Source organism: Heloderma suspectum, chromosome 10 (genome assembly GCF_057233095.1).
Source record: "Heloderma suspectum isolate Gila_16-S chromosome 10, 16-S_ref, whole genome shotgun sequence".
Classification (NCBI taxonomy): Eukaryota; Metazoa; Chordata; class Lepidosauria; order Squamata; family Helodermatidae; genus Heloderma; species Heloderma suspectum.
The window spans coordinates 45,002,065-45,073,439 of record NC_139467.1 but is presented as its reverse complement, the minus strand read 5'-3'; the positions used below and the strand labels follow the sequence as shown (position 1 = coordinate 45,073,439).

General features: G+C 48.3%; 1 protein-coding gene across 3 annotated transcripts; it reads left to right on the top strand.

Annotated features, from left to right (window-relative positions):
- Positions 1-36,667: 36,667 nt before the first annotated feature.
- CSF3R (colony stimulating factor 3 receptor) lies at positions 36,668-71,153 on the top strand. 3 transcript variants are annotated; one of them, XM_084816211.1, is made up of 16 exons: positions 36,668-37,391; positions 48,883-48,978; positions 49,406-49,711; positions 50,849-50,972; positions 51,355-51,542; positions 53,167-53,321; positions 53,996-54,146; positions 54,966-55,048; positions 57,610-57,823; positions 59,570-59,773; positions 62,682-62,783; positions 63,602-63,748; positions 65,237-65,377; positions 66,301-66,391; positions 68,129-68,210; positions 68,786-71,153. In XM_084816211.1, the coding sequence occupies exons 2-16, from the start codon at positions 48,909-48,911 to the stop codon at positions 69,299-69,301; spliced, it is 2,574 nt and encodes an 857-aa protein (XP_084672337.1). In that variant the 5' UTR covers positions 36,668-37,391; positions 48,883-48,908; the 3' UTR covers positions 69,302-71,153. The 3 variants fall into 3 exon arrangements, with proteins under 3 accessions (XP_084672337.1, XP_084672338.1, XP_084672336.1); XM_084816212.1 differs by having other exon boundaries at positions 37,167-37,255; positions 49,409-49,711; XM_084816210.1 differs by having other exon boundaries at positions 37,167-37,255.
- Positions 71,154-71,375: the final 222 nt, after the last annotated feature.

Here is a 71,375-nt window from a genome sequence, read left to right as displayed (position 1 = left end):
TTTTTTACCACAGCAAATCCATGAAGGAAAATAAAACAGAATAGCTGCCCATGGCCTTCTGAGTGGCAGCTCTAGGAGCCCTCCATCTGGAAGCACCCTTGGTGTGAGAACAAGGGGTGTTCCAGCTACACAATAATGCCGTTATTTCAGTCTGTGAAGCATTGGTTTGACATGCAGTGGTATGTAGTGGCTATCAAATATTGTTAAATATTAATCATAAATCTCAAAAGGGCAAAATATCTAGAAATATTTAAACACTGATGTAAGTAAGATGTATTTGTTTGCCCATAAATGTCATAACAATGAACTTGAACTATTCAACATTATATTTTGCAGAGGAGAATTTGGGTTTTTTCTCTGGAGCAGAAGCCTTCCTGCGCTACACGCTGACGCTGGCCTCCAGCAAGGTCCGGAGTCCGTGCTGACACTGCCCAGGCTTTTCAGGGGCTCCGCAAAGGGGCAGGAGGGTGGGCCCCACTGAACAGGGCAACAGTGCAAGGGACTACGCATGCAAGCAGATGGGACTTTCTAGACGTGGGGGGCTTGCGGTAGGGGCTGAAAGCTCATTGGACACTCGCCCCGCCACCCTTCTCTCTTCAGTGCGAGTGTGCTGTGTATCGATGTGGAAGTGGCCCCTTCCATGCGCGAGGCCTGGAGCAATTGCCGCCACAAACCCGCCCAGCCACACTCACAACGGGCCTCCGCCACGCAGGGGCTTCACCAGGCCATGCCGTAGCTTCTGATGGGAGAGGCAGCCCGAGCTTACGCCTCTTCATGTGGAAATCATTCCAGATGGAGCCACCCAGGGGGAAGATGGTTTTCTACCACCTGAAGAGGGCCTTTCCTATTGGGCGGGGGCGGGGGGGCATGTCTGGCTCAAAACATGTCGCTGCCCGAGGGGCAAGATCCCTGCTCCCCACCCACACACCCTCCATCCACTAAGTGGAACAATTTGGCTTCCAGTCACTTAAAAAAAAAAACCCTAATAAACCATCTGAAATCACCTCCAGCTTTGTCAATATAAAAACTGCCTCCTTTCTCTCAACTTCTGTTTCCACCTACCAAGGAATCTCAGGATGGAGCGATTTTGAATAAACAGCTGGATACTACACTTCCAAAAGTGCAGGATCTGCCATTGTTGGTTTGTTTCTTCTTCCCAACAGCCCTCAGGAGGATCCCTGGGGTCAGTTGGAACCATCTCAGTACCTCGTTCGAATGTCTGCAGCCGCTGCCCCCACCCCGCCCCCTCTCCTTCTGAGGTACAACTATACAGCCTCCATGGCTTGACCATCAGCCACTTTTTCCTCTCCCTCCACCCTTTGCTTTGTTTATCATCTTGACTGATGAAGAGTTCTGAACAACTCAAAAGCTCATACAGTATTTCGTGACCTTTGAGCTGGCCTGATAAAGGTATTACACTAAAAGGGATTTTAGCATTTTCTGTTTGGCATTTTCCTTCAGGCCAACACGGCTACCTTTGCTTTTGGTGCCACATATTCCAGATACAGAAGCTGACTGGACTGGCAGCTGGACCTGACTGGCAACAGGACAGCACTCCTGGGGGCAGCAGGCTAGTTTAGGGGGCACTGAGCAGGCCGTGGGGCCCACACTGCTCCTTCTTTCAACAGAGGGGAATGGCCAGGGGCTCAGGAGCAATGGGTGAGGGGGCTGCTACCAGGAACCCCGCCCCAGCATCTGCTGCTTGAGGCACCCACCTCACTCTGCCTAATGCAAGTGGGGAGCATGATATGCCCTCCAATCACCACCCACTCCCACCTGATTTGGCTTTTATTTATTTTTATCTAATGAACACTTGAAATTAATTTCCAATGTTGCTAATATAAGGCCTGCCATGTTCTCTTTACTTCTGTTCCCAGCCTGTCAAGGGAGCTTGTGTTCTGATTAGGGCTGCTGTAGACAGATCCAGGTAACTGCTAGATGTTTATTGTCAAAAAATACCAGGAGGTCCGCCATTTTTGTTTCATTGTCCCAAAGGCCCTCAGTACAACTTCCAATGCTGTTTAGCATCCCGTAGAGCCTAAGCTGATTAAGCCTGCACAACAACTCCTGGAATCCATTTTCATTCTATTTCAGTCACCAAATCCCATGGCTTTTATATCATTCTTCTCCTCCAACCCCCCACTTTTCGTTCACTATTTTGTGACATTTTGGTAGGTCTAATATGGATTTGGATTTTTTTTCTATGGACTAACACAGCTATGTATACTTTTCAACTCAGAAATTAGTTTTATTATAATCAGTGGAATTTACTCCCAAGTAAGTAAGTATGTCCCCTTCATGGATCACTGCCTTGTTGTGGCGAAGGGGCTTGCGTAACTCAGTGAAGCCATAAGCTATGCCATGCAGGGCCACCCAAGACGGACAGGTCATGGCAGAGAGTTCTGACAAAATGTGGTCCACTGGAGAAGGAAATGGCAACCCACTCCAGTATTCTTGCCAAGAAAACCCCATGGAACGTATCACAAGGCTAAAAGATATGACGCCGGAAGATGAGCCCCTCAGGTCGGAAGGTGTCCAATATACAACTGGGGAAGAGCAGAGGGTATTTCCAAGTAGCGCCAGAAAGAGTGAAGCGGCTGGGCCAAAGCCAAAAGGACACTCAGCTGTGGATGTGTCTGGTGGTGAAAAGAAAATCTGATGCTGTAAAGAACAATATTGTTTAGGAAACTGGAATGTCAGATCAATGAACCAAGGTAAGCTGGAGGTGGTCAAACATGAGATGGCAAGATTGAACATAGACATCTTGGGAATCAGCGAACTAAAATGGACAGGCATGGGTGAATTTAATTCAGGTGACCATCATATCTACTACTGTGGGCAAGAATCCCTTAGAAGAAATGGAGTAGCACTCACAGTCAACAAAAGGGCGGGAAAAGCAGTACCGGGGTACAATCTCAAAAACAATAGAATGATCTCAGTACAAATCCAAGGCAAACCATTCGACACCACAGTAATTCAAGTCTATGCCCCAACCACTGATGCCGAAGAAGCTGAGGTTGATCAGTTCTATGAAGACCTACAACACCTTCTAGAAATAACACCAAAAAAAGATGTCCTCTTCATCATAGGGGATTGGAATGCTAAAGTAGGAAGTCAGGAAATCACCGGGATAACAGGCAAGCATGGCCTTGGTGTACAAAATGAAGCAGGACAAAGGCTAATAGAGTTTTGCCAAGAGAACACACTGATCATAGCACAAGAGGCGACTCTACACATGGACATCACCAGATGGTCAATATCGAAATCAGATTGATTATGTCCTTTGCAGCCAAAGATGGAGAAGCTCCATACAGTCAGTAAAAACAAGACCTGGAGCTGACTGTGGCTCAGATCATGAGCTTCTTATTGCAAAATTTCAGCTGAAATTGAAGAACCTAGGGAAAACCACTAAACCATTCAGGTATGACCTAAATCATATCCCTTATGAATATACAGTGGAGGTGAGGAATAGATTTAAGGGATTAGACCTGATAGACAGAGTGCCTGAGGAACTATGGACGGAAGTCCGTAACATTGTTCAGGTGGCAGCAACTCAATCCATCCCAAAGAAAAAGAAATGCAAGAAAGCAAAGTGGCTGTCTGATGAGGCTTTACAAGTAGCTGAGGAAAGAAGGAAAGCGAAAAGCAAGGGAGAAAGGGGAAGATATACCCAACTGAATGCAGAGTTCCAGAGAATAGCAAGGAGAGACAAGAAGGCCTTCTTAAATGAACAATGCAAAGAAATCGAGGAAAACAACAGAATGGGAAAGACTAGAGATCTCTTCAAGAAAATCGGAGATCTCAAGGGAACATTTTGTGCAAAGACGGGCGTGATAAAGGACAAAGAAGGCAGGGACCTAACAGAAGCAGATGAGATTAAGAAGAGGTGGAAAGAATACACAGAAGATCTATACAGGAAAGATCTTAATGTCCCTGATAGCCATGATAGTGCGGCCACTGAACTTGAGCTGGACATCCTAGAGAGTGAAGTCAAGTGGGCCTTAGGAAGCATTACTAACAACAAAGCTAGCGGAGATGACAGTATTCCAGCTGAGCTATTTAAAATACTAAAAGATGATGCAGTTAAAGTGCTGCACTTAATATGCCAACAACTTTGGAACACTCAACAGTGGCCACAAGACTGGAAAAGGTCAGTTTACATTCCAATTCCAAAGAAGGGCAACGCCAAAGAGTGTTCAAACTACCGTACAATTGCGCTCATTTCACATGCCAGCAAGGTTATGCTCAAAATCCTACAAGCTAGGCTTCAGCAGCATGCGAACCGAGAACTACCGGAAGTACAAGCTGGGTTTAGAAGAGGCAGACGAACTAGAGATCAAATCGCCAACATTCGCTGGATCATGGAGAAAGCAAAAGAATTCCAGAAAAACGTCTATTTCTGCTTCATTGACTACGCTAAAGCCTTTGATTGTGTGGATCACAAAAAACTGTGGCAAATTCTGAAAGAGATGGGAGTACCAGACCACCTTACCTGTCTCCTGAGAAACCTGTATGAGGGACAAGAAGCAACAATAAGAACCGGACATAGAACAACCGATTGGTTCAAAATTGGGAAAGGAGAACGACAAGGCTGTATATTGTCACCCTGCTTATTTAATTTATATGCAGAGTACATCATGAGAAACGCCGGGTTGGATGAATCACAGGTTGGAATTAAGATTGCCGGGAGAATTATCAACAACCTCAGATATGCAGATGATACCACCCTAATGGCAGAAAGCGAAGAAGATCTAAAGAGCCTCTTGTTGAAGGTGAAAGTGGAGAGTGCAAAAGCTGGTTTGAAACTCAACATTAAAAAAACTAAGATCATGGCATCTGGCCCCATCACTTCCTGGCATATAGAAGGGGAAGAAATGGAAGCAGTGACAGATTTTACTTTCTTGGGCTCCAAGATCACCGCAGACGGAGACTGTAGCCATGAAATTAAAAGACACTTGCTCCTTGGGAGGAAAGCTATGGCAAACCTAGACAGCATAGTAAGAAGCAGAGACATCACCCTGCCGACAACGGTCCGTCTAATCAAAGCTATGGTTTTCCCAGTAGCAACGTATGGCTGTGAGAGCTGGACTATAAGGAAGGCTGAGTGCCGAAGAATCGATGCTTTCGAACTGTGGTGCTGGAGAAGACTCTTACGAGTCCCCTAGACTGCATGGAAATCAAATCAGTCCATCCTAAAGGAAATCAACCCTGAGTGCTCATTGGAAGGACATATACTGAAGCTGAAGCTCAAATATTTTGGCCACCTAATGCGAAGAGAAAACTCACTGGAAAAGACCCTGATGCTGGGAAAGATTGAAGGCAAAAGGAGAAGGAGACGGCAGAGGATGAGATGGCTAGATAGCATCACCGATGCGATGAATATGGACTTGAGCACACCCTGGGAGAGAGCGCAGGACATGAAGGCCTGGCGTGCTATGGTCCATGGGGTCATGAAGAGTCGGACACGACTTAGCGACTGATCAATAATAACAATACAACCAGAATAAAACCTAGCAGCAGTGCAGGGATTTAAAATACAGATTTAAACCAGCAAAGCTAAAAGTATAGAAAGCTGAAATGCTAAAATGCCTGGGAATAGTATGCACAGGATTGCAGCCTAAGTCCCAACAGACTTTAGATGGCTCAGGCCCCTACATATAAAATGTTTTCCAAACCTCTCTAATAGCTATGACTCCCAATGCAGGAAACTCTGGGATTGCTACCTGGCTGGTTTTTGACTGCCCTGACCTGAATGAGGGCCACACATGATGCTAAATGTGACTTTTTAATGTAATTTAAAGTGACTGCCCCTTAACTTTAGCAGCTGTTAGGGATGGGGTCAAGCAGGACTGGGACTGTGGTGCGCAGGTAGGTAAGTTTAACTGAAAATCCCCACCCCCACCCCATGAGCTTCTATTGACACCTGGAGGGCAACTTCCAGTCATGCTTGGGGAGAAAGCAATTTTAAACTGGATGACAGCATATAGAGAATGCCCCCCTCCAGCATCTGCTATTGTTAAAGGGGAAAAAACACATTTTAAATGCGTTCACACATTTAACAGCATGCCTTCTTTGGGGAGGAGAGAGCAATGCCCATTTAATGGCTATTTGTTTTAAGTGGGAAGGGAACCCCACTGGGACAATAGTTTGGCAAAGGGAATAAGCCTGTCCCTGCTGCGGCATTGTGGGACGCCACGATGCTTAAAGTGTCTTCAAATCAAACTGGCTTTAATTTGCAGCGTAGCCACTGTGCCCACAAAACACAGAGATGGCTGTGCTTCGGTTGCACTGGCAGCCAGCCATTGCTGAGGAGTGGTGGGTTTTCCAAGTGGAGACGACTCTCTGAGCAGCATGCTTTCCCACCTGATGGACATGCCTTCGGCCCTAGTGCCTTGCAGGATGTTTCCAAATGGGAAATGACTCATCTGGACTTCTTGGGAACTTTGTCGTAAGAGCCCTCTCATGGGCACCATGCTCCGGTTAGCAACTTCTGTGGTCTCTCGGGGTCTGCTTGGTTCACTCACTCTAGCCCAGGGGTGGGGGATCTCTCTCAGCCCAAGGGCCAAATTCAATTTCAGGTAAGCTCTCAGGGGCCGTATTCAGGCGGGGGGGGGGGGCTTGAAGGCAAAGGGGGCCAAAGGCAAAAGGAGTAGAGCCAAAAATACTAAAGATGCCAGCCTATTGTATTTTAAAGCTCTTAATGCCAGTCACTAAGCCTTACGAGAGGCATTTCAAACTTTTAGAAGGGGGGGGGGGACCTGTGCAAAAGCTGGGAAGCCACCAAACAATCGCTGGTTGGGGAAAACGAGTGGGGCCAGGAGAAGGGGGCGTGGCTGTCTGGGGGCCCCTGGAACACTGGATTTGGACCCCAGGGGGACTGAATTTAGCCCCCAAGCTTGAGGTTCCCCACCCCTGCTCTAGCCCCAGCAGCGATTTACTCCAACCTGGCTGTGAGGTCTCTGTGTTTCCGTGACATTATGGTCCCAGATTTTAATGCAGAAAAACTGCTTCTTCTGAGACTGGTTATAGTCCGAATTTTCCAGCTTACTTCAGCTCCATTACTGACCTGTTTCCACAACCGCACTGGGTCTGATATCATAGTCCTGCCCATGGGGCCTTGTAACCAAGTCACCTGTAGTTTTAGAGCGGCCTAGAGATCCATAATGCTTTGCTTTGGTTCATTATTAAGTGGAATTTCCTTGCTAGTGGGCCTCTGAGCTTGTGAGATGAGTCAAAGGTCAATATCGCAGCCTCAGCACATTCCATGCTAACGAGCTACCGTTTATCTTATCAGGGCCTAGGAGGCGCTTGAGAAGTGAGGCTCTGTTTAGGCTGTGTTTACAGGTGGCTGTGCTGGGAAAGTTTTGATTGTTTTCCCTCTGAACCAGTACTGTTAGCCTAGGCTGGGAATGAACGCTAATTAATGCTTGCTTCTGTCATGCTGCCTCACTGCTAACATGTATGGTATAAAACCCATTTTACCCCTTGGCTCTGGGTTCAGAGAAGCTGTCTGATCCAACCATTGGGTATGCCTGTGTGCTGTAAGTACTCAATAAAGTCTTCTTGTAAGCAAACCTGGATCTGCCTTATCACTATCTCGGTGTCAGGAGCGCCCTAGCTGCCTCTTGCAGTCCCCACCAATAGCCAACTCAGGACACAGACGACGAGGAATTCTTTCCGAGACTTTATTCCTTTATTACTTCATGACTCTTTCAGATACTAATCACTAGCGACAAAGCAAGGAACTGCACTGGGGTAGATAGCAGAGTAGCCTAAGCTCCAGGTAAGGCAGTTGGTCCCCATTTGAAGGAGAACCACGGGAAGACCCTGAACTTATGGACTAGAGAGAGATCCTCCCTCTTTCCCTTGGGTCCTCGGGATGTGACCATTGTTTGCGCGCCAAACGAGCGCTACGCCTCCTTTCTGCGCCCTCCATCTGTCATCGCTCCCTGCGTCTGTGCCGAGCGTCCAGCAAGCCCCCCTCCAGCGCTCTCTCACTGCCAGGGTCACTATCTATCCCAGGAATGCTGGCAGGAGGAATCTCTGCCAGCTGCTGTGCTTGTGAGAGATGAGCGAGCTCCTCTCCCACGGATTGCTGTTCCTCCTCAGAATCAGAACCGCGCCGGGGCTCTATTGGCTCAGTTTCCACCCTGACACTCGGCACCTCCAAACCTTAGCAGCCCATGGCCAGGGCATACAGGTGTGTAGCCCAGGCTTTGTGGGTGTGTCGCTCTAACCTCACTGACCCAACCCTTTCCCTCCCTGTTTTCCGGAAGTTTCATCGCCATTTTGGAGCAAGATGCCAGGGGACCAACTTTTAAAACATCATTGAAAATAAGATCCAGAACACAGCCCATGACCCCAGTCAAGGGGTGTTTTCTCCTATTGTGCTGAATGAGGCTTGCCCTCTCAGTGACCACAGAAATAACAGAGAAGCCCCTCAACTGACACAGCACATAATTATGCCTAACATGGAGTTTGCCATTTGTTGTTGTTCAGTCGCATCCGACTCTTCATCGCTTGTTTGGTGATGAGGCTGGGACTGAGACACTTCATCATGGGGGCTCATCACGGTCAAAGAGCTGGCTCCCTTGCAAGCCTGCCTCCTTATATAGATAGGCCCAACTATCTATATAGTGAATATATGCTACAGTGAATCTGATTGGATGGCTTCATTTGAAAAGCAAGGGAGGCTGTGTGTGAACTCTTGATTAGCAGTGGCTTTCAATAGCTGGGAATGTAAGTCAGTTGGCCTCCCATGGAATGGTAATTCCTATTTAGGAAGGAGAACTATTAACAATAGTGACTGAGAGACCCATTGAGGGGAGATCCTCTATTCAGTGGGTCATTGGAGGGGACAGACAAAGGGTATCAGAGAATCATAGAATAGTAGGGTTGGAAGGAGCCTACAAGGCCATCGAGTCCAACCCCCTGCTCAATGCAGGAATCCAAGTCAAAGCATCCCTGACAAGTGGCTGTCCAGCTTCATCCTGAATGCCTCCAGTGTGGGAGAGCCCACCACCTCCCTACGGAATTGTTTCCATTGTCATATTGCTCTAACAGTCAGGAATTTTTTCCTGATGTTCAGCCGGAATCTGGCTCATGCAACTTGAGCCCATTGTTCCGTGTCCTGCACTCTGGGATGATCGAGAAGAGATCCTGGCCTTCCTCTCTGTGACAACCTTTCAAGTACTTGAAGAGTGCTATCCTATCTCCCTTCAGTCTTCTCAATGCTAAACATGCCCAGTTCTTTCAGTTCTTTCAGCATTTGGTTTCTTTTTCCTAGGTGCAGAACTTGGCATTTATCCCTATTAATTTCATTCTGTTGTTTTCTGCCCAGCGCTCCAGCCTCTCAGGATCACTTTGAATTTTGTTTCTGGCTTCCAGGGTATTAGCTATCCCGCCCAATTTTGTGTCATCTACAATTTTGATAAGCATTCCTTGTCTATTAATAAATGATCCCAAAGCTTCTGAAACCAAGCCTTGAGAATAAAGTCCACAAAACGTTTCCACTGGCTTGCAGTCATTGGTCTTGCTACTGCTAAAGGGTGTAAAACAAAGCCAGTGATTTGGGAAGGCTGTGGCTTGCAAGGTCTGGATCCTTCTTCTGTGTTTTTTAAAACTTACATGATATGCTGAACACTTAAACTTATTTTATTTAATGAACTGCCCTTTACGGTCTAAAGCCCGAGCCTAAACTGAGCCCAATCTGATGCTAGCCTACACTCTTTCCTGCTTTAAGCAGGCTCTTATTCTCCTTGTCTAAGCTTGGGGTTAGTTTAAAATATGCAGCTGAGGTTCTTTTCAACCACTTAGGGATCTTTGTTAATGTAAGGCTGCAGGACCTGTAAGCTTTTGCTGGATTCCCTCCTGCGTAAGTTCGTAGGGGGTTATCCCCCTGGGATTTAGCTGTGCCCTTGTTTTGGCTTCAGCTGCTATTTATCATTTTAAAAAGGTACTTTAATAGATAACTCAAGGTAATTTAATAGATAACTAAGTAATTTCACATATCTTTCCCTCACACAGTTGCACGTCAATCTTCTAACATCATTGATTTCTGTTTCCGAATTCTCCAAGCGTTGTCACTTATGTAGTCAAAACAGCAGCACCCATGCACAAGAGGAAGGTATCGGCAGGTGTGGGGGAAGCTGGAGGTGTGCTGAATTTTTTTAAAAAAAACCTAATTGGGGGAGCCGCCGACCACAGCCCAGTGAAGACAGAACATGCCCAGTGGCCACAGAATACTGGCTGACAGCTGAGAGGGAAAAACAGAAAATGGGGGCAGGGAGTGGAGAGGCTGGAACCCTGCACAGAAGTACTCGATACTGCAACATTTTGTTTCTGGGCTCAGTTCAAGGTACTGACTTTGACCCCACCACCATCTGACGATGCTTCCATTGGGAGGGGGAATGGTGTGCAGGGGACCCCTGCTGTTATCACTGATCAGAGAGAACAGGAGGAATTTGTCTCCTTGCCAGGTGGGGAGGGGGGCTTTGAGATCCTTTGAGTCCCCCTTACTCTGAAGCAAGGGAAGCATAACCATTTTGAGTCTGTTTCCTTCCCTTCCTCTTTTTATTCCTCTGACTCTGTCATTTCTATTCCGAAATGGTAGCCCATTTGTCACCAGCACTCGAGTGCCCTGGTATACCCTTGAAATAGCTATTTCCCCACTTCATTCCCTAATCTGCTGCATGCATGCCACAGTTCTGGGAAAGATCCCTTTGTTCCTGTGTCCACTGTGATGTGAGTACGCATGCAAAGGAACCAGGATACACAGGATACCTGACTCAAAGCCACTTTCTTACCCAGAGCCTCATAGCCTTTGGCTCTGCTCTAAGTGTTGTCATGTTGTGATTTTGAGGCTCCGTTGGGCCATGGGCTGGATATAATAAAAATATAAGCTTGCCAGAACCAAAGCTACTAAAAACAGCTGCTCCTCCAAGTTAGTTGAGAAATTTGTAAAAAAAAACAACCCTAAACTACTGGATAGCTTATATCCAAGGTCTCTGGAATACCTTAGACCAGGGGTGGAGAACCTTTTTTGGTCCAGAGGAACAGAATCCCCACCCCCCGACCAATCAGGCGGGCTGGATGATGTCAGGGGCCCAGGGCCCACTCCCAAAGCTGCATCCACCCCCTGACATCATCCACCCCCAGCCCTACGTGTTTTACTTTTCTCCCTACCTCTCTGCACAGAGAAAGGGACTCTTCCCAGTGCTCACCGAGCCATGTGCCAACTTTGCATACCACTCATTGTCCCAATTGGAGCAGCACGTGGCATGCGAATGGATTCGGCGGCTCAGGGAGGAGCACCTCTGAGCATCAGCTGGGTCTCCTTCTCCGTGGCAGAGAGGGCCACAGAGCTCTGTGCCTCTCTCTACAGGGGAAAAAGTAAAAAGAGGAAGGAATGGCATTGGGCAGGGGGAGAGGCCCAGGAGAGGGGCTGGCTTGGGCACTTCTGTGGGTCAGATTTGGCCTGCGGGCAGACATTCTCCACCCACCCAAAATCCTTTGTTAGCAAGAGGAGTAAGAGACATTTTATTTAGAATGTTTAAGCAGAGTACAAAATACCAGAATCTTCAGCTTTGAGAAGCAGCAGTACAAAACATCTCAGTTTACTTTTCGTTTATATTTAGGAATAAGTGTGTGTATTAATTGGCTCAGTAGTAGAGCACCTGCTCTGGATGCCAAAGGTCTCAGGTCCAGTCCTGGGTCCAATTCCCAGGTCCTGCATCAGCAAGTAGGACTGGGGAAGAGCCCTGTCTGGACCCTGCACTCATAAAGCCCACTGACAGGTATCCCTTTCTTCTCATCCATGTGGGAACAAATGATACCGCCAAGTGGAGCTACGAAGAAATCACGTCAGACTTTGAAGTTTCGGGAAGGAAACTCAAGAACTTTGGGGCCCAGATAGTTTTCTCATCCATCCTTCCAGTAGTTAGAAGAGGGATAGAAAGGGAACGAAAAATACTCCGGGTGAATGACTGGGTACGAAGGTGATGCCGACAAGAGAGATTTGGATTTTGGGACCACGGGCTATACTTCCTGGAAGATGGGCTGTTGGCAAGGGACGGGTTGCACCTAGGGGTGTCAGAGAATTTCTCGCCGAAACTTCGGGGGGCCGAGTGCCAACATATTCGGCCCCCCGAAGTAGTTTCGGGGAGAAATTCTCCCCCCGACCCCCCGACCCCCACCCCACCCCGGGATGGGACTTACCTTTCCCGAATGTCGCTCCTGGTGGCGGGTCGCAGTGGCGGTTCGGCAGGGCTTCGACAGGGGCAGGGGCGGCAGCCGGTCTTTCGACTGGCTGCCGCCGCCGCCATTCCAAGAAAAGTAAAAAAAAAAAAAAAAAACGCCCCCGTGATTTGCTATTTGCGTTGCCCTTATTTTCGCCGTAGTCTACGTAAATCTTTACGTAGGCTACAGCGACCAAATAAGGAACGCGAATGGCGGCTCCCATTGGGGGCCGCCATTTGTGTACGCGCTTTTTTTTTTTTTTAAGTCACCCGTGATAGGCTATGTGACAATTAACGTAGCCTATCACGGCTGACTTTGCAGATCTAGCCATGATAGGCTACGTAAATCGTTACGTAGCCTATCACGGGGCGTTGTTGTTTTTTTTTACTTTTCTGTTGAAGTTCGCGGCCGGGGAGACGGGGCGCTTCTCCCCGGCCTGAATTTCGGCCGGGGGCGAGGCGGGAAGCCTCCCCCCCCGGCCTGAATTTCAGCCAGGCGAGGCGGGAAGACACCCCCCGCTCGCATGAACTTCGGGGGGAGAAGCGAAGCACCTCCCCCCCACCGCGAAAAAAGCTGCGGGACAAGGTAAGTCCCTTTCGTACATCCCTAGTAACAATAGACATAGGCGCATGCACTGCAACGGAGAGAACAGCTCTGATAGCGCCCAATAACAGTCTTCAGACACATGTAGGAAGAAAGCCAGACTATGAAGCACATGGTCTTCAATGTCTATATACTAATGCCCAGAGTATGGGAAACAAACAGAATGAACTTGAACTCTTAATACAAGAGGGAAATTATGACCTGATAGGTATAACTGAGACTTGGTGGGATGACTCTCATGACTGGAATACAGCAATGGAAGGATATAACTTATTCAAAAAGAACAGGAGGAACAGAAAGGGAGGTGGGGTTGCACTGTATGTGAAAACTACATATCTCTGCACAGAAATACAGGAGGAGGAGCTTGGTAGTCCCATCGAGAGCATCTGGGTTGAAATAAATGGAGCAAAGAATAAAAGGAACGTGGTGGTCGGAGTCTACTACCGGCCACCCAATCAAGGAGAAGACGAGGATGAAACTTTTGAAAAGCAAAGAGCCAATGTTTTAAGGAAGCATGATGTAGTAGTAATGGGGGACTTCAATTTCCCCGATATTTGTTGGGAGACAAATTCTGCAAAACATGGCCCCTCCAGGAAATTCCTGACTTGTGTGGCGGATAACTTCCTCCTACAGAAAGTAGAGGAAGGAACTAGAGGATCGGCTATCCTTGACTTGATCCTAACCAACAGAGATGACTTAGTGGATAAAGTAGCAGTTACAGGAACTCTGGGGGAAAGGGACCATGTTGTACTTGAATTCTTGGTTCTAAGGGAAGCAAAAGCCGAGTGTAGTCAAATGCGTACCCTGGATTTTAGGAAAGCTGATTTTAATAAACTCAGAACAATGATCAGTAAGGCCCCATGGCAAGCGACGCTAACGAGAAAAGGAGTCCAAGATGGGTGGGAGCTTTTAAAAAAGGAAATTCTAAAGGCACAATCACAAACAATTCCAACAAGAAGAAAAGGTGGAAGACAACAGAAGAAGCCAATGTGGCTTCACAAAAAGCTTAGAGATGACCTGAAAACAAAAAAGGACACATATAGGAAGTGGAAAGAAGGCCAAGTAACAAAGGAAGAGTACAGGCAGATAGCACAGAATTGCAGGGATGGCGTCAGGAAGGCTAAAGCTGAGAATGAGCTGAGGATAGCAAGGGATGCTAAAAACAACAAAAAGGCTTTCTTCAGCTACGTGCATAGTAAAAGGCAGAGGAAAGAAATGGTGGTTCAGCAATTAAATAAGGATGGCAAAACGATAACAGATGACAAAGAAAAGGCTGAGGTGCTCAATTCCTACTTTGGCTCAGTCTTCTCCTGAAAGAGGGTCTATGACACCCCTGGCAAAGGCGAAGTACAGGCTGAAAGAGCAGGATTGCAGCTTGAGGTCGATAGGCATATGGTCAAGGAACCTCATTACTTTGAATGAGTTCAAATCTCCAGGGCCAGATGAACTGCATCCTAGAGTAATAAAGGAACTGGCAGAAGAACTCTCAGAACCGCTGTCTATTCTCTTTGAGAAATCATGGAGGATGGGTGAAATGCCAGATGACTGGAGGAGGGCTAACATTGTCCCTATCTTCAAAAAGGGTGAAAAGGAGGAACCTGGGAACTACAGACCAGTCAGTCTGACATCAATCCCTGGGAAAATTCTGGAGCAGATTATAAAGCAATCCATCTGCAAGCACCTTGACAACAATGCCGTGATTACTCGAGGCCAACATGGATTTGTCAAAAACAAGTCCTGCCAGACAAATCTGATCTCATTTTTTGATCAAGTCACCTCCCTTGTAGACCGTGGGAATGCTGTAGATATCATATACCTCAACTTCAGCAAAGCTTTCAACAAAGTGCCCCATGATATCCTGATGAGCAAACTAGCTCAAAGTGGGCTAGATGAAACAACAATCCGGTGGATCCACAGTTGGCTACAGAATCGGAATCAAAGAGTGCTTATCAATGGGACCTTCTCAAACCGGGGAGAGGTAACGAGTGGGGAACCACAGGGCTCAGTCCTGGGCTCAGTGCTCTTCAACATTTGTATTAATGACTTGGAGGAGGAGGTGCAGGGAATGCTGATCACATTTGGAGATGACACAAAATTGGGCGGGATAGCTAATACTTTGGAAGCCAGAAACAAAATTCAAAGTGATCTTGATAGACTGCAGCACTGGGCAGAAAACAACAGAATGACATTGAATAGGGATAAATGCCAAATTCTGCACCTAGGAAAAAGAAACCAAATGCACAGTTACAAGATGGGGGAGACGTGGCTCAACCACACTACAAACGAGAAGGATCTTGGAATTGTTGTCCATCACAAGCTGAATATGAGCCAACAATGTGATGTGGCTGCAAAAAAGGCAAATGCTCTTTGGGGCTGCATTCATAGAAGCATAGCTTCCAAATCCCGGGAAGTACTAGTTCCCCTGTACTCAGCACTAGTTAGGCCTCATCTGGAGTACTGTGTCCAGTTCTGGGCACCACACTTTAAGAAGGATGCAGACAAACTGGAGAGGGTTCAGAGGAGGGCAACAAAGATGATCAGGCGACTGGAAACAAAGCCCTATGAAGAGAGACTGAAAGAACTGGGCATGTTGAGCCTGGAGAAGAGAAGACTGAGGGGAGATATGATAGCGCTCTTCAAGTCCTTGAAAGGTTGTCACAGAGAAGAAGGCCAGGATCTCTTCTTGATCATCCCAGAGTGCAGGACATGGAATAATGGGCTCAAGTTACAGGAAGCCAGATTCCGGCTGAACATCAGGAAAAACTTCCTGACTGTTAGAGCAATATGACAATGGAACCCATTCCCTCGGGAGGTGGTGGACTCTCCCACACTGGAGGCCTTCAAGACGAGGCTGGACAGCCACTTGTCAGGGATGCTCTGACTTGGATTCCTGCATTGAGCAGGGGGTTGGACTCGATGGCCTTGTAGGCCCCGCCCAACCCTCCTATTCTATGATTCTATGAGTCTATGATTCTATGACCCTGGAGAGCCATTGCTTCCCATCAAGAGTAGATACAGCTCTGCTTGACGGATAAAGGGTCCGACTCAGTATAAGGCAGTTCCATATGTCTCCCCTCCCCCATTCTCTCACACACACCAGGCCACTGGTCAGCATGAAGTCCGCTGGGGTCATCCTCCACCATAGGGATTAGTCCTTAGGGACCCCTCTGTTCCACTCAAAGAAGTCTTTTCCTCCACAGTTTCATTATATTCTTTCTCCACAGAAGAAAAGGGCTGCCCTTCACCATGCCGAGAAAATGGAGCAGTCTGGCAGTGGCAGCTCGACGACCCAATTCTTTTTCTCAGTTCACCCTTCTCCGAGGGGAGGGGCCTCTACCAGGGCCTCAGTGGAGCGGAGGGGAGGCGCTGTAGGTAGGGATGTCAGAGAATTTCGCCATGAATCTCGGGGAAGCCGAATGCCAGTGCATTCGGCCCCCTGAAATCGGTGGCGAAACGGTCTGCCCCCCCACCCCCACCCCCACCCCGGGACGGGACTTACCTTGGGCGAATGTCCCTGGCGGCAGCGGCTCCGGCGGCGGTGCGGCAGCGGCTGGTCTTCCGACCGGCTGCCGCCGCCGCCATTTCCAGTAAAAAAAAAAGTGATAGGCTACGTAAACATTTACGTAGCCTATCACGGCTAGATTTTAAAAAAAATACCATGATAGGCTACGTAAATGTTTGCGTAGCCTATCACGGCTGAGTGGAAAAAAACAACAACAACCGCGCTTATGCAAATGGTGGCGCCCATGGGCGCCGCCATTTGCGTTCCTTATTTTGGCACGTGTAGTCTATGTAAACATTTTTGTAGACTACGGCAAAAATAAGGGGAACGCTATTTGCATTCCCCTTATTTTTGCCGTAGTCTACGAAAATGTTTACGTAGACTATACATGCCAAAATAAGGAATGCAAATGGCGGCGCCCATGGGCGCCGCCATTTGCATACACGTGGTTTGTTTGTTTGTTTTTCACTCAGCCGTGATATGTTACGTAAACATTTACGTAGCCTATCACGGCTGACTGCAGGGACGCAAATGGCGGCGGCTACGGCCACCACCATTTGCAGTGCTGGCAGAACAGGATTCACAGCAGGAGGGATGGGGCACCTCCCCCCCGGCCAGAATTTCGGGGGGAGGGACGGAACGCCTCCCCCCCACCGCGAATCAACTTTCGTCAAAGGTAAGGGACTTTCGTACATCCCTAGCTGTAGGCCTAAACCCGCCCACAGGTTCCACATTCCTGCTTTAAACCAGGCTGTACTGCTTTTGAGTGTTTTGTGGTCATTTCAATCTTGGTTGATATTTTAAGGGGCTTTGGAATATTATCCCCCCACCCTCAAATATTACTAGGTGCTGATTACTATTTTCTAGTTAGAACTCATAATACCTAACTTTATTGTTTAACATCTTCTGACTTTTTAAAGCCAACCTGGCCACTTTTCAAAATATTGGATGTTACAATATTCCCCCAAGGAGCAGCTCAGACGAGTGTGCGTGTGTGGAGATTAATCTTTCCCTGTTGTAGAACCACTACAGGAATGTGGACAGGGCTGGGCACTCCGAAGTACAGTGGCAGCTGGCAAATGTTAGAGTTCGTGGGGCCGTTGTAGGAGTGTGTGTCTTACATTATTCACATGCACGATTTTGGACATATCATCCTCCAGCCAGTGAATAAATCACACCGATCCTCAACCTACTTCAAAACACAGAGTAGCAGCCCTATACATCTCCTCTGAATTAGTAAAAGTATCTTCTTTTACTATTCTTTAACTAGCTCAACTATAAGTTGAAAAGGATGGTGAAGTGGTAAATGCATACAACTACTACAAAAATGGAAGATGCAACATTACGCATTTGCAGAACAGCCCTCAAAAGGGACAAAGACAATAAAACAATCCTTTTATCAGGAAGAAGAGTGATGAGGTAGTATGTGAGCTTTGGGTTACACGGAACTCATTCCTTAGACGGGATGCAATTAAACGTGGGGGAATAGATTTTTCTGGGAGAGGGCATAGCATTTAGCCCAAATGGCCATCCGTTTCAGTTTTAAGGACAAAGAAAACATCTTGCAGACCAGTTAAGAACTATTTATTTAAAACATTTTTACACAGCTTTTTGGTATGTATCTCCATCATCATAACAGTATAATATTCACTTGTGCTAAATAAAGGTCTCAAATTGTTATTGCATTGGGGCGTGCTAGATCATGAGCATGATATGCATGTCTACTCAAAAGTAATTAATGTTAATAGGACTTACTCCCAGGAAAATATCTTCTGAGAATCCCACTGTGAAAATTTAAAAAATAGCACTGGTCAGATCCTGGTTTTAGCTAACCCAGTTTGAATGTCATAGCTTGAGGACATAGAGATAACCTCTGAGCATGAGCAGAGTGCCTCTCCGTCACTACTAGGTAACTATAACAATCATATTTAGAGGATCAGAGAGTGCTTGGGAGTGTGAGGATAAAAAGTTTAACAAGAAAGGGAAGCAATGTAAAGAGAGATATCACCCCTCCCTACAGTTTCTAGAGGGGGAAAGGAAGACATAGCCACTTCACAGAATTCCATTTATTTATTATTTATGTATCTGAAGTATTGTTAACCCTCTCCTCAGCCAAAAAGGTTCCCATAGTGGCTTACATATAATCAGTAAAACAAGACAGCCCCTGCCCGCAGGCTTACAATCTAAAAAAGCACAACACACCAGGAAAAAGGAATAGGGAGGGAGGAGGAAAAACTTAAGTAGTCTTTCAGCAGGGCTGGTGGAATGGCCCTGCGTCCCCCTCATCTCCCTCTTTCACACTCTGGTGGAACGGTTGCTGGTGGTGACAGCTGAGGGAGGAGGAGCCTTCATGGGGGTGGGCTTCAGCAGGGCTGGCGGAATGGCCTTACTTCCCCCACCCTACCCCCATCTCCCTTTAATTCTGGTTCAAGAGTACTCACGATTCCAGATCTCAGTCAGAGACATCTTCAGACTTAAAGCATGCTTGTTTTGCATAATTGAGAATGATCAACCCTGCGGTCTAGTAGTTCCTGGCCTAGGAGCGTCATCCAAACATGGCTGTGATCCTTATAGAAATTGCATCCCTGTAAGGACCACAGCCACTGCGTGAAGCTTCTGGTCCAGGGGCAGAGGGGGGCTGGAAACCAAGATCCTCTTGCAAATGCCCCAGATCTTTCTTTGGTCAAGTCTCAGAGGACCTGACTGGATGGTCCAATGCCTGCACCCTTTAGCCTGCTGGAATCTGAAAGAGAAACACCACTGTTGGGGAAACCCCAAGGCTTTGGTGAAGACTCTTTAGCTGCATGGTTTGTCTTTGTCTTTGTGTCAGCCGGGGAGGGACAGCCCCACAGCCCACAATGAAGGGGACTCCTCTGCTGAAGCAGGTGTGGGCAAGCCTTGGGCTTGCAGGTCAGTTTTGTTTTTTAGTAGAACCCTGAAGTACATCAGTGGGAGCCAGGTGCAAAATAGCCTCTCTGGGGCAGAGATGAATGCAAAATGGTAACTGGGGGCAGGGAGGCAATTCCTGACTGCACCCCGTTTGTTAAAAATATGTGAATGGACAAGCTAGCACCCCCACCCTCGCCCCAGGATCAGTCCAAACAGAAGGCCATGTTTGTTTGGATATACACATGTGGGACTCCCTCCATGGGGACAAGAGCACAAGTAAGTCAGGGTTCTCGTCCTGTGGAGGCAGCCATGGTGCCCCCTGCCAGCTGGATGATAGCCCGCCAGGGGTGGGGTAGCCAGTGTGTTTTCAGAAGCCCTTTCTCAGGTGTACTCAACCACTGCAGAGGACCCAGGATGGCCTGCCCCACATGTACCTGTACAAATCTTCATCTGAGATCAAAGATTTCAACATCCTAATTTAGGGAAGAAGAAGAACCCCCCCTTTATTCTTTTTGCTGTTGCTACTGTTAAACAATTAGGAGTCCGCAATCTTCTACAATTATCCATCAGTCTCCCAGTAGTCTCAGTCTACCCCTTCTTTGATGTCTGGGCTTGGTTTCCATGGCAAATCAACACCAAGCTTGAAAGGAAAGGAAAGTCAGTGAAAGAAAAAGCCCTCCAGCTAGGACACCTCAGTATCAACACCTATGAAAATGCCACCTTCTTTCCAAGGATGCAGCAAATTTAAACAGTTCAACAGATATGGTTTTAAAAAGCTAACATGCAAACATTCAAAACATATTCCCTTCCTCGGGGACTTTTACTTTGATAAAGCAATGTTTATTCCTAAAACAATAGTTTTATATGAAGAAAACCTTAGTAATATATGATGTGAAATATATATATATATATATATATATATATATTTGCATGCATATATACAAAAAATACATATTTCTCAAAATAAATATCAGGTAAAACAAAATGTCGGTATTACTAAAATAAGTACAGTCTTCTAAATACAACCTAAATAACAGAGCAATCTTATAAAAGTCTTATCAGAAATAAATCATGTTGAGGACTGCAGCCTAAAACTTTACGCCATTTTAAGAATGTATAAAATGATATTCTTCCCACAAAAATGAATACCTCAGTCATCCGTATAGAAATTATCTCACTTTAAAAGTGTAGCCAGGTGTAAGAACATAAGAACACAAGAAGAGCCATGCTAGATCAGACCAAGGGTCCATCTAGTCCAGCATTCTGTTCACACAATGCCCAACAAGTGGATTTGTCAAAAACAAGTCCTGCCAGACAAATCTGATCTCATTTTTTGATCAAGTAACCTCCCTTGTAGACCGTGGGAATGCTGTATTTATTTATTTATTTATTTATTAAATTTATTAATTGCCCATCTGACTGGTCACCCAGCCACTCTGGGCGATGTACAACCCACCATAAAACAATTTAAAACAATAAAATTTTACCATATTTTTTTTTTTTTAAATACCCTAACCCACCCCAAATGCCTGCCTGAACAACCACGTTTTTAATGCACGATGGAAGCTCATTAAAGAGGGGGCATGACGGAGTTCCCTAGGGAGGGAGTTCCACAGAGTGGGGGCCACCACAGAGAAAGCCCTCTCCCTCGTCCCCACCAGTCTAGCTGTCCTGGCTGATGGGACAGAGAGAAGGCCATCCGAGGCTGATCTTGTTGAGCGGCCTGTCTGGTGTTGCTGGAGGCGCTCCTTAAGATAGGCTGGGCCGGAACCATATAGGGTTTTAAAGGTCAAAACCAACACCTTGAATTTGGCCCAGAAAACAACTGGTAACCAGTGCAACTCCTTCAGCACTGGAGTGATGTGATCTCGCCAGCGGCTGCCTTTAATCAGGCGAGCCGCCGCGTTCTGTACCAGCTGCAGCTTCCGAACCGTCTTCAAGGGTAACCCCACGTAGAGCGCATTACAGTAGTCTAAACGAGAGGAGACCAGGGCATGTACTACCGATGGGAGCAGATGGTCGGGAAGGAAGGGGCGCAGCCGCCGTATCAGATGGAGTTGATACAGCGCTGTCCGGCTCACAGCTGACACCTGAGCCTCCATGGACAGCTGGGAGTCCAAAATGACCCCCAGGCTGCGGACCTGGTCTTTCAAGGGTAGCCGTACCCCATTCAACACCAGGTCAACATCCCCCAGCCTCCTCTTGTCTCCCACCAAAAGTACCTCAGTTTTGTCAGGGTCGAGCTTCAGCTTATTCCTCCCCATCCAGCCACTCACCGTCTCCAGACATTTGGACAGGGATTCTACGGCCAACCTTGGTGAAGATTTGAATGAGAGGTAGAGCTGCGTGTCATCCGCATATTGATGACACTGCACCCCAAACTTCCTGATGATAGCCCCCAGTGGCTTCACATAGATGTTAAATAGCATCGGGGAGAGGATGGAACCCTGTGGCACCCCACAAGTAAGTGGCCACGGGTCCGAAACCTCCTCTCCCAGTGCTACCCTCTGGTACCTGCCGGAGAGGAAGGACCGGAACCACCGCAATACAGTGTCTCCAATGCCCAACCCCTCCAGGCGGTCCAGGAGGATACCGTGGTCAACGGTATCAAAAGCCGCTGAGAGGTCGAGGAGAACAAGGAAGGAGCATTCACCCCTATCCAGAGCCCTCCTCATATCATCCACCAAGGCGACCAAGGCCGTTTCTGTCCCATGCCCAGGCCTGAAGCCCAACTGAAATGGGTCTAGATAATCAGTTTCTTCCAAGTGTGCCTTCAACTGCACCGCCACCACCCGCTCAATCACCTTGCCCAAAAATGGCAGATTTGAGACTGGGCGAAAGTTGTTCAGAACTTGAGGATCCAAGGAGGGCTTCTTTAAGAGCGGTCTTATCACTGCCTCCTTGAGGGCTGATGGCATCACTCCCTCCTCAAGGGAGGCGTTCACCACCGCCTTGATCCCCTCACCCAGTCTCTCTCTGCAGCTCATAATGAGCCAAGATGGGCAAGGATCAAGTAAGCAGGTGGTCGGCCTTACAGATGAAAGCACCTTGTCCACTTCATCAGGAGGAAGAAGCTGGAACCGATCCCACAAAACTGGTTTGCCACAGGCCGTCTCTTGCTCACTAACTGTATCCACAGTGTGCAGAGTAACACACCTAATCTGATCAATTTTATCTGCAAAGTGCCTTGCCAAAGCCTCACAGGAGGCCTTAGAATGCTCCAGTGGTTCCGGAGCCACAGGACCGACCAGGCTCCGGACCACTTGGAACAGCCTCCTGGGGCAGCACTCTGCAGACGCGATGGAGGCAGCATAATATTCCTTTTTTGCTGCCTTCACCACCACGTGATAGGCTGAAGATATAGCTCTAGCCCATGTCTGATCGTCTTTGGAGCGAGACTTCCGCCACCGGCGCTCTAGCCGTCTCACCTCCTGTTTCAGAGCTCGTAACCGCGGATTGAACCATGGTGCAGTCCGAGCCCTGTTCAGGGGGAGAGGGCGTTTCGCAGCCACCCGATCTAATGCCCCAGTGATTGCGGCATTCCAGCCACCCACCAGGGTCTCGACCGAGGGGCCCTTGGCGTGCCCCAGAGAATCCCCAAACGCCTGGGGCGGACCATTTTAATGGGTCCTCCACCCCTGCGGAGGGGTTGTGGAACCGAGAAGTCCAACATCACCAGATAGTGATCTGACCATGACAAGGGGGTGGTGGATATACCGCCGACTTCCAGATCACTCCCCGCTTCTCCAGAAACAAACACAAGGTCTAGTGCATGACCGGCTACATGGGTGGGCCCAGTTAGAATATGGTGCAGCTCCCAGGAGGCCATGGTCTCCATGAAGTCCCGAGGTGCTCCTGTGAGGATGGCCTCCGAATGTACGTTGAAGTCCCCCAACACCAGTAAGTTAGGGGACTGTACACGCACATCAGAGACCACCACAAGCACCTCGGCCAGGGAGTCAGTCGTGCAGCGGGGTGGACGGTACACGAGCAGAATCCCCAGACTGCCCTTCGGGCCCAACCTCCAGTACATGCACTCAGCAACCTTGGTCTCCCGGAGAGGGGGTCCAGTGAAGACCAAGGACTCTCGGTAGATAACAGCCACTCCCCCTCCCCGATCCCCAGCCCTCGGCTGCTGTGCATACGAAAATCCAGCTGGACACATGGCTGCAAGGGTTGGAGCAGCAGCCTCGGCCAGCCAGGTCTCCGTAATACATGCCAGGTCTGCACCCTCATCCAGGATCATGTCATGGATGAGGGAGGTTTTCTGGGTAACAGACCTGGCATTGCAGAGCAGCAAACGAAGGCCAGAAGATGGGGTCACGCCTCCCCCAGCCATCCTTTGGCTCTGGACAGGCCCGGAGCAGGGGACAGATACTACACATCTCTCCCTTGTTCCCCTTACCTGGCATGGCCTGCCCCTAGCGCTCCGCCAGCGCCTGCCGCCCAGCCTCGGTATGTTCTGTAGACGTCATATACCTCGACTTCAGCAAAGCTTTTGACAAAGTGCCCCATGATATTGTGATGAGCAAACTAGCTCAAAGTGGGCTAGATGAAACAACGATCCAGTGGATCCACAGTTGGCTACAGAATCGGACTCAAAGAGTGCTTATCAATGAGACCTTCTCCAACTGGGGAGAGGTAACGAGTGGGGTACCGCAGGGCTCGGTCCTGGGCCCAGTGCTCTTCAACATTTGTATTAATGACTTGGAGGAGGAGGTGCAGGGAATGCTGATCAAATTTGCAGATGACACAAAATGGGGTGGGATAGCTAATACTTTGGAAGACAGAAACAAAATTCAAAGTGATCTTGATAGACTGGAGCGCTGGGCAGAAAACAACAGAATGACATTTAATAGGGATAAATGCCAAGTTCTGCACCTAAGAAAAAGAAACCAAATGCACAGTTACAAGATGGGGGATACGTGGCTCAACCACACTACAAACGAGAAGGATCTTGGAATTGTTGTCCATCACAAGCTGAATATGAGCCAACAATGTGATGTGGCTGCAAAAAAGGCAAATGCTCTTTGGGGCTGCATTCATAGAAGCATAGCTTCCAAATCCCGGGAAGTACTAGTTCCCCTGTACTCAGCACTGGTTAGGCCTCATCTGGAGTACTGTGTCCAGTTCTGGGCACCACACTTTAAGAAGGATGCAGACAAACTGGAGAGGGTTCAGAGGAGGGCAACAAAGATGATCAGGGGACTGGAAACAAAGCCCTATGAAGAGAGACTGAAAGAACTGGGCATGTTTAGCCTTGAGAAGAGAAGACTGAAGGGAGATATGATAGCGCTCTTCAAGTCCTTGAAAGGTTGTCACAGAGAAGAAGGCCAGGATCTCTTCTTGATCATCCCAGAGTGCAGGACACAGAATCATGGGCTCAAGTTACAGGAAGCCAGATTCCGGCTGAACATCAGGAAAAACTTCCTGACTGTTAGAGCAATACGACAATGGAACCAATTACCTAGGGAGGTGGAGGGCTCTCCCACACTGGAGGCGTTCAAGACGAGGCTGGCTGGACAACCATCTGTCAGGGATGCTCTGACTTGGATTCCTGCATTGAGCAGGGGGTTGGACTCTATGGCCTTGTGTTGTAGGCCCCTTCCAACCCTACTATTCTATGATTCTATTCTATGATTCTATGATAACCAGCTGTCAACCAGGAACCCACAAGCAGGGCATGAGCGCAACAGCACCCTCCCAGCCATGTTCCCCAGCAACTGGTGTACCTAGGCTCATTGCCTCTGGCACTGGAGGTAGCACATAGACATCAGGACTAGTAGCCAGTGATAGCCTTTGCCTTCAGGAATTTGTCTAACCCCCTTTTAAAACCATCCAAGTTGGTAGCCATCACCACATCTTGTGGTAGCGAATTCTAGTTTAACTGTGCACTGTGTAAAGAAGTACTTCTTTTCATCTATCCTGAATCTCCCACCAATCAGATCCCATCTGGTTATACTTAGGGATGTTGCAGACACCTGACTGGGTCTAGGAGTCCATCACACACACGCACACACCCCATCCTCAACCCCTGGACCGCGCCCACTGAGCCCCTGCCCTTGCTCACACCCTCCCGGACTCACCATGACCTGTCTGGCAAGCGCCCACCATTTTGCCTCACTTTTTTAATGAAAAAAGGGAGTTTTTAAAAATGTGCATATTTAAATATGCGCAGTTTGGGGCTGGGAAAGCTTAATATGCAAAATATTGTGCATATCAAGCTTTCCTAGCCCCAAACTGCATATATTTAAATATGCACATTTTTAAAAACTCCCTTTTTCTGATTTTTTTTTTAAAGGCAGCAAAATGGTGGGCGCTTGCTGGTTGGCCTGGGGTGAGTGCGGGTGACTCACCGAGCTTGTGGGGGCTTGAGTGTGGGTCCAGAGTGGGTGAGCAGGGACAGTGTTTCAGCAGGTGCCTGGAGAACCTGAGCTGGGGTGTATTCGCACATCAGTTGGGATGTTTTGCCTCAATGTGCATCACTTTACACTTGCTTACATTGAACCTCATTTGCCATTTGGATGACCATTCTCCCTGTTTGGAGAGAGGACAGGGCTCCTGCACCTTTAATAGTTTGTAGAAGAGGGAATTTCAACCCTCCTAACAAGCTCCAGTCACTGCAATCCCTCTGCTACACAACTATTAAAGGTGCAGGAGCCCTGTCATCTTTTATACCTGGCCACCCTAAAAATAAGAACACTCCACCAATATTCCTCTCCCTTCACTGGGGCTTCTAAAGAATTTTGCAAAATATCACAAGTTACCTCACCTGTGGTAATCTAAGGTGCCCCCATCTTCCCCAACAATTTAATTACATAGGGTTGCAATAACAAAAATATCTTTTCTGATGTTCTAATAGGTACCTCCCTGTACTTATCCGTTTTCTTTCTTCACTGAGATAGTCTTCAGACAGGGCCAAACTAGATTTGACATGCAAGTTCCATGAATGGGATCATTTATGGATTGTTTTTAAATCTAAAAGCAGCTATGGGGAGGGATAAGTCAGACTGGATTTTGACTTTAAACCAGTCACCAGGTTAAGCTCACCTTTCTCCGCACCATGAACCTGATTCAGACAGCAGCAGCAACACCTGTGTCCTCTGCCTTCAAAATCAACTCGCTCCAGGAAACAAGGCTTCAGGCTAATTCTACTTTATTAGTTAACAACTAGCTTCTTTACAAACGCAGATTTTAGGAAACTCTTAGACTGCATAGAACCAGCTGATCCACACATCTTTGAATATCAATAGAGGAGACGAGGTGGAAAGTAGAGAAGTTGCCAGCAGTCTGGGCATGAACTTCACAGCCAGATTTGCTTCGCAGGGATGCCCCTCCCTTAGGGTGGCTCCTTTCTACATTGGCTTCCAGGAGTGGCCAACCTGGAGAAGCCTCTGAACCCTGCCCCTAACTTTTCCCACTTCGCTCTGTGATGGACCCTAGCATCCCTCAAGTCACACCCCTCACCCTCCTCCTCCTCCAAAACTTGAGTTCTCATGGTGGAGGAATGGGGGAGCCATTCAGACTGGGCCACCTTAGGAAGAAAGTCTCGCCGCATCTGAGCTTACTATGGAGGGGGCCTCCCTCTGTTCTTGCTGTTCCCATTCTGATTCCAAATCTGAGCTGCCAGACATCTCCACACGCTCAGATTCATTCCTGACACTTACCCCCGACCTCGGTGGCTTTTAACTTTTATTTTAGAATTTTTTACCCCACCTTTAAAAATACTTTTCTCCAAGGCATCTTACAATAATGGAAACAAACAATTAAAAATTATGCAGATTTAGATTATAGAATCTAAATCATAGAGTTGGAAAGGACCCCAAAAGTCATCCAGTCCAACCCACTGCCAATGCATCCCTGATGGGTGGCCATCCAGCCTTTACCTAAAACCTCTAATAAAGGAGAGTCCACCACCTTCTGAGGTAGTCTGTTTCATGGTTAAACAGCTTGTACCATCAGGAAGCACTTCCTAATATTTATTCAAGTTCTTTTTTCCTGATCCTATCATCTTCAGCAACAGAAAACAAATTTGCTCCATCATCTATACCTTTCAGATATTTGAAGGTGGCTATCATATTGCATCTCAATTGCCTCTTCTCCAAACTAAACATACCCAACTTCTTCCACCTTTTTCATAAGGCTTGGTCTCCAGCCCCCTCACCATTTTTGTTGCCCCACTCTGGACATGTTCCAATTTGTCAATATTCTTCTTAAACTGTAATGCCCAGAAATGGACATGGTACTCTGGGTGAAGTCTGACTAAAGCAGGATAGAGTGGTCAGTGGTGGCCGGTGGCCAATCTGACTGTGGGGTGGAAAGCAGGTCAGCAGAGGCGGAGCCAGGGGTCACTGGAGGCAGGGTTAACATTGTGTAGAAGAGCTTTTAAAGATACAAAAGTTGGCCACTCAGCCAGCACAGTTTTTTTGTAAAAAGACATAACAATGTTCAAACTCATTAGAAGCCAGCCCATAATTTTTCCAGCTCATGATCTTCTTGAATCCCATTTCTGTCTTCTAAAGTATTCGCTATGCCACCCAGTTTGGTGTCATCTGCAAATTTGATAAGCATTCCTTTTATTCCTTCACCCAGGTTAATAAAGATGTTAAGCAATGCTGGGCCCAGGTCAGAACCCTGCTGCAGCCCCCCAATTGTCTCTTCTTTCCAGGTCGATGACTTTTTAGGTATGGTCTATCAACCAGCTACAAATCTGCCTAACAGTAGCATTGTCTATCCCACATTTTGTCAGCTTGCCATCAGGAATATCATGGGGAACTTTGTCGAAAGCCTTGCTGAAATCAAGATATGCTGCATCCACAGCACTCCCCTGCTCTATCAACTAGTAACTATCAAAAAAGGAAATAAGGTTTGTCTGGCATGACCTGTTCTTGAAAAACCCGTGATGACTCTTTGTGACTGCAGCATTTTTTCTAAATGTTCACAGACTGATGCCTTAATTATTTGTTCTAGGACTTTTCCAGCTATTGATGTCAAGCTGAACAGTTGGTAATTTCCTGTATTCTCTTCCCACCCCCTCTTATGTTCTTAGCTTTCAATTTGTCAATAAGGTCAATAACTTCATTTCTTGTCACCACTTTTGGCATCAATTCCTCAGACTCCCTTCCTGAAAACATCACTTCAAGCACAGGTATCTGCCCTACATCTTCTGCAGTATAGACAGATGAAAAGAATTCATTCAGCTTCCTGGCAATCTCTTTATCCTCTTTTAATACTCCTGTAAGTCTGTTGTCATCCACTGGTCCAACTGCCTCCCTAGCTGGTTTCCTGCTTCTGATATATTTAAAGAATTCTTTAATATTGGCCTTCATGCTATTAACGATGTGCTCTTCAAAATGCTTTTTTGCATGAGTTATTGTCTGCTTGCATTTCCTTTTGTGCAAGTTTGTGTTCCTTTTTGTTCTCCTCATTTGGGCAAGACTTCCATTTTTTTGAAGGAAGCCTTCTTTTCTCTAATAGCTTCCTTGACATTGCTCGTTAGCCATGCCAGTGACCTCTTGGACTAGGTGCTACCCTTCCTGACCTGTGGTATACATTGGAGCTGAGCTTCTGTTACTGCGGTTTTGAGTAACCTCCAAGCATTTTGGAGAGATTTAACCCTCTTGACTCCACCTTCCTTTTTACCAGCTCTCTCACTTTAGAGACATTTCGTCTTTTGAAGTCAAATGTGATCCGTGTTGGACTGGGTTGGCAATTTTCTGCTTAAATATAAACTAAGTGTGATAGTACAAAAAAGTGATAGTAAACAGTAATATAAATCAAATAGTGATAGTCACTGTTCCAATTTGTTAGACAACACTCATATCTCACATTAGGTCCTGAGCAGCACCAGTTAGGATTAAGTCCAGGGTCACCTCCCCTCTAGTCAGTTCTATGACCAACTGTTCTAGGGCACAGTTGTTTAGGACACTGAGAAATTTAACCTCTTTGTAATGACTGGAACATGCATTTATCAAGTCAATATGGGAGGTACTTCTAAGTTAACATGCATAGGATTGCATTGTCAGAGATTTTGGAATGTGTCAATTTGGCATGCTTCTTGGCTTATAAGAAGAAATTCTGATCAGCCTAATAAATAAGATGTTAGGATGTAAGATTTGTTTCTGACTGTGGGATTTATATGCAGAGACTGGATTTAGCCCTGCATCATATTATACTGACTAGTTTATATTGATTTTTTTTACCTCAGCTTTCTATTAACTAAATAGGTTGCAGTAGGGGGTTCAGACAACTCCACACACACACAGGTCCAAAGAATGTGTGAAGTGGGTCATGGGTGACACCATCTGGGCATGCGGGGAGGAGCTCCATATACATGGATAGAGAACCTCTAGAATCGTGGACCCTGATTGGGTCAGGATCCCTCTTCAAGTGGAGGGTCTGTCAAGGCATAGAGCCCTTTCTCATGTACACTGGGTATATGGAGGGGGGGGATGGCCACATCCCCACAACCCTGTTCCTTGAACACATGGGAGGGTTATCCTAACCCCCACAGCAAGAGTTTATATGGATTTTGGTGAGTTTGTTTAGGAAGGTTACTTCCACACTAGCATTTTCATCTGGAATTATCAGTTATTACAGAGAATCTAGTCTATTAAACCAGCGAGTTTTCATGTTGCCCTCCCTACTTCTTAAAGATCCGGTTTATGAGATCCTCATTACCAGCACTAATAGAGTGGCAAAGCCCTGTGGACTCACCTGGAGTGGAGAAGCCACCCAAGGGACAGTTGGCACTCTAGGGAAGGGTTTCAAAGGATAAAACTTTACTGTCTATAGGGCTAGAAAAAAAATTGACTCTAGTCAACAGGTTAATTAACAGGACAGAGAAGCACCACCACGTGGTGTCTGTTTCCCTGGTTCTGGAGAGGCGCAAGAGTACAAACCTGGTAGCTGTCCAGCCATAAACTAAAGAGAAGCTGGCCAGAGAACCCCAAGGCAACATCTCCTAGGGGGCCTCCTCCTTGGCTATAGGCCCCTGATGGGGTTTCTAGGCAGCAGTGGCAGCATTCCAAGCAGCAGTGGGCGGGGGGGCATCTAGCCACCATTAAGATTTCTCACAATGCCCCAGACCCTGCTGGAGGGGGCAGCTGTTGTACTCGTGTCCTGCCTGTGAGCTTCCCACAGGCAGCTAGCTGGTGGGCCTCTGCGTGAACAGAATGCCAGACCAGAAGGGCCTTTAGTCTGATCCAGCAGGGCTTTTCTTAGGTTCTTATGCCTGGCAGTGCTTAGCATGCTGGGCCAGAACGAAAATCCCAGAGCAGCTCAAGGCAGGCACCAGCAGTGGGCCCTTCCAAGGTGCTGGGCCCTTGGCAGCTACCCAAGGAGGCTCGAAGCCGATGCCAGCCCTGACTGGAGATCATGCTGCTGCCTCCGCCTCCTACTCATCTCCTAGATCTTCTGCTGCTTCTTGTCAAGTGTTGTTCAAATCCCCCTCCGTGATTATCACCACAGATGCAGCAGGAATATCCAGAGCACCCGGGAAGAGACCAAACATCACCACCCCCCTTGCCTCTGTTGGAGCTTTAAGACCTGCACCAGAGCGAGAGGGCAGGACCCGGGAGAGAGGAGCTGCTGCTGCTGCTGGGCTCATTGTGCCGTGGGAAATGGAACACGCTGGCAACCAGCGTGGCTCAGCACGTCTCTGCAGCCGCCACAAGCGCCGTCTAGAAGCAGCAGGGACATCCAGCACGCAGGGCAGGGAAGAGCCTCGCCCGCCCCTCGGAACTGCCCCAGAGCGAGACTCGGCACTGTTGGCAGGTTGTAAGAAAGCTGGCTGTTATTTCCTGCCTTTGGCACTCGGGGCGGGGCTGGTTCTTGCCTGCGTGTTTGTTTCTACCTCCGTGCACTGGAGAAGTGTGGTATATTTGATTCTGACTTAAGCATTACTGATAAATAAGATCAACTGTGTTTTAGTGGTTGATATTGCCTATTTTGCAATGAATTGAAAAAGTTACAATGTTGGGATTAGTAAAGTGAACTGTTTGGGTTGTTATTGTACTGATTTATTATTACAGTTGACGTATTGACACACATTCTTGTTTTTGTATTGCTGTTCTTGCCTTGTGAGCTGCTTTGGGCACATTGTGTGGGAAAGCAGGATATAAATTAAGGATGAAAGGAACAAAAAACTCCTGAAGATCCAACTAGGGTATGGTTCACACATGCATCCTCATCCTTTGACTTCTCTTTATTGGAATACTGGGCACTAAATGACTTGCAGCTGAATACATGAGCCAACTCCATAAAAAAAGTATGCAGTTCTGCCCACTTGATGCTGCCTTTTGACTTTATTGTTTTCAGTTCCATCTGCACTGGGTTTTTTAAAAGCAACATTGTTAATTATGGGTCACCTACCTGTCTGGCTTGCTGTTAAAGTGCTGCACTCAATATGCCAACAAATTTGGAACACTCAACAGTGGCCACAAGACTGGAAAAGGTCAGTGTACATTCCAGTTCCAAAGAAGGGCAACGCCAAAGAGTGTTCAAACTACCGCACAATTGCGCTCATTTCACATGCCAGCAAGGTGATGCTCAAAATCCTGCAAGCTAGGCTTCAGCAGTATGCGAACTGAGAACTACCGGAAGTACAAGCTGGGTTTCGAAAAGGCAGAGGAACTAGAGATCAAATCGCCAACTTTCACTGGATCATGGAGAAAGCAAAAGAATTCCAGAAAAACGTCTATTTCTGCTTCATTGACTATGCTAAAGCCTTTGATTGTGTGGATCACAACAAACTCTGGCAAATTCTGAAAGAGATGGGGGTACCAGACCACGTTACCTGTCTCCTGAGAAACCTGTACGAGGGTCAAGAAGCAACAGTAAGAACCAGACATGGAACAACCAATTGGTTCAAAACTGGGAAAGAAGTATGACAAGGCTGCATATTGTCTCCCTGCTTATTTAACTTATATGCAGAGTACATCATGAGAAACACCGGGTTGGATGAATCACAGGTTGGAATTAAGATTGCCAGGAGAATTATCAACAACCTCAGATATGCAGACTATACCACCCTAATGGCAGAAAGCGAAGAGGATCTAAAGAGCCTCTTGTTGAAGGTGAAAGTGGAGAGTGCAAAAGCTGGTTTGAAACTCAACATTAAAAAAACGAAGATCATGGCATCTGGCCCCATCACTTCCTGGCATATAGAAGGGGAAGAAATGGAAGCAGTGACAGATTTTATTTTCTTGGGCTCCAAGATCACTGCAGACGGTGACTGTAGCCATGAAATTAAAAGACACATGCTCCTTGGGAGGAAAGCTATGGCAAACCTAGACAGCATAGTAAGAAGCAGAGACATCACCTTGCCAACAAAAGTCCGTCTAATCAAAGCTATGGTTTCCCCAGTAGTAACGTATGGCTGTGAGAGCTGGACTATAAGGAAGGCTGAGCGCCGAAGAATTGATGCTTTCGAACTGTGGTGCTGGAGAAGACTCTTACGAGTCCCCTGGACTGCAAAGAGGTCAAATCAGTCCATCCTAAAGGAAATCAACCTGAGTGCTCATTGGAAGGACAGATACTGAAGCTGAAGCTCAAATATTTTGGCCACCTAATGCGAAGAGAAAACTCTCTGGAATAGACCCTGATGCTGGGAAAGACTGAAGGCAAAAGGAGAAGGGGACGGCAGAGGATGAGATGGATAGATAGCATCACCGATGCAATGAATATGGACTTGAGCACGCTCCGGGAGAGAGCGCAGGACAGGAAGGCCTGGCATGCTATGGTCCATGGGGTCACGAAGAGTCGGACACGACTGAATGACTGAACAACAACAAACCTGTCTGGCTGCTGAACTTCCTAGATTGAAGCAGAATGCTCTGTAGGAGGAACAGCCCAGCGCCTCTGATGTTTCATTAAAATAAGTCTCGCCAAAGATGAGCTCTAGCTGCTCTAGACAAATATTGCTTAAACCTCAGGTGCTAAATAGGTCACACCTAAGGACTTACAAACAGATATTTATTCCATTGAGCCTAGGGTGCGTATGGGTGTTCTAGATAATCAACAGCCCTTGGAATTGTGGCTGGAAGCTAAGAGGTGCCTGGCAAAATCATGCCTTCTATCTTTTCAGCATGAACAACTTGGTAATCAGATTGTCCTCACTCCCTGCTGTTTTCTTGCTTTCTGTGCTGCTCACTTGATCTTGTTTTCTTAGGTAACATTTTGTCATTATGCTGGTTTATCTGGTTGATTGAAGCTCGCTTGGATTTATTTTATCCTGAGGACTGGATGAGCTAAGCAGATTCTACTGTAAGGCCTCCGCCGAGTCATGCACGCTCTTATCTCCTGGGTGAACCACAAAGCCAAGACAAAAATTAACAATACTAGTAGATTCACTTGGCCACATTCCCACAGTTAGGAGAGAACCTTTTGGAGCTCTTCACTGTCTCTTTTTGTTTTTACAATAAAACAATGAGAGAACAAATTGGGTAAAAACATGATAAAACCAGCATCTGGTTCGTACATAATGCTAACCCATGGTTTATTTAACCCATGGTTAACCAATGGTTTGTTGCCCTGTACAGAGTTTGTCTGGTTTTCTCGATCCCTGGGTTGTTTGTTTCCCTCCTTCTTCACCCACTCCCTCCCTGTACACTAAAAGCCTTTGTGATGCTATAGTACTGGCATGTACAGTGGCTGTTTTTTTGGATCACTCTTGCCTGCCACCTCTGTAGCCTGACAAAAGCCATGAACAATCCATGGTTCTGAGTTCACATGTAACAACAACCCATGGTTTAAACAGCCCAGAGTTCACAACCCAACAACAAACCATGGGTTCTCTTTCTGGGTTTCTCTTTCATGGTTAACAAATCATGGATTGTTTGCTCAGCTTGGTTCACACAACACCATAACCCAGAATGTAACAATATATACCATTGGTTAGCATTATGTGCAAAGCCAGCCAATAAAACCAAAAGTAACACTAGCAGCGGGGATAAAGAAGTGTAAATATCTAAAACCACTTAAGAGTTCCTAAAGTGCCCGGGAAATTAAAAAGTTCTTCACCTGGGACGGAAAATACCATAATCTAGGCACCAGATGAGTCTCTCTGGGGAGGGCATTCCACAGAAAAGGACACTGACCTCACCTCATTTGATGGGGCCACCTTCGAGTTTAGGCAGGTAAATTGGGGAGGAGACTCTCCTTTAGGTAGCATGGCCCCAAGATGGTTAAGGCTTCAAAGGTTAAAACCAGCATTTTGAATTGGGCCCAGAAATGGACTGGCAGTCACTGCAGATGGCAAAGTACTGGTATAATGTGATCATATCGGCCAGTCCCATTAACGATCTAGTTACCTTGTTTTGGGCTAGCTGAAGTTTCCAGATTGTTTACAAAGTTAACCCCACATATAATGCACTGCAAGAATCCAAATGGAAGGTTACCAAAGCATGAATAACTGTTGCAAGACTATCACTGTCCAGGAAGGGTCATAGTTGTATATCAGCCTAAGCTGATAAAAGATTAGCAAAACCATCTTAATTTATGGACCTTGCAAAGAAGCCTCACTCTTTTGGAAAGTGTCTTGTTTTGACAAAGATCAGCTCTTGGACAGCCAAGCTACAATGCTAATTATATTCTTAAATAGACTCAGTAAAAGTGGAAATTGTGCAAGACAAGGAAAAGTCCTGGCCACAGCCACGCATGCCTTAGTTACTGTTAGATTGAATTACTGTAATGCATTCTGCACAGGGCTTCCTTCAAACAGTATTTGGAAACTTCAGCTGGTTCAAAATGCAGCTGTGCAAGAATTAACTGGAAGCCATCCTTTGGAGTCTATTGCTCCACTTCTAGATCAATTTCACTAGTTTCCAGTTCACTTCCAGATGCAATTTGAAGTGCTGGTTATTACCTCTAAAGCCTTAAACGACTTGGGATCAGGATACTTAAAGGACCATCTCCTCCCATATGATCCTGCCTGAGGTCAGCAGGAGAGGCTCTCTTGCATGATTGGCAGGAACATAGGACAGGACCTACTCAGGGGTGGTACAGTGTGCTGAATGTGGAACTCCTTCCCCCAGGATCCACTTCATCTCCTCTTTGCTGGTCTTCTGACATAGGCTGAAGACCTTTTTGTTTCAGTCTTCCTTAGTTTATTTGCTCCCTCCAACTTATTGTTTTATTGATTGCCCCTGGGTTTTTTTCCTTTTTGTGACTGTTTTATTGTGTTTATGATGATGTAATAAACCAGTTGTGGTGGTGTGGTTAGAGTTTGGACTGGGACTCGGGAGATCCGGGTTCCAGTCCCCACTCATGCCATGAAGCTCTCTGGGTGACTTTGGGCCAGTCACTGACCCTTAGCCTAACCTACACACAGGGTTGTTGCGAGGATAAAAATGGAGAGGAGGGGGACCATGTGAGCCGCCTTGGGTTCTTTGTATGAGGGGGGAAAGGTGGGATATAAAAATAAAAACATTAAAATGTGTGTATTTTAAAATTGAACACAACAGTGCTCAAGGCAGCTCACATCAAAGTGGAAAGGCAGAATAAATATTTTATATTAAATAAAAGAAGGAAGATCTGCTTGCAGAGAGAAAGGGAAGTCAGCCCTCCAACCAGACACGAAGAAGGTAATGAGGACTAGCATCTTTTCTCTCTAAACCAGACCTGGTGGAAAACTTCCCTGTCTTTAGTAAGCATATTATAGTACATAATTCCGTAACAAACAACTCATTTGTACAGGAAGTGACACCATCCCAAGTGTCAGAAAAGTGGAGTGGAATTGTGCAATTTGCCTGTTTTCACAATCACCCTCCATCCCAATGAAGTAAACATACAGCTCCGCTGGCCGTTTGTAAGGGGGCAGAGCCTTGACGAGGAATGCAAGCTGCCCAAAATGAGCCCTATTCAGCTGCGGGGAGGGGGGGCCTTCATGCATGATGGCCCTGCCCCTTCCATGCATTTCCCTGAAGCTGTGAATAGAGTCCATACTCACAGGTGCTGTTCTCTCATTCACCTTGTCTGTGCATTGATCTGACATCCCCACAGGTGTCATCTGAATAGGGCTTTAGTCAAATTGGTCCCCAGCTTTGACTTGTTCAGGCCATTTTTAGTTTTGGAGAATGTAGACCCCTTTGGCCAAGGGAGGCAATTGGGCCCCATGAGTGCAGAATTAACAGCGTGCCACTGTTCCTCCAGTCTCACCACTGGGGCATCCCTGCATCTGAACCCTGAGCAGGAACTATCTAAAAGATTTGGATTCTTTCAATAATAAACCCAAGTTTAAAAAAAAAAAAAGTAATATTTTTAAATTGTTATACAATATTTAAAGTCACTAAATATAGGGGAAATAACAGATTGTATCCTGTCCCTGATCTCACGACATTTTGGGAAGCTGCACACACATGTGTGCACACGCGTGTACACGCACATGCGCACACACAAAATCAAACTGATTTTACTTTGTTTCTTTTTGTCTTGCAGCAGCTGCACTCGTGTTCAACATTCTGTGGCTGACTCTCCCCCTGAGCTGCTTGGATATTTGTGAACCTTTTAGGGCATCACAGCAACAGCAGGCTCTCCGAGAGCCAACAACCAGTTTTGAACCTATTTTATTGAGAGTCTCTTACCAACTTCTCAGAATCCGTAATTATGAGAACTACTTGTGACCCCATGCAAACAGAGCAGCCTTTAAATCCTATGAAGATTTGCTGGGCTGGGCTGGACAGTCAGGCCCAGCCACCCACACTTCCCCAGCTCCTGAAGAACTCCTACGTGGTGGTCTCTCCTGTTACAATTTCTGAGCAGTCCCAGCATGTGGTAGGAAAGGTGATGATGGTTGCCACATCGGTGGCTCTGTGAAAGGCCCCTATAAAACTGTGAGGGTTGGGGAAGTTGAGGCAGGGGCTGCCTCTCTCACAGCTCTGCAAGACATGTGTGTGTGCGAGTGTGCTAGCCACAGAGTTCCTTCCTTCCTGGAGACAGAGTTGGGCAGATAACGGAGACGCGTTTTGCAATCACCTTGCTCAGAGACAGAGAAACGGGGGAATTAACGACAGCGCTTTGTGCTCGGTGGGTTAAATGGTCTTTTTCATTTTGAGGAACTAATGGGGCGGGGGGGAGGCAGCACACTGCCAGATGATTCCATTCTGCTGTCTTGTGGATACATTCCTAGAATGGGCAGAGAGTCAGGGGATAGCGAGTTGAGGTAAGTTCTGGGGAACCCAGAATCCTTATTTTTGCAACTGCATGTTGGGTTGTATGAGTGTGCCACGTAGAGCATGCAGCCATGTGCCCAGTGTGTGTGTGTGTGTTGCCTTCTCAAGGGCCTGCACCATTGAGCGTTGCCCTAGATATGTTCTGGGATGCATGGGTGTGCTACCCCTGCCTGTGCCAGAAGATAGGTGTGTGGCAGAGGCATATGCCACTCACTGTGGTGTGAGAATGCCCAGGCAAAGCATAGTCCCAGCTAGCTGCATGTTGCTAACATGTGCAACTAAGCTATGCGCTACAGGACAAGGATGAGATTGAAACTGTATACCAGATGAGGCAGTGACGTGAGGGGCACAGGAGAGCCCTGATGGACTGACAGCAATGGTTCTAGAATGGAGGGGCAGGTGGGAGGACAGGTGAACTGCCTTGCTAGGCAGACCCAGAGCCATCCAGTCCAGACTTCTGGGCACTCACAAGCAGGGCATGAGGTGCTGACAGTCTCCTCTTGAACCCCATCATCTGGTATTGGGGCATAGGGGTGTTCCTCTGAACACGCGGTTTCTGTTTAGGGTGCAATCCTATGCATGTTGAGACAGAAAAATGTCCTAGAACTCCCAGGCTGGCTGGCTGGGGAATGCTGGGAGTTCTCGGACTGTTTTCTGTTTCAGCATGCATAGGATTGCGCCCTTGGCCATCAGGGCTAAGGGACACCAGTGGGACCTATAACAAAATGTTGCAGTGGACCGTCACCCCCTAGCAGGAATGCCTCTGTTCAGAGTTCCTGCCAGCCTTGTCCTCGTCCAGGATACTAGAGGGTGTAAGGGGCTCAAACCAGCCAATTGTCTCTCCTCTCCCCCTTCCTTCCAGTTTTCTGTTTTCTTTTCTAACTGACACTCAACATTTCTGGAGGCCACTGAGCATGCTCAGTCCTCATTGGGCTGGATTTTTTGTTTTGTTTTGTTTTGAAATGCTGAATACCTGGAGGTTCACCTGATTATGCTGATATCTCTTTGTTTCACAGTGGCCCCATTTTGTCTCCAGTTCTGTTGGCACTCAACCATCTGAGTTCATTATTAGAGGGAATGATGACAGGAAGCTGCCTAATATTAAATCATTCCACTGACCCTCCTAGCCCAGTAGCAGCTCTCGAACTGGTAGCAGCTCTCCAAGGTTTTGGGCAGAGAGAGGTCTTTTCCCTCACCTGCTATCTGAAATCTTTTTAACTCAAAATGCTGGGAATTAATCTGGAACTATCTCCACATAAAGTATGTGCTCTGCTGCTCAGCTAAGGCCAGTAACAGACCATGCATTTGGCTAGTCCTTAATTAAAGGCCATGGAGGGAGCAATCCCATGGCCCCTAGACAGAGTCCAGGGGGACCATTGGATATTTTGGATTCCTGGGTCCAAGGTTGGAGGCAGCACTCCGACCTCGGGGCCAGGAATCCAAACTCCCCGCACCCACATCCTCCCCCTTGCAGAGAACTGGAGCGTGGACAGAACTGCATTAGTTGCCTCTCGGAGGTCGCAAAAGTGACCTTGGAGAGGAAGGAAAGGGGGCATCCTGCAGGGAGCAGAGGGAACTGTGAGGATGGCTTACACCATATCCCCAGCCCCCACAGCCTCCTTCCCTCCCACTCCACAGAGCCCCAGCTAGATGGGCAAAAAACCCTGTCTAGCCAATGCAGAGTGGGAGGAGCACGGAGGCAAGCATCACCTCTACCATTCCTCCCACTCTGCACTGGATGGCTGTAAGCCTCCGAGTTTGGGGGCTTACAGCCATCCCAGTAGGATTGCGCCCTAAGATGGCCACCAGTGTGCTATTCATTGGGTTCCCTGCGCTTGGCCTCCCTGTTCCAAAACTCTGACTGTGCAGGGTTCCACTTCAGACTGAAGAATGGCCTATTGCTCTGCCCAAGGGGATGGGCCTCCTCTTGCCTGGTGTTTTGTAGCCACGTACATTTGCTTCGATTTTGACATGACATTGGGTCTAGAAAATATGCCTCCAAGCCATGCTGGGATCTCAGCACAGCACACTGCCTCCTGATGCAGTTCCATAAGGTTGCTTAAGCTTAGAGGTCGCAAACCACTGATCTCAAAATCGCTTTCTCAGGGGCACATTGGGACAATCACAACGTTGGCAACCATTCCAAAAATCAGCAGCTTGTAATGGTTTTGGTGCATCCAAGCAATTGTGCCCATCAGGGAACAAGTGACAGGCTGTAGCTCTTGCCTCTTCTGAAGTGTACAACAGCTGCTATTTGGGAGTGGTGATCTGACCCTAATCCACACACTGACCTGTTGCTCAGGTTTCCGTCACCCCCAATCTTCTGGCAGGGAGCCGGCTTTGTGCCTGCCCAGGTGCTACCACAGCCTCTGCTCAGTTCTTTGCAGTGAGACTCGCACCTGTGTTCTGTTCCTGGACATCTCTGTGCAGAGCTGGAAATTCACTCTGATGAGCCCATCATAGCAGCTGCAGCTTGGGAGCAGGGGAAGACAGGCACTTCCATTTCTTATCCCATAATACGATGCGTTTCAGCTTTCAGTTCTGTGCCAGCTCAATATGGTTTTGCTGAAAATGTCTCCTGATGGGTGTCAGAGGTTTGACAAAGGACTATTATTGTCCCTTAATAACAAGAGATGTTATTACCTAGAATCTCTTGCCAGCCTTTGGAAGGTGACACCCTCCTGCCAGAAGGAGAAACAATGGGGAGCCAGGTTTTGTTGTTTGTAATCGGAGAGAGGCACAGAGAGCATGCAAAGAGTTTTCATTTACATTAGCTAAAACTAGGCTGCAGCCTTGAGGGGGCTGAAAGAAACAGTGGTTCTCTTGGAACCTGATGCAGGTTTGGTGGAGTTGCTGCCTGCTGTAGGAGTGCTGGATTGCTTCCACAGAGCTCTGCTTCTGTATATGTAAAGTAAATAGTACACAGGCTAGTGCTCTTTCATCAAAGGGAACTAAATTCAATAGAGCAGTTCCTGGAACATTTTACCATTCAGGGAACAGTTAAAATGGCATTAACTGATGCGGAAGGCAGAAATGACGCAGGTGGTGCTAGGGTTGAGCCATAGCATGGCTTTTCTGCCTTAATTACCTTCAGCACCATCCTGATATCAGTGATTCATTTTTGCCATACCATCCTTATGAAGCCTGTGTTGAGCCTGTGTCTAGGCTGCTCCAAGACTGCAGGTGGGGGTTCACAAGGTTGAATTAATGCTTGCCTCCATACAGCAGATGATTCTCACATACAGAAAACTAGTGTGTCAGGAAAAGGGCTAGGCTGGATGCCCATCTCCCTGACACACAGAGGGGGCTTACCATTGACAGGACCTTCTCCACCACAGGCTTTAATTCCCTGTTTTCAATGCTAGGGATCTTCTTTGAAGCAGCAACAGGGAATGCCGCTGAGAATGTGCAGAGCGCCTTTCCCATGCTAGCAGGTAGCCAGGAATAGCAGATCTGGGTTTTAAAGACAGGACCTCTGTGTAACCTGTGTACAGAGACAGGTTAACCTCTGTGTAACCTGTGTAACCTTTAAATGGACCTCTGTGTAACCCAGGTAACACATCTGGGAATGGCTGAGCCCCAGCAGCTTTTTGAGGTTTTTTAGAAACTAGCCATTGATTACAAGTACTCAGAAGGCGGCTGGAGAAAGAAGCCACCAGTTTATTGCAACATTTGCTGTGAAGTGAGCAGGACACTTTGACTGATGGGTGGGCCAGCTGTCAGGCAAAGGGGCAGATGTTCATATGCAAACATCAAATGGAAGCAACATCTTTGCCAAAGAACTGACAAAAGAAAGTGGGGAGCATGAGGGGTCTGCGTAATTTTATTGCATACAATCAAATAAGCACTGGTACAGACCGACTGAATATATTAAAAGTAGGCCACTCAAATCAATACAAATGTGCAGACTATTCAAAAGCTTCAGGAAAGCTTCACAATTCTCAAATGATTCCTGCTGTGCTTCACGTTGTTTGAACAGGGCCATCAGTATATTCTGAGAGTTTTTACAGCCCAATCCTATGCATCTGATATTTCCAGACATTACTGCAGTGAAGAGCCACTGAAGTTTGGCACACTTCCACAGCTCCATCCAGACAAAGTTCCTCGTACTGTTGCATCATGAGATCATCACCAAATAACAACAGTCTAGAAATGTGTAGGATGGTCTGGCTCCTGGGACATGACTTAGCATTTCGAAAACAAAACACTCCCTTGTATTCGCATTACAGCTCCCGCACTGCCGGGAGAAGAAACACCAACACCGGCTTTCTTCACACAGAGCTTTTATCCTGCAATTAAAGTTGCTCCCTCACAGACGTTTGCAGGCTCTTTACATGATGCCGTGACCCTCCAGGGTGCCTCCTGCCCTAATGCCCTTTGTTCCATTTTTAAATAGATCTCTGATAATTACCCGGTTGTGTTCCACTTGAGTTCCCTCCGTGAAAAGAGGAAAAGCGGCAAGAAGAGGAGCGAGATCGATGAAAGACTCAGATACGGGGGGGGGGGGGGAGGAAGCCAGTGAAAAAAGGAGTCATCGTGATCCTGCATTTAAAATGGACGCAGAAAGCACCATTTTAAATAGGCTGGTGTAGAGATGCCCACCTTCTGAGGCCTAGAAGCCTGCATTCAAACTAGGGGTCAGGGAACCCTTCAAAATGCTCCACAGATATGTGTCAGTTCTGGCAGGGTAATAATTCTGTGGCTGCTTAAAAACCCCATGGAAAGGATGGACCAGATAAAATGACAAGCTCATAAAAAGCAACTGCATTCCAGCTTTTCACTTAGACCATTGGGCCAAGCCTCACCTTGTTCTAGCTGGGAGTCCACATTCATTGAGAATTAAACAGATGGGAGTTGATCTTCCCAGTGGTAAACAGTTTGAGATCCCCAATTCCACATATATAATTGGGGTAAACTGTAATAACCCACACATGGTGGCCATTATGTTAACCTGGGGTAGTTTTAATTGAGTGAGAGGTTTCTAACTGGCTGAGGCATGATTCAATCCAATACGGTGAAGTACTAAAAGGCGAGACGTGGGTTTTGTTTGTTGAGGAGCTGGTAGCAGGTGGACTAGATGGTGCAGCTTTTAGGTGAGCTGTGGCTGGATGAGGGACCGTGTCCGAGGCGTGCTCCGTGGTGGCTCATCAACCTGGAGAGAAGCAGCGCAGGGGCTGCTGCAGGGCCTTATCCTGGCCCCAGTATTATTTAACATTTTTATAAATGACATGGATGAGGGAGTGGAGGGGATGGATGCTCAGCACATTTGCAGATGGTGAGGCAGCCAGTACCTTAAAGCAGGGGTGGGCTGAAGGTAGGTCTACAGGTTTGGGGACTTCATCTCCCAGAAGCCCCTGCCAGTGTAGTCAGTGGTCAGGAATGCTGGGAGTTGAAGTCCAAATCTACTTTCTGCCCACCTCTGCTTTAGAGGACAGAAATGGGATTCAATATGATCTTGACTGGATGGAGAGCTGAGCCCAAACCCCCAAATGCATTTTGACAGAGATTAATGTAAAGTTCTACATTACAGACGGGCAGTCCACGGGCCTTGGCCACTCTCCATGTGGCCCCAAGCGCCCAGCTGCTTATCCCCACCACCCCGCTGATCAGCCAGCTGCTAAAATCTGTGGGAAAACAGCAGTCTTGATCAGGATCATGGGAGGAGTGGGGATGCTTTAACCTCAACAACCACTACTACCTCTCTGCAGGGAAACAGCAATGCTGCCTGCACTGGGATCACTGGTGGGTGGGGGAGGCTTTAACCTTGCCCTCCAGCAGTCCCTGCAGACTACGGCGTGGTGTCTCTTGGCCCCACGCACCCACCCAAACAGCCCTATATTTGTTGTTTATTCGTTCAGTCGCTTCCGACTCTTCGTGACTTCATGGACCAGCCCACGCCAGAGCTTCCTGTCGGCCGTCGCCACCCCCAGCTCCCCCAAGGTCGGGTCTGTCACCTCCATCCGTCTTGCCCTTGGTCAGCCCCTCTTCCTTTTGCCTTCCACTTCCCCTAGCATCAGCATCTTCTCCAGGGTATCCTGTCTTCTCATTATGCGGCCAAAGTACTTCAGTTTTGCCTTTCATATCATTCCCTCAAGTGAGCAGTCTGGCTTTATTTCCTGGAGTATGGACTGGATTGATCTTCTTGCAGTCCAAGGCACTCTCAGAATTTTCCTCCAGCACCACAGTTCAAAAGCATCTATCTTCCTTCGCTCAGCCTTCCTTATGGTCCAGCTCTCGCAGCCATAGGTTACTATGGGGAATACCATTGCTTTAACTATGCGGACCTTTGTTGTCAGTGTGTTGTCTCTGCTCTTCACTATTTTATCAAGATTTGTCATTGCTCTCCTCCCAAGAAGTAAACGTCTTCTGATTTCCTGGCTGCAGTCAGCGTCTGTAGTAATCTTTGTGCCTAGAAAGACAAAGTCTGTCACTGCCTCCACGTTTTATCCCTCTATTTGCCAGTTATCAATCAAGCTGGTTGCCATAATCTTGGTTTTTTTGAGGTTTAACTGCAACCCAGCTTTTGCACTTTCTTCTTTCACCTTCGTCATGAGGTTCCTCAGCTCCTCCTCGCTTTCAGCCATCAAAGTGGTATCATCTGCATATCTGAGACTGTTAATGTTTCTTCCAGCGATTTTAACTCCAGCCTTGGATTCATCAAGCCCAGCATGTCGCATGATGTGTTCTGCGTACAGGTTGAATAGGTAGGGTGAGAGTATACAACCCTGCCATACTCCTTTCCCAATCTTAAACCAGTCTGTTGTTCCATGGTCTGTTCTTACCGTTGCTACTTGGTCATTATACAGATTCCTCAGGAGGCAGACAAGATGACTTGGTATCCCCATACCACCAAGAACTTGCCACAATTTGTGATGATCCACACAGTCAAAGGCTTTAGAATAGTCAATAAAACAGAAATAGATGTCTTTCTGAAACTCCCTCGCTTTCTCCATTATCCAGCGGATATTGGCAATTTGGTCTCTAGTTCCTCTGCCTTTTCTAAACGCAGCTTGTACATCTGGCAATTCTCGTTCCATGAATTGCTGGAGTCTACCTTGCAAGATCTTGAGCATTACCTTACTGGCATGTGAAATAAGTGCCACTGTTCGATAGTTTGAACATTCTTTGGTGCTTCCCTTTTTTGGTATGAGGATATACGTTGATTTTTTCCAATCTGTTGGCCATTCTTGTGTTTTCCAAATTTGCTGGCATATGGCATGCATCACCTTGACAGCATCATCTTGCAAGATTTTAAACAGTTCAGCTGGGATACCATCATCTCCTGCTGCCTTGTTCTTAGCAATGCTTCTTAAGGCCCATTCAACCTCACTCTTCAGGATGTCTGGCTCTAGCTCACTGACCACACCGTCAAATCTATCCCCGATATTATTATCTTATACAGATCTTCCGTATATTCTTGCCACCTTTTCTTGATCTGTTCTGCTTCTGTTAGGTCCTTGCCATCTTTGTTTTTGATCATACCCATTTTTGCCTGGAATTTACCTCCGATGTTTCTAATTTTCTGGAAGAGGTCTCTTGTCCTTCCTATTCTATTATCTTCTTCCGCTTCCACGCATTGCTTGTTTAAAAATAATTCCTTCTCTCTTCTGGCTAACCTCTGGAATTTTGCATTTAATTGGGTGTATCTCCCCCTATCACTGTTGCCTTTTGCTTTCCTTCTTTCTTGGGCTGCTTCCAGTGTCTCAGCAGAAGGAAGAATTAGGTGCACGAATACAGGATTTATTATTTACTGATTTACTTACAATATTTACATACCACTCCATATCAAAGATCTCAGAGTGTGAACAGCAAGATAAAAGAATAAAACCTCATAATTAAAACAATTAATTGTTGATGGGTACATGTGAAAAGGATCTATGGGTTTTAGTAGTCCACCAGCTAAACATGAGTCAGCAGTGCGATGCTGTAGCTAAAGATTACTGTATCAGTGGTATTTTGCCCCTTATCAGTTGAATATAATTTATGGTAGAAATGAATCCAGGCATTAGCGATGTAAGCAGCAATCTAAAGTTGGTTTTTTGGATGTATGGTGGCACTGCCCTATGATTAATGGGACTGGGGGTAGACATGTGGTGGGACTGCCCTATTATTAATGGAGGGCAAAGTAATTTGTGTAGTATCTACGGCTATACATTTCTCTGCCATGTGATCCTCTGGCAGCACTGCCTGGCTATGTACACCCCTGAAGTATTTGGTGTTCCTTTAGGGTGCAATCCTATGCCTGTTTAGACAGAAAAAAAGTCCTACAACTCACAGAATTCCCCAGCTAGCCATGCTGGCTGGGGAATGCTGGGAGTTGCAGGACTTTTTTCCTGTCTAAACAGGCATAGGATTGCACCCTTAGTGACTTAGGGCGCAATCCTATGCATGTTTAGACAGAAAAAAATCCTACAACTCCCAGCCATGCTGGCTGGGGAATGCTGGGAGTTGTGGGACTTTTTCCTGCCTAAACATGTGTAGGATTGCACCTTTAATGAAAGTAAAGTGCAACTTAGATTAATAAACAACTTTTTGTTGTTGTTCAGTCATTCAGTCGTGTCCGACTCTTCGTGACCCCATGGACCATAGCTATCAGGGACATTCAGATCTTTCCTGTATAGTTCTTCTGTGTATTCTTTCCACCTCTTCTTAATCTCATCTGCTTCTGTTAGGTCCCTGCCTTCTTTGTCCTTTATCACGCCCATCTTTGCACAAAACGTTCCCTTGAGATCTCCGATTTTCTTGAAGAGATCTCTAGTCTTTCCCATTCTGTTGTTTTCCTCGATTTCTTTGCATTGTTCATTTAAGAAGGCCTTCTTGTCTCTCCTTGCTATTCTCTGGAAGTCTGCATTCAGTTGGATATATCTCCCCTTTCTCCCTTGCTTTTCGCTTCCCTTCTTTCCTCAGCTACTTGTAAAGCCTCATCAGACAGCCACTTTGCTTTCTTGCATTTCTTTTTCTTTGGGATGGATTGAGTTGCTGCCTCCTGAAGAATGTTACGGACCTCCGTCCATAGTTCCTCAGGCACTCTGCCTATCAGGTCTAATCCCTGAAATCTATTCCTCACCTCCACTGCATATTCATAAGGGATATGATTTAGGTCATACCTGAACGGTTTAGTGGTTTTCCCTACGTTCTTCAATTTAAGCCAAAATTTTGCAACAAGAAGCTCATGATCTGAGCCACAGTCAGCTCCAGGTCTTGTTTTTACTGACTGTATAGAGCTTCTCCATCTTTGGCTGCAAAGGACATAATCAATCTGATTTCGATATTGACCATCTGGTGATGTCCATGTGTAGAGTCGCCTCTTGTGCTGTTGGAAAAGAGTGTTCTCTTGGCAAAACTCTATTAGCCTTTGTCCTGCTTCATTTTGTACACCAAGGCCATGCTTGCCTGTTATCCCGGTGATTTCCTGACTTCCTACTTTAGCATTCCAATCCCCTATGATGAAGAGGACATCTTTTTTTGGTGTTAGTTCTAGAAGGTGTTGTAGGTCTTCATAGAACCGATCAACCTCAGCTTCTTCGGCATCAGTGGTTGGGGCATGGACTTGAATTACTGTGATGTTGAATGGTTTGCCTTGGATTCGTACTGTGATAATTCTGTCATTTTTAAGATTGTTCCCCAGTACTGCTTTTCCCACCCTTTTGTTGACTATGAGTGCTACTCCATTTCTTCTAAGGGATTCTTGCCCACAGTAGTAGATATGATGGTCACCTGAATTAAATTTGCCCATGCTTGTCCATTTTAGTTCGCTGATTCCCAAGATGTCGATGTTCAATCTTGCCAACTCATGTTTGACCACCTCCAGCTTACCTTGATTCATTGATCTTACATTCCAGGTTCCTAAACAATATTGTTCTTTACAGCATCGGATTTTCTTTTCACCCCCAGACACATCCACAGCTGAGTGTCCTTTTGGCTTTGGCCCAGCCGCTTCACTCTTTCTGGCGCTACTTGGAAATTCCCTCTGCTCTTCCCCAGTAGTATATTGGACACCTTCCGACCTGAGGGGCTCTTCCGGCATCATATCTTTTAGCCTTGTGATACATTCCATGGGGTTTTCTTGGCAAGAATACTGGAGTGGGTTGCCATTTCCTTCTCCAGTGGACCACATTTTGTCAGAACTCTTTGCCATGACCTGTCCGTCTTGGGTGGCCCTGCATGGCATAGCTTATGGCTTCACTGAGTTATGCAAGCCCCTTCGCCACAACAAGGCAGTGATCCATGAAGGGGAATAAACAACTTAGATAAATATGAATAAATATGAGAATGAATTTGCAATGAAAAGTCTTGCAGTGGCGGCAGGCCTTGCAGGGTAGAAACACTGGGTCTTTTTGATTAGCTGACACCCCAGCCCCCACCCTCAGAATCCCCTGTTCCCTCTGAGTTTAGCCTCAATCCTCACAGTAGCTGGAAGAAAATGGATTTTCTCAGCAACAGTATATTTTTGTGAACTATCCCTGTTCTGATGCAAAGGTGTTTGGGGCGGCCTGGTCTTGAACTAGTAGAGATGAAAAATGCTGGAACGTGTTTGTTGATATGGAGGGACATAGCTGCCTGCACTTTTCCAACTCTCTTGGGGGTGTGGCTGTGGCCAGCTGTCATGAAGAAGGCCCACATTTGAAAATTTACCAAGGCACCAATGCCGGTAAGGTAATTCTATGTCAAGCAGTTCCCTTTTTCCTGATCTTGGGTGTGTTTTATTTCTTTTCTCTATTTTTCTTCCTTCTGTATATAGCAAAATTATTCTTACAACCTATGAATGGCATGTATACTGTTATGCTTTTAAAAGTCTAAAGTAAAATAGATGTTGAACTAGTGGGGCACCATCTAATTTTACTGTTGAGTTCCATTATCCTAAACCTGGTTTTGGGGGGATTGCCTATGCCCTATAAAAACATACAGGGACGTTATGGGTTGTATCAAATTTTATTCTAACTTGATTCTCATTTGTTTCAGTGGTTCTACTCTAAGTAAGACTAACACTGGATATAACCCATTATCACACACAAACTATACTTTCCTGTTGCAATTAGAGAAATGTCACATACTGCAATGTCAGCCATCCTGAGGATCAACAAAACTTTGCATCCCTTTTGTCTGGTCACAGCTTTTGCATCTGCTGCACTTCTAGTGACTAACAGATGTAAACTTTGGTCCTGCTGTTGCAAAAATAGACTGTACCAACAGGTCAGCAATGTTTGTAGCATGTCCGAAACCAAATGTGTGGGCAGGGCAGTGGGGACAGAGAGCCCAGGACATTGTCAAGTGTATGCCAGTGCTTAAGATAATCCTCTTTGTGTGGTATGGTGAAATTCTAGACCGCCCACCATCCTACCTGGTGCCCCACAGTAAATCACATCTGTGTTTCGGAATGGCCATATTAATTACCAATATAATTGCATGAGATGGATATCCCCTGTCACAAAGGGATTGAGAAAATCTTCCTGCCTGAACGTGTGTCTCTGTGAATTCCAGGTAATGCCAGAACTCTGAGCAAAGCCATGGCAACCACAAAGATGCCCTGGCGTGGGCTGCTGTGGTGCTCCATGTTCTTTCTTCTGCTCCCAGGAGGTAAGTGGACAGCTGTGCTTAACCAGGCACAGCCCTAATGCGCACGTGTGCACGCACATGCATGCACACACACACACACACACGCAGTGAAACTAGGAAAGGCAATGGCCTTGGACACCATCAAAGGACAGCTGATTGTCAGCTGATTTTTTTAAAAAAGGTAATTTGCTACAAATAAGTTCAAAAAGTCATATTTTGTGTGCGCCCTTACACTCTACGGCTTGTGGTGTCCAAGACATAAATCACAAATGTGCCTTTTGTCACAGCAGCAGCCAATCGCAGGGTTGGGGGAGGGCCAGGTGCCCACAGCTGCAGGAGGCTCCGAAGTCAAGTACAGACACTCAGAAGTCTTGATCTGTCGAGAGCGTGCCGCTTGCTTGCTTTCCCAGGCTTTCTGATGTGAAGACCTTTCTCCTTCCTTCCCCAGTAGGAGCTCTGTCCTGTAGCCACCTCACTGTGGACTCCCCGGTTGTTCTTGTGGGAGGAACCGTCAATGCTTCTTGCACCATCTGGAGAAACCACTGCCCCTTTCAAAAGGACGAAGAAATCCAGATGATGTGGAAATTGGATGAGGAGTTCCTAACGGGTACCCAGTATAGCTTCAGCAATGGGGTGGAAGTTTCCAACATCACCCTTGGCCCTCTCCATGAGACCATGACCAGTCTGAGCTGCTTTGTGCAGAGGAAAGGTGGATCCCCGCAGCGTATGAATCTAATCCAGATCCAGGCTGGATGTAAGTGTCAGGATGCTCTAGTGCTGGGCCTGGGACTTGGGATTTCTTCCACTTAGGACGCAGTCCTATGCATATTTAGACAGGGCTGGGAATGCTGGGAACCACAGGACTTTTTTCTGTCTAAACATGCATAGGACTGCACCCTTAGTTAGTTTTTTAGAAAGGTGGGGCTAGGAACAATCAAAGTGGCTTACAATGAGTAAAACAATAATAAAAACAGTGAAATCACAACCAATGATCTAAAAAAAAAATCAGCAAAACTTATAAAAGCAGTAGCAGCAAATGAATCTTCATTTAAAGCAGAACCCTGCAAACGTCCACTGTCTTTGATGCTTATCTGAAAGTGAGTAACAGCAAGGCCAGGCACCCAGCTCTTCAGAGGCTGTTCCAGATTTGGGGTGCCACAAACAAACAGACACTGTCTCTAATGCCCGCCCACCATACCTCTGACAGTGGCGTGGAGGTGGGGGACACTTGGAGAAGGTCTTTGAAGTGGGACAAAGTGCTCAGGGCAGCTCACATGGGAAAGGGCGGGGGCAATTGTTGAGATATTCTAGTCCCAGGACATTTAGGTGTTAAAGGTCAAAACCAGCACCTTGAATTGAGCCAGGAAACAAATTGTTACCTAGTTTGCTCTGGATGCAAATTCCTTCCTGATAGAGCTGAAAAGAGTATTCACAAATTAACAGCATTTCCAATTTAGCAGCCAAATTTTTAATGTGAAATCTTGAATTTTCTTTTTCTATCCATATGCCAGTGCTTTAGACATATTGGCATTCCTTGATTTTTTAAAAATATTGGTTAAGTATCAAATATGTAATCTTATAAACTGCCATATCTCAAATATTACTAAATAACATCACATGTCATCTACGAAATGCTATCAAATACAAAGGAATGCATTCGATTTTTTTCTGGGGAAAGTGTGTTTGCTTGAAATGCCATTGCATATCAAATATCAGAGTCAAAAGTCAGATACTGGACCAGATGTCATGGGATGACAAAGGCAGACCTCAAAGAGTCAGTCTCAGCACTAACAGGGCACTAGAGCTGAAGCCTGAGTGGAACATCATCAGCTTAGAGCAGAAAACCGCCCTCTAGTTCTCACCCATTCTCTGTCTTGCAAACTTCGTTCAGATCCTCCATCGCAGCCCCAAAACCTCACCTGCATCGTGAATGCTTCCTCCATGAACCTGAAGTGCCACTGGGACCCTGGAGAGGACAGTCACCTCCCAGTTAGCATTGCCCTGAAGGGCTTCTGGTAAGGAAAGGGAGTTGCTGGTAGTAAAAGTGCTGAAGACAACGGGGCGGGTGGGGGGGCGGATGGCTGTGTCTGTCTCCCAGCATCCTCCGGATTCTGGTTTCTGACATCTGGACCAGTTGACAGGAAGTCTTGGGTCAAAGTTCGGGAGGGGGAGCAGAATATATTTTTGCAGTAAAAAACTTCAGTGGCATTTTTGCTGGGTGCGTGGGCATCCTCCAAGATGCCCTGGGCATATGCAGGAAGGCATGAGGTGGCTGGGCTCAGGCCCCGTGCGGCATTTCACACACCGCTGCACCTGGGGCCCTGACAGAGTGCGCGCGGGTGCAGCAGCACCGCCTCCAGTGACCACTGCCCGCCTGTTCTCCTGCCTGCGTCTCAGGACCCGGAGGGAGTGTGAAGAACCTCTGGAGCCCATCCCAGGCTGCAGCCCCTCGGTGGGCCAGAACTCCTGCATCGTTGGCCGCCAGTATCTCCGGCTCTATCAAAAGATGCTTTTCTTGGTGTCAGCGGAGAATGCCCTGGGCGCCGCAGAATCGGAGCGCTTGTGTGCAGACCCAGCAGATCTAGGTGCGTGGCACTAGCTGAGGCCGATCCAAGGGCCCTTTCCAGTTAGGGGCAGCCATGGCCTCGCTGAAATGAGTGGCTTTGGGAGGAAGGCACGGCAAGCACGTTTTCTTAAGGCTATTTCCCCCTGGGCTGGGGGCAGGGGGGATGAGCACCTGTTCTTTTAATTCAACATAGATGTTTCCCCAGGAGGTAAATAGCTGCTTTGGAGGGCGATTTTGATTGCAAAAAACAGCACAAGGAGAAAGACTTAAATCCCCCTTCCCCAGCACCATGGCCCTGATCCAAGTCTCTCTCTCTCTCTCTCTGTCTCGGCTGCTTTTAAATAGAAAAAAATGGACCAGTTTATCCCAGCTCAATCAGTGTCTCATCCAGTTGCACCCTCTGGTTCAGTCTCTGGCATCTCTCACTCAAGGGAACTCAGCAGGAGCGCAAGGGACCAGGAAGAACTCCTGCCAGCCATTGCAAACTAGGGGTGCACAACCTGTGCTTCCACAAAGCCTTGACTGTGCCCTGATCCCCCACCGCCAATTTCTGCCTCCCCCAGGAGTCCTCATAAAGTGAGGAAAGAGCACTCTGGGTCAGGATCACTTGGATGCATCTGTGTGCATGAGTGTGTGTGCACACGGCCCCTGAGCCTCAAGCTAGCATCACATGCAGCTCTCGGGGCCAAAAAAGTTGTGTCCTCCTGGAATAGGGCTTCTTGCTCAGGACCACCTATATCCATATGTACCTCCCCGTACATTAAGAGCTTCAGTGGAGGCCCTCCTGTGGGTGCCTCTACCATCTGAAGTGGGCCGGGTAGCAATCAGTGAGGGGGACTTCTTGGTGGTGGCACCCCAGGTGTGGAACTCTCTCCCAAGAGAGGTTTGTCTGGACCTTGCTGTCCATTTGGCACCAGGAAAATATATTTTTATGTACAATGTTAAGCCTGCTGACTGTTTTCTGTGGTTTTCATGATTTTCTTTTCTTTTCTTTTTTCTTCCTTCCTTCCTTCCTTTATTTCATCTTTATACCACCCCAAAGCTGAAGCACTCTTTTAGTTTATTATGTTTTTGTATTTCCTTTTATTGTTTTCTTCTTTTTGTAAACTGCCCTGGGAACATGGAGGACAATATAAAAATAGTTTAAATAACTAAATGGACAGTGATTTCTTCCACTGTGCATGCTGCTGCTATGTAGCCCAAACAGCACCTCCTGTGCTCACTAGGGAGGTGTCAGCAGCGTTTGGAGAACACGAAGGCTTGCAGAAACAGAAAAAATTGGGTGAGGGGAGTCCAAGACCCGCGAGGACTGAGTGTGCATAGAGGCTGCAGGATGGTGGCTGACTGTTGCGGGGTGGGATGGAAAACCAGATAGGGGAGGGGATCAAATGGCATTTGCTGGTGCGGGGCATCCTGGCCCCTATGGCTAGTGGGTAAATGATCTTCTGGCCAAAGCCTGATGCTTCTGGGGATGTCCAGGGGCAGCAGGGGCTTCACCACATTTCTGGGATTGAGGTAGGAAGACTCAACACCCCTTGTGACCAATTGGCACAGAGGAGGGAAGACAGCCCCTGGGGCAGCTGCCCCACAATAATCCGTGTGAAATCCTTGCCTGAGGCGTTGCCATGTGCTGCTTATTTCAGTCCGCCTGGATCCCCCGAGCCTCCTGGCCATCCAGTCCATCCCCGAAGAGACGGGCTGTGTGCGCGTGGTGTGGCAGGCGGCGAAAGGCGAAGCTTACCAGCAGCAGCTCTGCGACTTGCGCTACCAGAAGGGGGGCGACCGGGAGTGGATGTCTGTGAGTCTCTCCCCAGAACAGAGAGCCTGGCCAGCCGAGGGGGCTTCGGCCGGGCGGCAGGGGTGGTGTTCATCATAAGGGCTGAACTTGGCTCCTCGTGACGCACCCGGCTCTCTGATGGACAGGAAGGGCAGCCCGAGACGCACTTGGCTTTGCTGTTGATCCCTCTCTGGCTGCTTGTCACTCCTGTCCTGCCACGTCCACCCTTGTCACGCACGCATGCACGCACACCCCTCACCCCCCCCGGCACCTCATCTTCGCACCTCTTTCCCAAGGTGTTCCCTGGCAATCTGCAAGCCAGTGGGTGGCGCGCCAGCCTCATGGCGGCATTGCGGATCGTGCTGCAGGTTGCCGTTCTCTTCCGGTGGCAGCCCTGCTGCTGTCAAAATAAATGGAGCCAGCCACCGCACTCCAGATCAGCTCCCCGAAAGAGCTGCTCCCACCCCCCACGCTGGTCTGGTGCTTGCAAGGGGCCAGTGCTGCTGTGACTGGAGTGGCGTGGGTGTCACTCCCTGGCATGTTCTGCCCACACCGCTCCGGTAACATCTGGACGCGGGACACAACACAGAAGGGGCCAATACCATGGCAGCAGGACTGGGCCAGCGGGCTGGCGAGGGGTCTTCTCCGGTGGTTTTGGTCCGCTTGCTCTTCTCATTCTCCCTTCGTGCCCCCAGGTCCGCAACATCACCAGCCCCGTCTGGCAAACACAGCACTGCGGCTTCCTCTTTGGCACCCTCTACCAGTTCCAAATGCGCTGCCGGAAACTACCGGTCAGCTACTGGAGTGACTGGAGTCCTGCAAAGAACTTCACCACCCCTGAGAAAGGTGGGAGTGGTGGGGCAGCGTAGGCCAGCGTGCTGTGGGACTATCAGGAGAGGGCCCAGAGTCCCTTCTAAGCTGTCCGTTGGGAAACTCACCAGAAAAGCAGCGAGGCTCAGTTCCCTGCACGTGCACGCGCACGCACACACACACACCCTGTGGAGAGCATCATGAATACCTGGAGTTGCTGGGGCTCAGCCTCAGGACCCTACTTTGCATGCTGGGACTTGCCACCAAACTTTGCAGAGTAATAGGGGAAAGAGTTCCTCTGGCCATGTGCAGAGTTCGCCCACCCCACTAATGTGTAAAACCATCCTGCACAGCTGGCGAGCCCATAGCAAGACATTTTGCAGTGAGGGGGTTTGAGGGGGCAGGAAATCTGTGTGGAACAGCAGGGAGCCTAATATGCTGTTTAACTTTGTTATTTCTTAGGGAGACAGTGGGTAGAAGTTTGCCTTCACACATTCCCTTCTGTCTCCACACATAAAAGGGCAAGAAAGTCCTCTGTTTATTCCACTGAAAGCTGAATGTTCAGAGAGTGGGACTGGAATAGCAGGGGGGCAGGTCCTGTCCCTTCCTGCACCCCCACCCCTCCATCACTACAGCCCTGAATCATGGGAATGAGGAGCGGGGCGTCTAGAGTAATGGGTGTGGCTGGTAGGTGATATTAAGCCCCAGTGCCTCTTTTTCTAGGAACTTTTAAGGGTGGTCACACAGCTTGCTCGTGGTTTTTCTTTGAAGAAACTGCAGATCTGAGCTGCTGCAGGCCCTGTGCCTGACCTGTGCTGCTTGACTGTGTCACCAAAGCCTCCTTTTCTCCTCCAGTGCCTTCAGGAAAGCTGGATGCTTGGTGGAAGATGAAGCCTGGAAAGGCAGAGAAGGGAACAGAGGTGCAGCTGCTGTGGAAGGTGAGAAGGGGGATCATTTTGCAAAATTCAAGTGACCAATCTATGCAGCCAATTTAATGCAGCGGTAGAGCGCATCAGGGTCATTTGTGGCAGATTATGTTGTTGCCAATCTGCCACCATCCCGCGAATCCGTCCTGAAGATGCGCATTTTTGGAAAGTCCTTTTACTCTGTTGCTTTCTTAAATGCAGCTCCAGAGTGGTTCTGCGGCAGTGTGCTCTGTCCCCTTGCATTAAATCCTGGGCATGCCTCTGTGGCCTGAGTGGGTCGCCCCTTCGGAGTGATGCAGCACTTTGCTTTTTCCATTCCCAGATAGCAGCCGCTGATTCATTCATGTCTTCCCTTCGGAACAGTCCCCCGTGCGTGTGATTTTCCGGTGTGTTTGTGGGGAGGAAGAGAAGGCATAGTTCAGGCTGGGGAAGCAGAGGCGGCAGCAGCTGCCACTGCTGACTCTCCAAAGCGCTTGCAGTGAGAGGCCACTGCAGCCCTTTCCCTCCGTGCAGGGCCAGGGCCTAGGCGCCTCCTGGCTGCCTGCCTGTCAGTCTGTCCCTGAGCTTCAAGATTGCTGGTTCACAGTCGGTGGATGCAAGGAGGGGGAGAGGTGTAGGGTAAACGGTCCGACATTACTCATCTCTCCCATTAAACTTCCCTGAGCAGAGGAGCATGGAGCGGGGCAAGAGCAGGCCCCTCTCACTGGCGGAGCAGCATCTGTGGGGTGGACGATGGTCACTTCTCCAAGTGGGACTCTGCCCTTCCAACTGCAAAGTGAGGTGGATTAAAGTGCAGTTTGACCTGTGAAAAGCAGGTTTTAAGGTAGTGTTTACCCGGCATGTTTTGGTTCGTGTGCCTGGGACGGACCAAAAGCAATTTCCTGGAAATCCAGATAATACCGGAAGTGCTTCTCCTTCCGTTTCCATGTAGACTCCGCCCAGGCAAAATCCATTCCTTCTATTTGTGTCTCCCATCGTCGTGAGTGCAGGTGGCTGATCCCAGGCTGTCTGTTCCCACCCCAATTTGACCATGCACTTTTACAAAGGACCTCGTAGCCCTTATGACGAGGCATGAAAGCTGCGGGGTGGGACTTCCTTCCAGTGGAGCGCAGAACTCCCTCGTCTCTCCCACAGCTCGTTGCGAGCAGATTAAGGCGCCACTGAACACAGGAGAATTTACTTCTGAGCAAATGTGCACAAGATTGCACTGTGGAGCTGCAAGCCTAGACACACATGCCAGAGAAGAGGTGCCACTGAATGCAGCAGCATTTACTTTCAACTAAACATGCACAGCACTGTACTGCATATTAGGCAAAACAAACAGCTTTGCATCATGCATTTAGGTTGCAGAGTCTGTCCACACCACTAGGATTTTTTTGGTGTAGGACAGGAGTGGGCAATTTGTGGCCGTGCAGATGTTTTGGCCTACAACTCCCATCAGCCCTCCCCGTTGGTTATGCTGCCTAGGGCTGATGGGTGCTGTAGCCCAAAACACCTTTAGGACCACAAATTGCCCACCACTGCTGTGGGATCTGGTGGGTTGGGTTAGGTTGGGTTGGTTTTGTTTTGTTTTTTTAGCACACAAAGCATAAGTTGTTCCCCCAGCAGCTTGGGACAGACACAGCTGTGGCTGTCTTCTCTCTGCTGCAGCCTTAAACCTGTTCAGCTGTCAGGTGCTTCCAGACAGATGGAGGTCGCTGCGCTGCTGCTGGGCTGCAGTGCCTGTCTTTCCCTCCTTAACAGGTTTTTGCGAAAAGGCAAAAGACCAAAGAAGCAGCAGTGGGAAAACACAGGAAGGAATGGAATAGATGGCAACATGCCTGAACCTCCCATAAAATGCTGAGTGAGGCAGGGCCAGCGTGGTGTAGTGGCGAGAGTGTTGGACTGGGAGTCGGGAGATCCGGGTTCTAGTCCCCGCTCGGCCATGTAAGCTCGCCGGGTGACTTTGGGCCAGTCACAGGCTCTCAGCCCAACCCACCTCACAGGGTTGTTTTTGTGAAGATAAAATGGAGGAGGAGGAGAATGTAAGCCGCCTTGGGTTCCTTAAGGCGGAGAAAAGGTGGGATATAAATGTAATAACTAACTAACCAACCAACCAACCCACCCATGCCTGGAAGCCCCCTCCCTCCCAGGGGTTCACTACCAGAGAAGGGTTCACCCAGAAAATGTTCACTACTAGGGAATCCTCAAGCACCCTCAGCAGATGACAATTACAGGATTATTTCATAGAATCATAGAATAGTAGGAGGCCTACAAGGCCATCGAGTCCAACGCCCTGCTCAATGCAGGAATCCAAGTCAGAGCATCCCTGACACGTGGCTGTCCAGCCTCGTCTTGAACGCCTCCAGTGTGGGAGAGCCCACTTCGGGTGGTGTTGGGGTGGGGGAGCCACAGAAGTTAAACTATTATAAAACCATTAGTGTGTGTGGGCGGCGAGTGGAGTAGGGAGGAAAAGGGTAATCTGCCTGTCTTCATTGGGGATTCTGTGGAAGCTGGTCAGAGCAGATTCTAGGTACCATGTTTGATTTATAATCAACCAACATTCCTTTCTGAATTCTCTCCTTGTCATAAAGCCTATGAAATCAAATGAGACCCATGGCAAAATCCTGGGTTACTGGGCCACACTCAGCACCAGGCCACACAAAGGGAAGCCCTTCACTCTCTGCAACACCACAGAGCTGCAGTGCACTTTCTCAGTGCCCTCTGGAACGCGGAGAATTTATCTTGCGGCCTACAACTCACAAGGTGCAGCCGAACCCACCGAAGTCCTCTTGCTGGAGACGAAAGGTAAGAGCCTGCTCGGTTTGGGGGTGGCCCCTCTGGAGATGTGTAAGCATCTCTTGCTGTACAATCGCTGTCTCACAAATAGGAATGTATCCGCTACCAGCAAAGTGCCCGGCTCCGCTGTTTCCCTCTGCAAGAACCTGGGGCCAGTGGCTGAGTGGCGGCAGCAGCAGCGAGATTCAGCATTATCAGTGGGGAAAATGGACACGTTTTGTAGGCCATGTCAAATGGAAGCTGAGGTCACGCAGGCTGTGTGGCTTGGGAACAGCGGGACTAATAATCCATTTAAAAAAATTAAGCAGATTTTGTAATTTAAATCTATGGCACTCTACCAAATGTATTGAGAACCATAGGAAAAAACCCTTTTTGAGGACAAGCATATAAATATGGGACAATATTTGCTATATTCATTGTTATCCTGGGCTTGATCCAGGGGGCCAACAACAGGCAAGTCCCCAGAGGTGCCCCCCTGGCTCCAGGAGAGCCACCCTGTCCATCACCAGGGGAGGAGTCTGCTGTGCCCACGAGCTGCTTTGGCTCTTACTTCTACCCCCACTCGCTATCTGAGCTCAGTTCTCAAATCAGGAATGCTTATTTTCTATGAAGTGCTTTAAATTGTTTTTAAATTTTGTATGTTAAAGATTTTATATTATGTTTTTATTGGCTTATATTTGTGGCTTGTAATTTTTGTGAACTGCCCAGAGAGGTTTGGCTATTGGGCAGTATGGAAATGAAAATAATAATAATAATAATAATAATAGGCAAATGGCTTAGCCAAAGCAGCTTTCTGTAGTAGTATACATCTTTTCTGATACATTTTTTATATCTGTATCTTTTTTTTTATGTACATGACTTTGTGAGGGTGTAGCTCTGAAAAGCAGCTTAGAAATACTTTGAAATTAAGACACCAACAAGAACACTTCTTTTTTGTCTTATGAAACTAAACTGCTCTGCCCAGTAACTAAATACCCGCTACGGCTCCTGGGAATATCTGGGCCCACCACTGAGCCTGTAGGCAGATGAACGCGCACGGGCAGGCACCATGGGCTGCTATGAGCAAGCTGCAGTCTGGATGCTTAGCTACAGGGTCTTTCACAGGGTGTGGGTAGGACTGGGGAATAGAAAAGGAGGAGAGGTGAAACGAAAAGAAGGGACTTTTTTCTTTCCAAAGAAATAGACCCTCCTAAAGAATGTAAATTTATTTTGTTCAGTTCGACTGATTAGCATTCTTTCTAAGGAAAGGTCTGATGTACCAAGGGGAAACTTGATTTGAGGCAATGCCTGCACTCTTGAATCAATTATCTAAATTGGCCTTTTTCTTGGTGATTAAGGCTGCAATCCTTAATGCTTGCTTGGGAGTAAACCACATGAAACTCCGTGGTACTTACTTCTGGGTGGATTGTGCTGTCAGTTGTCCAGCCTGTCTCTCAGCCGTGAGTGTGCATTGTCAGCGTACTGGGGCCATGTAAAACATGGCCTGCGTTTGAGGGTTCCCATCTCTGGCTCAGGTTTTTTTCCCTACAGCTGACATAGCAAAAGAACATAAGATAGTTCAGTTTCCAGGGAAATGGGTACGTGGGGGGGTGGGGGGCTGATTTTAGAAGTCCTTGGAAAAGAAATGAATTTCCTTGGTTTCCCACTGCTCACCCCACCCCCGCAAGCCACCACAGCGGGTTCCAGGCAAGCCTCCAGTTTCTGCTCTCTCAGCTACTGCTCTATTTCTCTGGCATTTTCTGATACCATTTACAGGTCTATCTGTGCCTAAGATCCAAGCATCTCCTCACAATGAGAAGAGCATCTGGATAGGCTGGGATCCCCCAGGTGCACCAGCCACTGGCTACGTCATCGAGTGGCACAGGGTGACCTCTGGGGGCTCACCTGGAGACGCCGACAGTGATGACGTTGGCTGGACAAGGCTGCAGGACGGTGACATCACAGAAGTCCTCATCCAAGGTGACCGAAGTCTCCTCCACCCCTGGGAACAGCCCCTGCAGGGGACAAAGGGCGGCTCTTCCCCACAGAGACTGGGTTCACACGACACGCCAGCCTACAATGGTTTGTTTCCCAGAACAAACCGTCGTGGTTTAGCACGTCATCTGAACCTGTACTGTTCTGATTGGGGTGGGTTGTTTTTCCCGAACAACCCACCCTGATAACCCACGGTCTGCAGTAGGGTTTCTTTTACCCACGATGGGTTGGCATATCATGTGAACCCAGACATAGAATCATAGAATAGTAGGGTTGGAAAGGGCCTACAAGGCCATCAAGTCCAACTCCCTGTTCAATGCAGGAATCCAAGTCAGAGCATCCCTGACAGATGGCTGTCCAGCCTCATCTTGAATGCCTCCAGTGTGGGAGAGCCCACCACCTCCCTAGGGAATGGGTTCCATGGTCATATTGCTCTGACAGTCAGGAAGTTTTTCCTGATGTTCAGCCGGAATCTGGCTTCCTGTAACTTGAGCCCATGATTCCTTGTCCTGCACTCTGGGATGATCGAGAAGAGAACCTGGCCTTCCTCTCTGTGACAACCTTTCAAGTACTTGAAGAGCGCTATCATATCTCCCCTCAGTCTTCTCAAGGCTCAACATGCCCAGTTCTTTCAGTCTCTCTTCACAGGGCTTTGTTTCCAGTCCCCTGATCATCTTTGCTGCCCTCCTCTGAACCCTCTCCAGTTTGTCTGCATCCTTCTTAAAGTGTGGTGCCCAGAACTGGACACGGTACTCCAGATGAGGCCTAACCAGTGCTGAGTAGAGGGGAACTAGTTCTTCCCGGGATTTGGAAGCTATGCTTCTATTAATGCAGCCCAAAAGAGCATTTCCCTTTTTTGCAGCCACATCATATTCAGCTTATGATCGACAACAATTCCAAGATCCTTCTCGCTTGTAGTGTGGTTGAGCCACGTATCCCCCATCTTGTAACTGTGCATTTGGTTTCTTTTTCCTAGGTGCAAGGAATGCCAACCCATCGTGGGTAAAGGGCATTGGTCAGCGAGCCACTTGCAAGAGAGGCAGAAGCCCCTGCTGCTCTTGCTGAGCAGTGCTGGGGGGCTGGATTTCACACACCCCACTCCCGATTTTTGGCACGGGGTACCTTCAGATTCCTATAGAAGCCTATAGGAATTTAAAAGCACCATAAAAAGATCACTCATCACCACCTCAGTTTTGACAGTTCTCAAAACGAAGGCGGCTTGAGGGGTCTTTATGGGGAAGGGGACTCGATACCGGCTTGGCCTCCTGCACACCTGTATGTTTCCCAAGTGCGGCATGCAGAGGTGCCGGAGGGGCAAGCTGGTATCCTTTGGTTTCCCACTGTTGTGCACATCCACGGAAAACCGAAAAAAGAAAAAGAAAAGAAAAAAGAAAAATTTGTGCACATTCCCTGAGCTCAGGAAACAACAAAAAATATTTCCTGGTCCCATTTTTGCACAAAAACGGGGCTGGGATTTTTTGTTTTAAAAAGTGCTCTGACCATGATCAAGATGGCAATCAGAGCCAGGAAGGGGGACTTGGCAGCCCCTGCCATTATAGCAGCACCTTTGGTTTTAAAAATTAGATCCCCTCCCACCCTCTCTCTATGTGAGCAGGACAGACACATGAACAAACACGTCCAGCTTGGCTCCCTAATCCCTGTGAAATACCCCCCCCCCCCGGAAATGTCCAATGCACAGCTGCTGTTCCATTGCAGAGGGGTGCAGGGAGGCAACCTTTAGCTGTGGAAGAATTAACAGAGCCTTCAACCTCTGTCAATTCTGGATTTCTGTTGATGTGATCAAATTATGGAAATGGGTCCAGTGGGAAAATCAACATGGGCCAGGTGCTGTGGGATTCTTTCCCGTGAGAAACCACTCTGCGGTGCTGCAGTGTCCTTCCACAATTTCTGCTCTGATATAGGCATAGCTAGATATAGGTATAGGTATGGCAACTGACAAAACAAAAAATACCCACTTACCACCATAATCCTGAATAATGATACAAATAATAACATATGCTCTGCTGGAGAGCCAGCGTGGTGTAGTGGCTAGAGTGTTGGACTAGGAGCTGGGAGATCCAGGTTCTAGTCCCCACTCGGCCATGGAAGCTCACTGGGTGACTTTGGGCCAGTCACAGACTCTCAGCCCAACCCACCTTGCAGGGTTGTTGTTGTGAGGATAAAATGGAGAGGAGGAGGATAATGTAAGCCGCCTTGGGTTCCTTGCAAGAGGAAAAAAAGCAGGGTATAAATGCAATCAATCAATCAGTCTTCCACAGAGTGGCATACAGCTGCAGAGTGGCATGCAACATGAATCATAAAACCATGCCATCTTATCATTGAAATCCAACTAACAATTTCTAAAAGCCATTTCAAAAAACATATAACAGAAGTTGCTTGGAATAGAGCGAAATGAAATTTTTGCATCCGAAGTTGCCATTTCAGCAAGAGAAAACATTTCCCATTGAAAAGGTTCGGCGACTGGTGTAAAAAAAAACCAAGCACCGCCCCACTGACTGGCAAGACCCAAAGAGCATGAACCTGCGACACCTCTCTGGCATACATCTTGGAGAGCTCTCCAAGGCCAGGGTGCTGTCAGACTGAGGGCTCCTAGGGCTACCCATGAGAAGGCCTTGTTCACTATTCCATCTTTTCGTCCTTGATGATTTATTGGGGAAGAATAAAGACTGAAGAAGTCTGGGGGGGGAGGGGGGACATGGGATGGCTACAAGTTAAAGATGACTCATCTGGACCCCGTATAATCTCCAGTGTATGCGGCAGGGCGATGGCATGACAATAGGGTGGCATGAGCTGGAAGCACTCCCAGTCCCATCCTCTGACGTTCCCCTTCGAGCCTGGCATCCCCTGACAACCTAACCCTTCTTCCTTCCAGGAGGCATCGAACCTTTCCAGCGGTACAACATCTCCGTCTACCCTCTCTTCAGGGACGGAGTGGGGGTGCCCCGGTCTGTGGAAACGTACAGCAGGCAGAAAGGTGTGCCTCCCATTCCAGCCATTCCTAGCAGAGCATCACCGTCAAGGTGGGGCACCTGCCAGTGGCTCACCCCCCAGCAGGGGCCCACTGACAACAGCCCCCGGACCCGCCACTCCTCTTCCGCATGGCAACCTGCCTGCTCCCCGGCTTCTCACTCTGGCCCGGACATCAGTGTTGCGAAGGGGAAGGCACACGAGGCGCCATGGCCTCCTTGCTCCCTGGCTCTCTGCCTGCCAGGCAACCAAAGGGTAGTAATGGTGATGAGAAAGAGGAGGGGGAGCAAGAGCCCCTGGTGACCCTGGCAGTGAGAGGGAGGCAGGCTCCCGAGGGAGGGGGCCACGGAGAGCAGGAGCTGCGTGGGGCTATCCTTCAGACAGCATTTGAGGGCTGGTGCCTCAGAGGAGGGGAATGCAGTTGCTTCTAACTGTTTCTCGGCATTGTTTTACCCCCAGGGGAGCGGGGAGGGGGAGCACGTAGAGGGAAAATCTAAATAGCTACCTGATTCTAAACCTTCCCCACTCCCAATACACTGTTTTGAGCCCCACAGCTTAATTTCTAACATGACAGGGGGTGGTGGTGGTGTGTGTGTGTGGGGGTAATATTTGAGTGAGTCCTAATACGAACCGTTCCTTTTGCAGATGGGGGGGCTTAGGCACTCCTGTTTTTCATATTCTAAGAGGTAGAGCTGGGAACATCTTCCAGGGGTCGCTCATAGCAAGCCTTAGTCCACATTGCCCTATGAAGCTCCAGGTGCCCCCCAGCCCCCATCGACCCTGGTCTGCTGATGGTGATACTAATGCATGGCCCTCTCTGTGCAGCTCCATCTGACAGCCCCAAACTTCATCCAGGGAGTGTCAGTAAGTCAGCAGCTGAGCTTCGCTGGGAGCCCATCCCGGTGGAAAAGCGGAATGGTTTCATCACCAACTACACCATTTTCTGGACTGGCTCCAATGAAGACATGAGCAGTGAGTTCCGTCCCCATCACATGTGACTCCTTGTGTTCCCCAGCAGAAGGCAGGGAGAAGCCCCCAAATGCTAACTCAGCGGGCAGCAGGGGCACCCAAGGCTGGAAGCCCACGGCAGATTTTCCTCAGTTAAAGCTGGCTGGAAAGAGGCATCGCTGCTGCTTGTGGCATGGACACCCGCACCGTTGCCTCTGCGATGCCGGAAGAGTATTCAGCTGAATCAGTCTTGGACTCAGATCTGGAGTAGAAAAGCAGCCAGGCCATTGGGATTTCCCCCCTCCTCATTCTGTTTCCCCCTAACGGTATCAGATTCAACACCCCATTCCCCCCACCCCCCGGTTCTCTTTCTTTAGCCTAAGGCACAAAGACTAAAGAAGGAGAATCAAAACTGTATGTGTTGTGCAACAAAGAAAACCAGAGTTTATCTACAGAACAATAGTTGTGCAGCACAAAGATATAAAGGGGCGAGGAAACAGTTTATTCAGAAATGAACCAATGCCACAGATGCTATCGGTTCACCAAAGGAAGGAATTTAGGCCGAGCAGATAAGCTCTCAGGCATACAGAACCAATGTGTTCAGTGCATGAATTATGGTGGCCTTTAATGAAAAGAAAAAGCCCCAACCACTCAGCCCCCCCGCCATTTTAGTCAAATCATATTCCCACCCCACCCCTGGTAGTCTGTGAAAAACAAGGGGCAGTCACAAAAGGCTCGTTCCCTCGTAATTCAAGCACTCGATACAGTGTTTGTAAATTATAAATAGACCATTGCTGAGTGCCACGTATAGTAAATAATATTTGCCTCCCTCATTTTAAAGAACAGTAAGAGATGGAAAGCTTTTTTTAAACTGTAAGGAAAGCACGAGCCGCATTGTATCCTGATCGCAGTGCACACCCCTGCCCCCGTTGGCCCTGTCACAGAAGAGGGCCTCCATCCTGCGTGCGAGAGAAGTGGGGACTGGAATTCCGCTCCTACGATGGGGCCTCCCGCCACCCACAGTGGTTGCAAGTACTTGTGCCAGTCAACCATGGACTGACTGCAAAAGTGCACCCTTGATTAGCCAATCAAAAGGCTTTTCATCAGGTCATCTAAGCCGGCCTTGCCCAACCCGTGGCCCACCAAACTGTGGTCCAGCAACCCCTGGAGAGCCCCAGGCTCCCCACCCTCGAATTCAATGTTGCAACCCTAACAAATACACCTCTTGCTCACAGTTTGCTCTTCCCTGGCAGCCCAAGGAAGGGCCCATTGCCTGGCCGTGGCCTGCCCCATCTCGATCCTTGTGCCCAAATCGGACTCTCTTGATGCCTTCTGCCTTTCCCCACTTCTCCTTTGATCTTGCCAAGGCTTCCTCTGCTGGCTGTCATCTGGCAGGCCACATTTGACCACCCCCCAAATCCAGCCAGGCAGCCCAGAGATCCTTTGGCCAAAGCATGGGGAGCTGTGCCCCCCACCCACCCGAGCTGCTCTTCCCTCCGTTGTCTTCTCCAGGTGCTGTTGTGAACTCCTCCGTGGATGCCTTCACCATCACACACCTCTGGCCTTCCAGGACATATAGCGTGCATGTAATGGCCTCTACAGTGGGTGGGAGTACAAATGGAAGTATCCTGACACTCCACACAAAGGCGATGGGTAAGGAAATGCACAGGAGTGGGGCTGGGAGTGGCATTAGGAGTGCCTGGCAGGAATCGTGGAAATAGAGAATGATCAGAAGACCTCTTTGCCCAAAGCCACGTGGAGTGTGTAGAATTTCCCCGGAAGCTGCCACCCTCCACCCCTCTGCTGAGGGTGCTGGGCTAAAACAGTTGCTTGTTCAGAGTCCTAGAAGCTAATGTGGGTCCCATTTCATCCCTGATCCGAGCGGCCTGCCCACATGAGCAGTGTAACAGGAGCAGGACGGGGACCACAGCAAGCTCCTCCCCAAGCTCGATGGCGTGCTGCAGCACTTCTGTGATGGCTGCTGAGATTCATGGACTTCTTTACTCATGATTTGATAGACAAATACTCAGTACAAATAAACATTTTCACTATGAAGGGAGCAGCAGCATGAAACAGATGTGATCTTGCCCTAGGAAAGGCCAGCAAGAACTATTTAGGGTCTCCCCACCACCACCCATGGTTACAGGGCAACTCCCCAAACCACCCGTATGGGCTTCTCCATCAGAGACCCCCCGCCCTGAATGCAAAGGGTGGAGCAGGGGGCCATTTCTCTCGGCACCCCCTGCTCCTAACCAAGCAGTAACAAACCCACCCGCTGCTTCCTGGGTGTCCCACCACTCCCTGCCCAAAGGTGAGTCCGGCCCAAGGGACTGCGCTTCACCCGGCTTCTCCATACTGGTGCTTTGCAGCTGCATGTGTGCAAAATTGCTCCACTGTGGCAGTTTGTTCACACATGCAAGTCATCCCTCCCATCCTGCAGCCAATGAATGAATGCACATGCACATCTGAACCAGGCCCAAATGCACACAGCACAGCACTCGTCCCCTCCCGCTCAGCCCCAAAGGTAGAGGCTGCATGCAGCCTCCGCCCGCCCAACTCCGTGATCTCTCTTCCAGATGACATGGACATCCTCTTCGTGTATACGCTCATTGGGCTGCTCTTGGTCATGATCATTGTCCTGGTTATCTGCTTCCAGAAGAGCAAAAGGTGAGTGTGGGAAGGGGCTGGAAGCTGCAGGACCCATCAGGAAGACTCTTGCCTGAAATACTGGCGAGCCGTTGCTGCCAGTCAGTGTCGACAGTACTGGGCTACATGGACCAGGAGCGGCCTGACCCAGTACAAGGCAGCTTCCCAGGTCCCTATTTAACATCTGAATGCCAGGCAATGCAGAGGAGACAAAGAAGAGGCTCAGACCCTGCCCAGAGGGCCTAAGATGGGAACTGGGGTGAAGGGGAAGAGGCCAGGGAAGTAGCGAGGAAGGGGGGAACTAGCCCGGTGGCTGTGTCAGAGGGGGAGGTAGGGCAACGCCTGGCGGGACTCCAAGGGGAGGCTTTGCTGCACTCGTGAATGTTGCTCAGGAAGAGGAAGGTGGTAGCTTAGGCTGAAGACAGCCATTCTTCAGCGGGGTGAAGCTGGCCTGATTGCCAGGGATCTGCACTCATTTATTTCGCCCCAATGTTTTCGTTGTTCCATTGCAGAATATTCTCTGTCTTGGTGCCGGTGGGGGGTTGCTGTTCTAGTCATTGGGAGAAGACACGGAGAGGACAGTGCGGGTAGATGACAATAAAGGCACACTGTGGGGAGGAGGGGTGAAGCGGGACAGGAGGAGAAAACCCTCTTTGAGAAAAGAAGTAGAAAGCGTTAAACATTATGGGCTAGAAGCTTGATGGAGGCTCAGAAAGTAGCTGGTAGCCAACACAGAAACATGAAGAGAGTACTCTGTAACTAAAAGCTTTTAGTAAATTGTATTTGTTTGGCCATAAGCCATAATGAAACTACAATACCAAGACCAGTGCTTACAAAACCGCAGGTCATGATGAGAACCCTGATTAGGGAAGTAGGATTTTGTTGTTTATTCGTTCAGTCGCTTCCGACTCTTCGTGACTTCATGGACCAGCCCACGCCAGAGCTTCCTGTCGGCCATCGCCACCCCCAGCTCCCCCAAGGTCGAGTCCGTCACCTCCAGAATATCATCCATCCATCTTGCTCTTGGTCGGCCCCTTCCACTTCCCCTAGCATCAGCATCTTCTCCAGGGTATCCTGTCTTCTCATGATATGGCCAAAGTACTTCAGTTTTGCCTTTCATATCATTCCCTCAAGTGAGCAGTCTGGCTTTATTTCCTGGAGTATGGACTGGTTTGATCTTCTTGCAGTCCAAGGCACTCTCAGAATTTTCCTCCAGCACCACAGTTCAGAAGCATCTATCTTCCTTCGCTCAGCCTTCCTTATGGTCCAGCTCTTGCAGCCATAGGTTACTACGGGGAATACCATTGCTTTCACTAGGCGGACCTTTGTTGCCAGTGTGATGTCTCTGCTCTTAACTGTGGAGGGGGCATTTAACCCTTTCCTCCCCTGTTGCAGTCCAGAAGAAAAGTCTTCCCCCAAAGTTAGTATTTGCACTGGGAGGAAAAACCCATTAGCGCCAGTGTCCTCAGTGTGTGTCTTATTTCTTGTAAATGGGGCAACTCAACAAGTAGTGGTGTTAAGTCTTCTACTGAATGGTTGTTCCCACACTGAGTGGAACCCCACTGTAACAAGCAACAGCCCTCTAAGAGGGCAGTCAGCAAAGAGCTTTGCATGTCTTTTCCCGGGCCCCCTTCAGCCACCCCTGCTGCGCACGACCCTCAGGGGCAAAAAGGTTGGCCACCCCTGGCCTAGAACCCTGGCCATCTAGGGCACCCACTCCCCAGGGCTCACCAGGTTTCTCTCTCATGTGACCCACAGGATGAAGACCCAGTTCTGGCCCAGCGTCCCTGACCCGGCCAACAGCAGCCTGGGCAGATGGGCCCCAGCGGTTCTGCAAGAGGTAATTGTGGGGCTCCTGCTGCTGCTCCTGCCCTCCATTTCCTGGCCTTTCTGGTGTAGTGGCTGCCATTTCCTGTGCTTTGATACATCTGCAGGCGGCACAGCTGGAAACAACGGAAACCTCCCCAACCGCCCCCCCGGAGCTGTGCATGTAGTGTTGGAAGGCACACGCTCCTCCCAAAGCACAGCAGCCGCAAGCCAATGGTTCATGAGTTCGAGACCTTTGCTTTGTTGGTTCAGACCAGCCTTCCCCAGCTTGGTGCTGGCTGGGGATGATGGGGAGTCCAACACATCCAGAAGGCACCAGGTTGAGGAAGTCTGGTCCAGAAGAATGCAAGTTATGTTAACCAGAAGTGCAAAGCCTTCGTGTTCAGAGGCAGTCTACCTCTGACTGAGGACTAACGGGATGAGCATCCCCACCACAGCCTGCTCCTGAATGTCCCTGAGGAAGCTGGCCACCAACAGGAAGGGAGAGGCTGACCTAGATGAGTGCTTGCTCAGTACTGCGCTTGCCTACGTGGGGATCTGCATGGTTTCCATTAACCTCCCCCCTTTTCTTCCCACCTTCTTTCCCAGGAGACCCTCTCAGCTCCTAAGGCATGTGAGCTCAGCCCTGTCATTGTTTCTGCCATCTTAGTCCTTGAAACGGATGAGAAGAAGAAGTGCTTCTCCTGCGGGAAGAGCGAGTCCACCAAGGCCCTGGAAGATGGGCCAACAGCTTCTGTCAAATCTTCTGTCCACGATGCCGATGGTGCTGTGCCAACCAGTGGCCCAGCACAAGCCGCGTACATGAATGGCACGGAGTCCGTCCAATACGCCAAGGTGCTTGGGGACAGCTACCGCCGCCAACAAGAAACGTCCCCCACCTTCTACGTGCGCTCCAACTCCACACAGCCACTGCTGGATGACACGATGCCCAGCCCAAAGCCCTACGAGAACCTGTGGTTCCACAGTGACCAGACAGACAGAGGGAGCGGCTGCACTTTTCAGGAGGGCGCCCTCTTCCTGGACAGGGCCCTGTTGGATTTCCCATTGCTTCAGGGTTTAAAAATTGATGGCGATGAAGACCTGACCAACTTCCGAAGGCTGTAGAACCGACTGATGGTGGAGGGATGCAAGTGGAGCTGCCTCCGTGGATTCTTGTGGCTTTGATTCTCCTCCTCCATGGAGGAAGCACTACCTGAGCGCTCTGGCCAAACACCCTGCCAGCTGTATTTTGCATCCCACTCTCCAGAAAGGCCAAGGCAGTGGGAGGACGTTGTGGTTGGTGTTCCCAGAGGCAGAGCAATGCCCTTTCCTCTCCCCCAGCCAAACCCAGATGAGTGAAGATCGTCAAAAGCAGCCATGCCTTTGATTCTTCTTGTTTTTTGCAGCACCTTTTCCAACTCATCCCTCCTGGGGAACTTGTGCTGCTCTGGTCTTGAGCCTGAATGGATGATGCACAGCCCATCTCAGTCCTCTCAAAGCGAAAGTGGAGACACGCACGCACACACACACACTCTTTCTCCCTCTCCTCTGTGGCTCCCTTGGTCACTGGCCTGCATGGTCTCTGCTGCTCACAGTGGCTGGATGCTGGAACACCACTCCCACCTCCCATGTTCCCGTAGAATTCTGCACATGTGGACACATGTGCATGTGCAGAAATCTGGTGCTGGACTGGAGGTGTGCCAGTGCCCAGTGATGGCTCCTAGGCTGGCAGTTCTGGAGGGAAAACCCAAGAAGCAGGGTAAACCTCAAGCTGGTATTGAATTAGGTTTATTCTTGCAGAAGAAAGAAAGTGTGTTTGTTTTCATTCTGCAAGAATAAACCTGATTCAGCTCTTGCAGCTTTCATCTCCTGGTGCTAGATTAACCCAACCTAAAATTTAATTGAGCAAGGGGTCTGTAGACCAAAAAGAAACACAGAAAGGGAATTCCAGGAGGAGGATCCTTCAAACGGACGCCCCACGAACCCCAGGACAGGAGCAGCTGCTCTCTGCAAGGTTCAGCATTGTTCTGCATGCCTTGCAGCATTTCTCAGATGAAAAAAAAGAGGGACTCTTGCGTGCCTGCAACACTCCCACCAAGCTTGCTTCCTGGCCCTGATGGCAGGCTGTGCATTTGGCACATACATGGACTAGACTCAAGATATATCCCTCCCACCCCAAAGATTAAACACCCCAGGGGATGTATGTTGCACACCAACCTTTTTTCAAAGGCATCCTCAAGTCCTGTCCCCACATGGCAAAATATGGACAAAACTGGGGTAGTGTCAGGTAGCAGAAAACAGGTACTCTTCTGGGTAAACAGGACTCATGGGGAAGTATGGGTCTGTAGTTGCTGTTCCAGCCCCCAAAGAATACAAGAATTGGATGACTTCTGAAAGTAATGTGCCTGCAAGGGCGTCCTAAGCTCTCCCAGTGCCTGAGAGGAAAGGAGCCCTCCAGCACTTCCTAAATGTGTCCAGTATTTAGTATACCTCTGCAGCCTTGCCTCTTCAAGGCAAAGATGGCCCAACCAGCAGGGCAACCAGGCTGCTCCAGGGGTGCCTCCCTCTGGTCCGCAGGCCTTGACGAGAGCACTGCTGCTGCTGGCACCTGTGCTGCTGGGTGAAACTATGAGAAAATAGCAGCCTCCTGGTCAGTCCACGGTCCTTGTTCTGTTGCTCTTTATAGGATAGGAAATGAGGAGGGGCACAGGGGCCTGTTTGCCCGGGGGCTGCCAAAAGACGTGGGCTAGCCTTCCTGGAAGGGCAGCAAGAGGAAACCAAGGAGCAGGTTGGAGGACTGAGAAAGAGAAACAGGGATGTTCTTTCTCAACAGGAGCAGGGGTGGGGGGAATCAAAGGGAATAACGTTTCTTGGAGGGAGAGCAGAGAACTCCACCCTTTCTTTTAAAGTATTGTTCCCCACTGCTGCTGCTATTTATCTTGTGTATAGAATGTTTCAAATTAAAGGTGCTTCATAATTCTTCGCCTGTTTGCCCTGACTCGGACGAAAGGCCCTTGCATTTGTCTTCCTGCATTGCAGCCAGGAACTGGCAGGACAACATGTCTCTGTAGAGTGGGAAAGGTCAGCATGCAAGTCCAAGGAACTTCCTAGGAGCACAGCAAGATTCAAGGCCTCACTCTGGCCATTTCCTTCAGGGCTAGTCCAACTCCACAACCAGCCCAAACAGTCACTTGGGGCA

Coding starts and splice junctions, on each gene's coding strand:
- CSF3R (XM_084816211.1), top strand. CDS start 48,909: ATGGCAACCACAAAGATGCCCTGGCGTGGGCTGCTGTGGTGCTCCATG. Junction 62,784..63,601: donor AACGTACAGCAGGCAGAAAG/GTGTGCCTCCCA, acceptor CTCTCTGTGCAG/CTCCATCTGACAGCCCCAAA. Junction 65,378..66,300: donor ACTCCACACAAAGGCGATGG/GTAAGGAAATGC, acceptor TCTCTCTTCCAG/ATGACATGGACATCCTCTTC.